The 72089-nt window shown below is 40.5% G+C and overlaps 1 protein-coding gene, 1 long non-coding RNA gene, 1 other non-coding gene and 1 pseudogene across 3 annotated transcripts; 1 reads left to right on the top strand and 3 right to left on the bottom strand.

Moving 5' to 3' along the window:
• Window positions 1–49172: 49172 nt before the first annotated feature.
• Window positions 49173–50829, bottom strand: LOC131258106 (probable copper-transporting ATPase HMA5). The gene is made up of 3 exons (XM_058259172.1): window positions 50346–50829; window positions 49633–49887; window positions 49173–49516 (listed from the first exon to the last, which is right to left on the bottom strand). Exons 1-3 carry the CDS (start codon window positions 50559–50561, stop codon window positions 49373–49375), a joined length of 615 nt encoding a protein of 204 aa, XP_058115155.1. The 5' UTR covers window positions 50562–50829; the 3' UTR covers window positions 49173–49372.
• A 771-nt stretch (window positions 50830–51600) lies between these two features.
• LOC131258105 (uncharacterized) lies at window positions 51601–53016 on the bottom strand. The gene is made up of 3 exons (XR_009177881.1): window positions 52624–53016; window positions 52430–52507; window positions 51601–52293 (listed from the first exon to the last, which is right to left on the bottom strand). It is a non-coding gene; the product is annotated as an uncharacterized LOC131258105 (long non-coding RNA).
• A 14-nt stretch (window positions 53017–53030) lies between these two features.
• LOC131258104 (probable LRR receptor-like serine/threonine-protein kinase IRK) lies at window positions 53031–54548 on the bottom strand (annotated as a pseudogene).
• Window positions 54549–70416: 15868 nt separating this feature from the next.
• Window positions 70417–70523, top strand: LOC131217752 (small nucleolar RNA R71). The gene has a single exon (XR_009157343.1). It is a non-coding gene; the product is annotated as a small nucleolar RNA R71 (small nucleolar RNA).
• The last annotated feature ends 1566 nt before the right edge of the window (window positions 70524–72089 follow it).

Genomic DNA, 72089 nt, shown 5'->3' with positions numbered 1-72089 from the left:
GGGCCTACCTGAGTCTTGGATGTAAATGAAACTTGATTTGGACCCTTAAAATTGTGGGACACACGCAATGAATGGGCTGGATTGTGAATCACATCTCGGTGGGCCCCAAAACAAAAAAAAATTATAATAATAAAATTTTTAAAGCAGCAGCGCTGCTGCTGCTGCAGTGACGAGCGGACGGTCGCTGGGGCCTCACGGCTCCAGCTGTGGGCCCCCACGGTGATGAGTTTCGATCATCAACACCGAGCATTTGATGGGTCCCCTTTGATTATGGTCTGTCCCCAAAAATCGGCCGTATACTGATCTCAAGTGGGCCACACCATCCAAAAATCATGTGAATATATGCCTAAAACATATAAAATTATTTGGTGGGGCCGACCTGAAATTTGGATGCGGTTGAAACTTGGTTTGGATGGTCAACCAGGTGGGACACACATGATGGGTGGACTGGATTTGCAAATCACATTACAGTGGACCTCCATGTCCACGTGACCTTACAAACAGTTGGGTGGCAAATAAATATTACCGTGGGCTAGGCCCACGTGACCCTATCCACGGGCGGATGGCAAATAAACATCTGGTGGGCCCCCTGGTCCCGTGACCTTATGAATAAGTTGGATTTCAAATGAACATTTCAGTGGGCCTTACCCAAGGTCCAAGTGACCTTATGAATAGGTTGGATTTCAAATAAATATTATGGTGGGCCCTAGGCCCATGTGATGGAGCCATATTGATGTATTTCTGGCCGTTGGGGAGGCCCACCTTGATATATATATAAGGCCCATGAGATTAGGCCCATTCGACGTATTGGTGGCCCGTTGTCGAGGCCCACTCTGATATATATAAGGCCCATGTTACGAGACCCATTGTGATGTTTTCAAAGGCCCATGGAGTATGACCCATTGCAATGTACATGAGGCCATTGATGCGGCCCACTTGACTTATATAAGGCCCATATGAGGCAGCCCACTTAATGAACCTAAGGCCGTTGGGACGAGGCCCAATAAGATGTAAATAGGTCCATTACAATATGTGATTCATGGAAGGCCATTCCTTGGGAGCGATGTTGGTTTGACGTCCACATTGATAATGTTGGTTAAATGTCCGCATTATAGCTCTCCCTAGGGCCCTCTGATAGGCCCAAACTTATGGTAAGTAGGCCGTCTAGGCCCATCTCCATTATACCTAGAACTCATCTCTTATTACATGTTTAGTATAGATGCATGATTCATGATCATTCGCACCATATGTATGCCTGATGTGAGGAATGATCGATCATAGCATATACCTTTGGATAGACTGTTTATGGGCTCCCTGATAGGCGGAGTTGCCTCATATAAGTGCATGGTATATACAGGGCTGTTGCATGACTGATAGTATGATTCATGCACTTGCATTTGTGTGATTGTGATTGTTGTATGCCCTAGCGACATCAAGGACATAGCCTCTACAGACACATCGTGGGTGGCTGGATTGGATACCGAAAATACTGTTTCTAGTATCGCGACGCCATAGATGTCCCTGGGTGAAAATTTCTAAACCCGATGGTACCAGAGGATGACTCCAATGTCGAGACCGAGTGGATATATGAGCGCACGAGGGCCGAATACCAGGAGGCCGTGTCTCCCACTGTGTCATGGTCGGTTGGAAAGGGGTGTGGCCTTACTCGCCCGAGGGTAGGGGGCAATACTAGGCTGAGTTTGACCAGCTCGCGAATGGGTTCGCTATCGACGTGCCGGATAGGTATTGGCAGACTATTGGCCAGGCGGATAGTGAGGTTTCTTACGCTCACTTGGACTGTGCGGCTAAGAGAGCGACAGTGCCATTTGGAGTGTATTGAACCCCGGTGATTATCCAGAATGAGAACTGTATTGATACATGATGAGGATTGGCATGCTTGAGTTGCATCTCGCATTGCATGGCTGTGTTATGGCCGATAGCATTCATATCTTGCACCGCATAGCCTTGATACGGCTGATTGCATTCATGTGCTTATCACCATGATTCTGCATTACTCTGACCTTGCATTTTGAGCACGTTTATATTGCGCACACACTTACACCACCCTCTAAGCTTTCCATAAGCTTATGCACGATTGATGCGTGCAGGTGACGCCAGGATGCAGTCGCAGCCCTAGTCTCGCTGTAGTTGGAGCGTGCAGCAGAGCTTCTGGAGTTTTGTTTCTTTTGTTGCATTGTATTTCCCCTTTCTGCCGCATTGTACTCAAAAGTTTTTGATCATAGTGGATTTTGTGGTGGTGTTCTTGTGGTTATTGTTTGTGGGTTATGCTTTTGTTATGCTCATTATGAATCAGACTGATGATTTGAAATCCTCCTTGTAGTATCCCAGGATTGGAACCTGGTGAATGGGTGCCGGAATCCGAAAATGGGGTTCTACGGAGGCTGTCGGCGCCGGATTCGGCGATCGGGAATTTTGTGAGCCCGGTTTCCAAGTTCGGGGCGTGACAACCATTGAATTTGAAGACCCACTGGCCAGCCTCTCAATCACGCCATCTAGGAACATCTCCAAGAGACATTATCTTGGACCACAAAATTTCACTCCATATGCCACGTAGAAATGCCAGGGAAAGGCCTTTGAAAATTTTGTGGTTAATCGCCGAGAGGATAAGATTATCCTTAATTCTTCCCACAATCACCTGACCAAACCATCTATTTCTCTTGAGCCACCCTTCATTACAAAAGAAAGCGTGGAAAAACCATCAAAAGACAATTGATTCCCATGCCACCATTCGCCTACCATTGAGACCCTTTTTGGGGTCAGAAGTTTTGGATTAATATAAAATTTGTTTTTCCTCCTCAATCCAGGTCCACGTGACCATATGAATGGATTGGATGGCTTATAAACATTATGGTGGGCCCCACGTGGAGCCCACAGTGATGTACGTGTTTTATTCATACCGTCCACTGCTGTGGATGGTGGAGCCCACCTAGATGTATGTGTTTTACCTATGCCGTCCAGCCATTTTAGGTGGCTGCTGGACGGCAGGGGGACCCCACCATGAGGTATATGTTTCATCCATGTCGTTCATCTATATGGGACCCACCCCACGTGTGGGGGCTGCACCTCGTGTGTGTGTATGTGTGCATATATATATATATTATATTGTATATATTATATATATTATATATTATATTACATATATATATATATATACATATATATGATGGTGGGCCTTTATGGGCCCTACCATGATGCATGTGTTGCATCTAAGCTGTCCAACCATTTTGAAGTTGCACCTCATTTTATGGCATGAGCTAAAGACTGAGATAGATCTGGGAGCAAGTGGACCATCCAACAAAAGGCAGTGGGGATTGAGCTTCTGCCATTGAAACTCCTTGTTGTCACAAGAGTTTAGATCATTAGGAAATTTGTTTTCCTCTTAATCCAAATCTGTGTGACCTCACGACTAGATTGGATAGAAAGTAAATGTTATGGTGGGCCTTAAGAATTTACATGGTGGAAATCATGGTCACCACTGTTATTTGGAGTGTGGTCTAGTTGATCCTTTGATATAGATACATATGAGGCCCATGTGATTAGGCCCGTCTTGGTGTAGTTGTGGCCCGTTGTTAAGGCCCACTTTGATACATATGAGACCCATGGTATGAGGCCCATTTGATGTATTGGAGGCCCATGGGTCGAGGCCCAATGAGATGTACATAAGGCCCATTGCAATGTGCGATTCCACCATAGTTTATGTGATGATGCCCTAGGAGCAATGATGGTTTGACGTCCACATTGTAGAATGATGTTGGTTAAATGTCTGCATTATCACTCTCCTTAGGGCCCATTGATAGGCCCATACTTGTAGTGTGTAGGCCGTCTAGGCGCATCTTTGCTATGCATAGAGCCCATCATTATATAACATGCTTAGTATAGATTCATGATCATACGCATCATATATATGCTTGATTTGAGGAGTGACTAATCATAGCATATGCCCTCGGGCAAATTGTTTATGGGCTCCCTGATATGCAGAGTTGCCCTTCATAAGTGCGCAGTATGCGCAGGATTGTTGCATGTCTAGTAGAGTGACTCATGTACTTGCATTTGTGTGATTATGATTATTGTATGCCCTAGCGACATCAGGGCCATAGCCTCCACAGACACATCATGGATGGCTGGATTGGATACCGAAAATACTGTTTCTAGCATCGGGGCGCCATAGATGTCCCTGGGTGAAAATTTTAATACCCGATGGTACCAGAGGATGACTCCAACGTCGAGATCGAGTGGATACACGAGCGTACGAGGGCCGTATACTAATAGGCCGCGTCTGACATTGTGTCGTGGTCGGTTGGAAAGGGGTGTAACCTTACCCGCCTGAGTGAAGGGGCAATTTCTAGGTTGATTTTGACCAGCTTGAGGAATGGGTCCGCTATTGATGAGCCGGGCCTGATATTAACAAGCGAATAATGAGGTCTCTTCCACTCTCCTAGTTATGTGTTTGGATAGGGACGACAAGCTGGCGTAAAGTGTACTAGACCCCGGTGATTATCCAGACTGAGAACCGTACTTATTTGATGCTCTAGTGAGGAGCTACATTGATAGGTGGATGTGGATTGGCATACTTGACTTGCATCTCGCATCGCATGGTCTTGATATAGCCGATAGCATTCATATCTTGCACTGCATAGCCTTGGTACGACTGTTTGCATTCATGTACTCATCAGCATGAGTCTGCATTACTCTGACCTTGCATTTGAGCATGCTCATATTACGCACACACTTACACCACCCTCTAAGCTTTCTATAAGCTTATGCACGATTAATGTGTGCTAGTGATGCTAGGACACAGCCGTAGCATAGGAGCAGCAGCAGCGTATAGTCGAGCTTTTAGAGTTTCTGTTATTTGCACTATCTTGTATTTTCCTTTCATACGCATTATACTTAAAGTTTTTGTTCATAGTGGATTTTGTGATGGTGTTCTTGTGGTTGTTGTTTGTGGGTTATGCCTTTGCTTATGCTCATTACGAATCAAACTGATGTTGAAACTCCTCCTCGTAGCATCTCAGGATCGAAACTTGGCAAATGGGCACTGGGTGCCGAGAATGGGGTACTAAGGAGGCTGTCGGTGCTCGACTCGGCCATCAGGAATTTTGTGAGCCCGATTTCTGAGTCTGGGGCATGACAGAAGTTGGTATCAGAGCATAACTTGGGAATAACTAGGAACAACATCACATATTTACTATGAGTTTAGGATGATTAGGTTTCGAGTGCGTAACCTTCAGATTAAGTTCCCTAACGTGCGATTCTCCTGGTTGATAGACGTCTTTATTCTTCTTATAGGATATGCCGCGTAGGTGAGTGACCCGATTGACTCCTGCTCCAACCCTTGAAGCTCCATCTTTACCACCTGTCGCTCCCATTCCACCACCAGAGATCCCTGCTCCCCTGCCTGAGGATGACATTCCCCCACCTAATGCCGACGCAGATCCGACCGTGCCTATGAGTGCCTCGCAGTTATAGCAGATGTTGCAGGCCGTGATGGCTGCACTTCAGGGACAGGGCAGGCGCCTAGTTGTTTCACTAGCCTAGGCAGAGCAGGAGCGCACGAGTGCCCTTCTTCGTGATTTTCGACGGCTCGATCCTCTACGTTTCTAGGGTGAGCCAGATCCGACTGCAGCTAAGAGATGGCGCTCCGATGTGGAGAAGATCTTCGATACCATGTCATGTACGACTAAGCAGCGAGTCCGGTTGGCAGTATTTCTTTCCTAGGGTGAGGTCGAGCATTGGTGGACCTCTGTTACTCATGTTGTAGGACCTGATTATGTCTGGATATGGGAGGACTTTATTGACCGATTCGAGGAGCAGTACTTCCCTGACCACATTCGACGCCAGAGAGCACTAGAGTTCGAGACTCTGGTGTAAGGGGACATGACCGTGGCGCAGTACGCAGTCCATTTCGTAGCGCTATCGAGGTTCACGCCATATTTGGTTGATAATGAGGGGCGGAAGGCCCGCCGTTTCGAGAACGGCTTACGTTACGGTCTTCGAGGCCGTGTTATTAGGCATGAGCTCCCGGCTTTTCAGGCGGTAGTGCGGAGAGCTCAGATCTACGAGATTGAGTGGGCTGGCATGCAGGCTGATCAAGATTAGAGGAGGGGACGGAAGAGGTAAGCCCCCTCCAGTAGCTCCCAGCAACATCGACGCCCATAGAGATACAGGAGCCAACCATCCACCAGAGGACCAGTAGCACCATCGGCACCTCCAGCAGCACCACCTCAGAGGTAGCATTCTAATACCTGGTATGGATGCGATGGGATAGGACACCGTAGGTGGGAGTGTCCCCGACCTCAGCAGCAGCAGCCAAGAGCACTACAGCAGCCACCGCAGCAGCAGCCGAGAGCACCGCAGTAGCAACGACAACAGATTCCACCATTGAGGCCCCCTCAGCAGTAGCAGCACTAGCCACTGAGACCCCAACAGCAACAGAGACAGCAATACAAGCAGCCGCAGAGGCAACAGCAGCGCTAGGGACCTCAGAGGGGACAGGCACCTCCCTAGCCAGCTCAGGCCAGATTCTACGTGGCTCAGCAGGACCCACAGTCATCCGGAAGAGTTATCGAGGGTATACTTCTTGTCTCTTCATGCATCACCCGAGTATTATTTAATTTCGGTGCTTCGCACTCATTCATATCTGAGGATTTTTACCGATCGACTAGATTGCCAACAGAGTCTGCTAGTGAGGGATTGACCGTATCGACGCCCTTGGGGAAGACCACAGTATTGGGCCATATCTGTTCGTCCTGCCCCGTGTTAGTGGGAGAGATCTTTTTGCCCGCTGACTTATTCGTATTATCGATGTCAGATTTTGAAGTTATCTTGGGCATGGATTGGCTTGCCAAGTATCACGCCATCTTGGACTATTCCGCGAGGACAGTCACATTCTATATATCCGGCTTGCCATAGTTTTAGTTCATTACAGAGCTCTGAGGAGAGTCATTGTCTTATTTGATGTCCTGCGCGGTCGAGGAGCCCGTTGCCTTTTGTATCGATCAGTTGCCAGTGGTTTTTGATTTCCCCGACATGTTCCAGTAGATTCTGGGATTACCACCTCACCGTCATATTGAGTTCCAGATAGATCTTGTGCCTGGTATCGAGCCTATCTCGAAGGCCCCGTACTGTATGACACCGATGGAGTTATGTGAGCTACAGCAACAATTGGACGAGTTGCGTGAGTTGGGATTCATTCGTCTGAGCAGTTCTTCGTGGGGAGCGCCGGTACTATTTGTCAGGAAGAAGGATGGCTCGCTGAGGCTCTGTGTGGATTACCGCGAGCTCAACAGAGTCACGATCAAGAAAAAGTACCCGCTCCTGAGGATAGACGATTTATTTGATCAACTACAGGGTGCACAGTTCTTTTCGAAGATTGACCTGCGTTCCGATTATCATCAGATTCGTGTCCGAGAGGAAGACATCCCGAAGACAACCTTCAGGATGCGTTATGGTCATTTTGACTTTCAGGTCATGTCCTTCGGACTGACCAATGCACCCGCAGTCTTCATGCATTTGATGAATGAAGTTTTCCGTCCGTATCTCGATCAGTTTGTTGTAGTCTTCATCAACGACATTTTGATCTATTCGAGGACCCGTGAGGAGCACAAGCAGCATCTGAAGGTTACGTTGCAGACCCTCAGCGCACATCAGCTCTATGCGAAGCTGGAGAAGTGAAAGTTCTGGCAGGAGGAGGTGAAGTTCATCGGTCATGTGGTGACGAGGGAGGGTGTCACAGTGGACCCCTCGAAGGTTGATATAGTGCGTCAGTGGGGTCAGCCCACGAACACATCCGAGATTCGTAATTTCTTGGTTTGGCTGGCTACTACCGGCGTTTCATTGAGGGCTTCTCTCGTATTACAGCCCCGTTGACCAGGTTGACTCAAAAGGGCGCAGAGTTTATTTAGAGCGACACCTAAGAGCCAGCATTTATAGAGTTGAAGGACCGCCTCACGTCCGCTCCTGTCTTCACTCTTCCCTCTGGGAGTGATGAATTTATTGTATTCATTGATGCCTCAAATATTGGTTTGGGTGCTGTCCTGATGCAGCACGGGAGACCAATGGCCTTCCCATCTTGCCAGCTCAAGGTTCATGAGCTGAACTACCCCACACATAATTTGGAGCTAGCTGTAGTTGTCTTCGCACTGAAGGTGTGAAGACACTATCTCTATGGGGTTTGGTTCGAGCTCTTCTCCGACCACAAGAGCTTGAAGTACCTCTTCTCACAGTCAGAGTTGAACATGAGGCAGAGGCGTTGGATAGAGCTCCTGAAGGACTATGACTTCGATCTTCAGTACCACCTGAGTAAGGCGAACGTGGTGGCGGATGCCCTCAGCCGTTAGCCACGAGGCCTGGTGGCGCATATGATGATTCAGGAGTGGCGGATGCTTGAGGATGTAGTAGAGTATGATTTTGAGTTTGTCTGCAGTCTTCTATCGTTCAGCTATTGAGCCTGTCGATTCAACCCTCTTGTCGCAAGGGTAATCGAGGCTCAGCAGACAGACAAGTTGTTACAGGATTACCGAGCAGAGGCAACATCTGAGAGTCAGACTGATTGGTAGATTGGTTCTGATGGTGGACTTCGCTTCAGGGGCCGATTATGTATCCCAGATATTCCTGAGTTGCGATTAGATCTTATAACCGAGGCACATCGGTCGCGGTTCTCCATCCACCCTGGCTCGATAAAGATGTATCACGATATGAGGCGTCAGTATTTCTGGTCAGGGATGAAGCGCTAGATAGCCAGTTTTGTGGCCGCGTGTGAAACGTGCCAGCGTATCAAGGCCGATCATCAGAGACCCCTTGGTCTATTGCAACCGCTGAGCATCCCGATGTGGAAGTGGGAGCACATATCTAACGATTTTATCATGGGCTTGCCGAGGACTCAGCGCAGTCATGACGCCATCTAGGTCGTCGTTGATTGTCTGACGAAGTCGGCACATTTTCTTGCGATTTGTGCGACTTGGCCTTTGGACCGTCTTGCGAGAATATTCATTGAGGAGATTGGGAGACTGCACGGTGTTCCAGTCTCGATCGTTTCTGACCAAGATCCGAGGTTCACGTCTCAGTTTTTGAGGAGCTTTCAGAGAGCGATGGGCACTGATTTACAACTCAGCACCGCGTATCATCTACAAACTGATGGCCAAACCGAGAGGGTTAATCAGATCCTTGAGGACATGCTTTGGGCCTGCGTGATTGACTTCGGGGGTAGCTGGGACAAGCACCTACGATTGGCTGAGTTTGCGTACAACAACAGCTATCAGGTGACCATTGGCATGACTCCTTTTGAGGCATTATATGACAGACCATGCAGATCTCCGAGTTGCTGGACCGAGGTTGAAGAGCAGTGCCTCCTAGGTCCCGAGCTTGTGTAGCAGACATCAGAGGTTATCGACATCATCAAGCAGAGAATGCGCACAACTCAGAGCCGGCAGAAGAGTTTTGCTGATCGTTGGCGTCGTCCCTTGGAGTTTGCTGTTAGGGACTATGTGTATCTCAAGGTCTCACTCATAAAGGGTGTGGTTCATTTTAGAGCGAAGGATAAGCTTGCCCCGAGATTCATAGGACCTTTCGAGATCACCGGGCGTGTTGGCGTCTTGGCCTATCAGCTTCCCTTATCATCTTAGTTGTCTGGCGTCCACAACGTTTTTCATGTCTCTATGTTGAGGAAGTGTGGATCAAACATCATTCCCGTTATTAATTGGCAGCCGTTGGAGGTTCGTAAGGATGCTTCTTACATTGAGCAGCCAGTTCTTATCCTTGATCGGAAGGAGCAGGTCTTCAGAACCAAGGTCATTCCCTTGGTGAAGGTGCAGTGGAGCCATCATAGTGTGGATAAGGCATCATGGGAGCACGAGGCGGAGATTCGAGAGCGTTATCCTCATCTTTTTGATGTTTGATTGTATGTTGTATTATGTTTTGATCATATATGATATGTTTTTTATTCCCTTATGAGTTATTATTAGTTGCGATGGTGGTGTAAATTTCGAAGATGAAATTTTTTATTAGGTGGGGAGAGTTGTAAGGCCTGTATCGTAGTCCGTACTGTTCTGTCAACTCCCGCGATCCTTCCCGTCGAATTCTGGCAATCTGCGACCTATAATCGATGTTTGCGCGTGACCCTGAGACGTATGCTGTTAACCTGAATCAACTCAACCCAAGACTTGTACCATTGCGACTGCACCATCGCCGCGGTTCCAACGCCGCATCTTGCATACCGATCTAATACCCTGGCAGAGAGATGTAGACCCACGTTCAGTTCGAGGAAAATACCCTGCATTGCGAATCCCAAGAGAATCTCTACAACATGTCACATCCATCAATCACTCCATCAATCAATTAATCACCACATGTCAAGTACAAGGGCAACCCATGCCTTCTCTCTCTAAAGTCAACTCTTTCTCACCCTCTCTCTTACACACCCATACATGTCAAGTACCATATCACCTCACATCCATCACTCCACCCATCCCTTTCTTACAACCCATTACTCAATCCATCACCCATCCTTTTCACCCCATCACTTCTCTCTTTCCCTCATTTCTCAAAAAAAAATCTCCCAAGCAACATCCCACGTCCAAGCTCCCTCCCTCCCAAACAACAAGGGTGGCCCACTTCCCCTACCCTCATCTCACATCTCAACCGTTCATTCATCATCTACCACCATCAAACTTGAAGGCAAGAAGCTAAGGAAGCTAGGGGAGCAAGAAGAAGGAAGATAGGTGGGTGATCTACCATCAATTTGCATTTGAGGGCCCACTTATAGGTGGGACCCATTTTGATGTATGTGTTGTATCAATGGAGGGCCCATAGTGGCGGGGTCCCTCCTCTCCATCACCGTCTCTCTCTCTCTCTCTCTCTCTCTCTCTCTCTCTCTCACTCTTTCATTATTGATGGCCCACCCGATGATATATATATTGTATCCATGCTGCCCCTTAGTGGACCACACTACAACCCACTGGTGGAGCCCACCTTGCTCTCCAAGCATGGATGAAGGAAAATACAAACATTAGCTGATCCAAACCTTGGTGGGCCGCCACGTGGACCCCACCATGGCAGTGTGTGGAGCCCACCATGATGCTTGTTTTATATCCATGCAGTTCAGCGTCACTGGATGCTAGACGGGCGTGGCTAACATGGGGTGTGTGTATTGACAGGGGTGTGTACTTACAAGCTAACAAAAAAATATATATACTTTTGGGGTGGGCCACTCATGTAGGCCCCACCTTGATGTTTGTATATAATCCAAGCCATCCATTCCGTTCCCCAGCTTATTTTAGGCGTTGAGCCCAAAAATGAAACTAATCCCATTTTTTGGTGGGTCATACCATAGAAAATAGTGGTGTCTACTGTTGAAAACCACCTGGATCCTTTTACTCACCAAAAACAGGCCGCATATTGGACTCATTTAGTCGGTCTTAAGCCGCATGATTCAATGGTTGGGCCGAATTTCCTTGATGCGGGCCCCACCTGTGAAAAACCACAGGAAAACCTAATTTTTTAAAAAAAGAAGGCAGCGCTGATGTTGCTGCTGCAGAACGCAGGCAGCGCCTGCGCCTGACGGACGGACGGCTTGGCAGGGACCCACGGTCCCAGCCGTGGGCCCCACCATGATGAGTGTCGATCATCGACACCGTGCATTTGATAGGTCCCCTTCGGGATAGTGGGCCCCCCATAAATCAGCCCCTCTAGGGACTCAGGTGGCCCACACCATAGGGAACAGTGAGGATTGACGCCTACCATTGAGACCCTTTTTGGGGTCAGAAGTTTTGGATTAATACGAAATTTGTTTTTCCTCCTCAATCTAGGTCTACGCGACCTTATGAACGGATTGGATGGCTTATAAACACTATGGTGGCCCCCCCGTGGAGCCCACAGTGATGTACGTGTTTTATTCATACCGTCCACTGCCGTGGACGGTGGAGACCACCTAGATGTATGTGTTTTACCTTTGCCGTCCAGCCATTTTAGGTGGCTGCTGGATAGCAGGGGGACCCCACCATGAGGTATATGTTTCATCCATGCCGTTCATCTATATGGGACCCACCCCACGTGTGAGAGCTGCACCTCGTGTGTTTGTGTGCATATATATATATATATATATATATATATATATATATATATATATATATTATATTATATATATATATATATATATATATATATATATATATATATATATATATGATGGTGGGCCTTTATGGGCCCTACCATGATGCATGTGTTGCATCCAAGCTGTCCAACCATTTTGAAAGCTCATTTTATGGCATGAGCTAAAGACTGAGACAGATCTAGGAGCAAGTGGACCACCCATCAAAGGCAGTGGGGATTGAGCTTCTACCATTGAAATTCCTTGTTGTCACAAGAGTTTAGATCATTAGGAAATTTGTTTTCCTCTTAATCTAAATCTGTGTGACCTCACAACTAGATTGGATAGAAAGTAAATGTTATGGTGGGCCTTAAGAATTTTCATGGTGGAAATCATGGTCACCACTGTTATTTGGAGTGTGGTCCAATTGATCCTTTGATATAGATACATATGAGGCCCATGTGATTAGGCCCATCTTGGTATAGTTGTGGCCCGTTGTTGAGGCCCACTTTGATACATATGAGACCCATGGTATGAGGCTTATTTGACGTATTAGAGGCCCATGGGTCGAGACCCAATGAGATGTACATAAGGCCCATTGCAATGTGCGATTCCACCATGGTTTATGTGATGATGCCCTGGGAGAAATGATAGTTTGACGTCCACATTGTAGAATGGTGTTGGTTAAATGTCCGCATTATCACTCTCCTTAGGGCCCATTGATAGGCCCATACTCGTAGTGTGTAGGCCATCTAGGCCCATCTTCGCTATGCACAAAGCCCATCATTATATAACATGGTTAGTATAGATCCATGATCATACACATCATATGTATGCTTGATATGAGGAGTGACTGATCATAGTATATGCCCTCGGGCAAATTTTTTATGGGCTCCCTGATATGCGAAGTTGCCCTTCATAGGCGCGCGGTATGCGTAGGATTTGTTGCATGTTTGGTAGAGTGACTCATGTACTTGCATTTGTGTGATTATGATTATTGTATGCCCTAGCGACATCAGGGCCATAGCCTCCACAGACACATCGTGGATGGCTAGATTGGATACCGAAAATACTGTTTCTAGCATCGGGGAGCCATAAATGTCTCTAGGTGAAAATTTCTAAACCCGATGGTACCAAAGATGACTCCAACGTCGAGACTGAGTGGATACACGAGCGCGCGACGGCCGTATACCAGTAGGTCGCGTCTCCCACTGTGTCGTGGTCGGTTGGAAAGGGGTGTGACCTTACCCGCTTGAGTAAGAGGGTAATTTCTAAGTTGAGTTTGACCAGCTTAAGAAATGGGTCCGCTATCGATGAGTCGGGCTCGATATTGGCAGGCGGATAGTGAGGTCTCTTCCACTCTTCCAGTTGTGCATTCGGATAGGGACGACAAGCTGGTGTAGAGTGTACTAGACCCCGGTGATTATCCAGACTGAGAACCGTACTGAGTTGATGCTCTAGTGAGGAGCTGCATTGATAGGTGGATGTGGATTGGCATGCTTGACTTGCATCTTGCATCGCATGGTCTTGATATGTTCCGATATCATTCATATCTTGCACCGCATAGCCTTGGTACGGCTGTTTGCATTCATGTACTCATCAGCATGGGTCCGCATTACTCTGACCTTACATTTTAAGCATGCTCATATTGTGCATACACTTACACCACCCTCTAAGCTTTCTATAAGCTTATGTAGGATTGATGGGTGTAGGTGATGTCAGGATGCAGCCGTAGCATAGGAGCAGCAGATGCGTACAGTCAAGCTTTTGGAGTCTCTGTTATTTGCACTATTTTGTATTTCCCTTTCATACGCATTATCTTCAAAGTTTTTGTCCATAGTGGATTTTGTGATGGTGTTCTTGTGGTTGTTGTTTGTGGGTTATGCCTTTAGTTATGCTCATTACGAATCAAACTGATGTTAAAAATCCTCCTCGTAGCATCCCAGGATCGGAACCTGGCGAATGGGCGCTGGGAGCCGAGAATGGGGTACTACGGTGGCTGTTAGCGCTAGATTCGGCAATCGAAAATTTTGTGAGGCTGGTTTCCGAGTTTGGGGCGTGACACTAGGTGTAGGTTTAGGTTTAGGGATTTGAAAATACACTTAGGTTTTAGGTTTAGGTTTAGGTTATAGGTTATAGGTTTAGGTCTAGGTCTAGGTCTAGGTTTAGGTTAAGGTTTAGGTTTAGGTTATAAGCTATAGGTTTAAGGAATTGAGAATAGGTTACAGTTTAGATTTAGGAAATCGGGTTCGAGTTCGGGATCGGGTTTAGGTTTGGATTTTCAAGTTTAGGTTTAGGTTTAGGTTAGGGAGTTGAGATTAGAATTAAGTGTAGGCTTAGGTTTAGGGATTTGAGAATACATTTAGGTTTTAGGTTTAGGTTTAGGTTTAGGTTTAGGTTTAGGGAATTGAGAATAGGTTAAGGTTAAGGTTTAGGAAATCGGGTTCGGGTTCGGGATCAGGTTTAGGTTTGGGTTTCCAAGTTTAGGTTTAGGTTTAGGTTAGGGAGTTGAGATTAGGATTAGGTGTACGTCTACGTTTAGGGATTTGAGAATACATTTAGGTTTTAGGTTTTAGGTTTAGGTTTAGGTTTAGGTTTTAGGTTTAGGTTTTAGGTTTAGGTTAAGGTTATGTTATAGGTTATAGGTTATAAGTTTAAGTTTTGGTTTAGGTTTGGGTTAAGGTTTAGGTTTTGGTTATAGGTTTAGGTTAAGGTTTAGGTTTTAGTTATAGGTTATAGTATATAGGTTATACCTTTAGGGAATTGAGAATATGTTAAGGTTAAGGTTTAGATTTTTAAAATCGGGTCAAGGTTCGGGATCGGGTTTATGTTTGGGTTTTCAAGTTTAGGTTTAAGTTTAGGTTAGGGAGTTGATATTAGGATTAGGTGTAAGTTTAGGTTTAAGGATTTGAGAATACATTTCGGTTTTAGGTTTAGGTTTAGGTTTTAGGCTTAAGTTTAGGTTATAGGTTTAGGTTGAGGTTAGGTTATAGGTCAAGGTTTAGGAAATTAAGAATAGGTTACGGTTAAGGTTTAGGAAATCGGGTTCGGGTCCGGGATCAGGTTTAGGTTTGGGTTTTCAAGTTTATGTTTAGGTTTAGGTTAGGGAGTTGAGATTAGGATTAGGTTTAGGTTTAGGTTTAGGGATTTGAGAATGCATTTGAGTTTTGAGTTTATGTTTAGGTTATAGGTTATAGGTTTGGGTTTAGGTTTAGGTTTAGGTTATAAGCTATAGGTTTAGGGAATTGAGAATAGGTTAAGGTTTAGGTTTAGGAAATCGGGTTTGGGTTTGGGATCGAGTTTAGGTTTAGGTTTTCAAGTTTAAGTTTAGGTTTAGGTTAAGGAGTTGAGATTAGGATTAGGTGTAGGTTTAGGTTTAGGGATTTGAGAATACATGTAGGTTTTAGGTTTCGGTTATAGGTTTAGGTTTAGGTTTAGGTTATAAGCTATAGGTTTAGGGAATTGAGAATAGGTTAAGGTTTAGGTTTAGGAAATTGGGTTTGGGTTCGGGATCGGGTTTAGGTTTGGGTTTTCAAGTTTAGGTTTAGGTTTAGGTTAGGGAGTTGAGATTAGGATTAGGTGCAGGTTTAGGTTTAGAGATTTGAGAATACATTAGGTTTTAGGTTATAGGTTATAGGTTTAGGTGTAGGTTTAGGTGTAGGTTTAGGTTATAAGCTATAAGTTTAGAGAATTAAGAATAGATTAAGGTTTAGGTTTAGGAAATCGGGTTCGGGTTCGAGATCGGGTTTAGGTTTGGGTTTTCGAGTTTAGGTTTAGGTTAAGGAGTTGAGATTAGGATTAGGTGTAGGTTTAGGTTTAGGGATTTGAGAATACATTTAGGTTTTAGGTTTAGGTTTAGGTTTAGGTTTTAGGTTTAGGTTTAGGTTTAGGTTATAGGTTTAGGTTAAGGTTATAGGTTTAGTTTAGGTTTAGGTTTAGGTTATAAGCTATAGGTTTTAGGAATTGAAAATAGGTTAAGGTTTAGGTTTAGGAAATCGGGTTCGGGTTCAGGATCGGGTTTAGGTTTGGGTTTTCAAGTTTAGGTTTAGGTTTAGGTTAGGAAGTTGAGATTAGGATTAAGTGTAGGTTTAGGTTTAGGGATTTGAGGATACATTTAGGTTTTAGGTTTAGGTTATATGTTTAGGTTTAGGTTTAGGTTTAGGTTTTAAGCTATAGGTTTAGGGAATTGAGAATAAGTTAATGTTAAGGTTTAGGAAATCGGGTTCAAGTTCGGGATCGGGTTTAGGTTTGGGTTTTCAAGTTTAGGTTTAGGTTTAGGTTTAGGTTAGGGAGTTGAGATTAGGATTAGGTGTAGATTTAGGTTTAGGGATTTGAAAATACATTTAGGTTTTAGTTTTAGGTCTAGGTTTTACGTTATAGGTTAAGGTTTAGGTTTTAGGTTTAGGTTATAAGTTATAAGTTTAGGTTATAGGTTATAAGTTAGGTCATAGGTTTTGGTTTAGGTTAAGGTTATAGGTTTAGGTTTAGGTTATTAGTATAGGTTTTGGGATTTGAGAATAAGTTTAGGTTAAGGTTATAAGTTTAGGTTAAGGTTATAAGTATAAGTTATAGGTTTAGGTTAAGGTTTAGGTTTAGGCTATAAGTATAGCTTTTGGGATTTGAGAATAGATTTAGGTTAGGGATTTGAGAATAGGTTTAGGTTAAGGTTATAAGTTTAGGTTTAGGTTATATGTTAAGGTTTAGGTTTAGGTTATAAGTATAGGTTTTGGGATTTGCAAATAAGTTTAGGTTAAGGTTATAAGTTTAGGTTAAGTTTATAAGTATAGGTTTAGGTTTAGCTTATAAGTGTAGGTTTTGGGATTTGAGAATAGGTTTAGGTTAAGGTTATAAGTTTAGGTTAAGGTTATAAGTATAGGTTTAGGTTATAGGTTAAGGTTTAGGTTTATGTTATAAGTATAAGTTTTGGGATTTGAGAATAGTTTTAGGTTAAGGTTATAAGTTTAGGTTAAGGTTATAAGTATATGTTATAGGTTTAGGTTAAGGTTTAGGTTTAGATTATAAATATGGCTTTTGGGATTTGAGAATAGGTTTAGGTTAAGGTTATAAATTTAGGTTAGGGTTATAAGTATAGGTTTAGGTTATAGGTTAAGGTTTAAGTTTAGGTTATAAGTATAGGTTTTTGGATTTGAGAATAGGTTTAGGTTAAGGTTATAAGTATAGGTTTAGGTTATGGGTTAAGGTTTAGGTTTAGGTTATAAGTATAGGTTTTGGTATTTGAGAATAGGTTAAGGTTAAGGTTATAAGTTTAGGTTAAGGTTATAACTTTAGGTTAAGGTTATAAGTTAAGGTTTAGGTTTAGGTTATATAGGTTCTGGTATCTGAGAATAGGTTTATGTTAAGGTTATAAGTATAGGTTTAGGTTATAGGTTAAGGTTTAGGTTTAGGTTATAAGTATAGCTTTTGGGATTTGAGAATAGGTTTAGGTTAAGGTTATAAGTTTAGGTTAAGGTTATAAGTTTAGGTTTAGGTTATAGGTTAAGGTTAAGGTTTAGGTTATCAGTATAGCTTTTGGGATTTGAGAATAGGTTTAGGTTATAGGTTTACATTTCGCCTATAAGTATAGGTTTTGGGATTTGAGAATAGGTTTAGGTTATAGGTTTAGGGTGTGGTTTAGGTTAAGGGTGTGGTCCCTGCAAATACATTATAAACCCAGCCTTCTCCAATTGGTCAGGCCCCTCCAATGCTGTCCGTAGGAAATCGACAGCTTTATCATAGTCATAACAGCGGTTCCCATCTTCCAGGGACCTCCGCTCATCCGAATAGCTTTAACGCACATCCGGGTCTGCTCTATTAATTTCAAGTAAATACATAAACACGGCCTGTCCAAATGGCCAGACCCCTCCAATGCTGTCCATAAGAAATGGACAGCTTCATCATGGTCATGATAGCGGTTCCCACCTTTCAGGGACCCCCGCTCATCCGGATAGCTCCGACGCATATCCGGGTCTGCTCCATTAATTTCGAACAAATACATAAACACGGCCTGTCCAAATGGCTAGGCCCCTCCAATGCTATCCATAGAAAATGGACAACTTTATCATGGTCATAATAGTGGTTCCCACCTTCCAGGGACCCCTGCTCAACATCCGGATAGCTCCGACGCACTTCCGGGTCTGATTCATCAATTTCGAGCTAATACATTTAAAAGCAACATAAATATATCTAAAAGCATCTGGATACCTAGGGAAGGCCTCCCATATTTATATTGTTGGTTACTCATCCCTTTATCTACAAGCCACAATCGACCAACAATTTCTATTCGCTACCTGTACTCTGAAACCAACACAAATATAACTGGAAAACAATATAAGGAATAAGAAAAAATGAATTTACCTGTACACATCATTAAATGTTTCCCTATAAAGAGGTGATATTATATCTTTTATAGCCACAACCTATATGACAGAGAAAAATGCAACCGATACAGTTTATTACAATTCAAAGGAGAAAAAAGATTTGTGGTTGCACTGATATTCTAGTACATTACGAACAGCTGCCTACGTACCCAAAAAGGGATTTGAGAATATGTTAAGGTTTAGGTTTAGGAAATCGGGTTCGGGTTCGAGATTGGGTTTACGTTTGGGTTTTAGGTTTAGGTTTAGGTTATCGGTTATAAGTGTAGGTTTAGGTTTAGGTTATAGGTTTAGGTTTTGGTTAAGGTTTTGGTTTAGGTTATAGGTTTTGGGATTTGAGAATAGGTTTAGGTTATAAGAAAAGGTTTAGGTTACAAGTATAGGTTTAGGTTTAGGTTTTATGTTTAGGTTAAGGTTATAGGTTTAGGTTTAGGTTTAGGTTAGGTTATAGGTTAAGGTTTAGGGAATTGAGTTTAGGTTATAGGTTATAGGTTAACGTTTAGGTTTAGGTTAAGGTTTAGGTTTAGGTTTAGGTTTAGGTTATATGTTTTGGGATTTGAGAATAGGTTTAGGTTAAGGTTATAAGTTTACGTTTAGGAAATCAGGTTCGGGTTCGGCATCGGGTTTAGGTTTGGGTTTTCAAGTTTAGGTTTAGGTTTAGGTTAGGGAGTTGAGATTCGGATTAGGTGTAGGTTTAGGTTTAGGGATTTGAGAATACATTTAGGTTTTAGGTTTAGGTTTAGGTTTTAGGTTATAGGTTAAGGTTTTAGGTTTAGGCTAAGGTTAAGGTTAGGTTATAGGTTATAAGTTATAGGTTAAGGTTTAGGTCCTAGGTTTTGGTTTAGGTTAAGGTTATAGGTTTAGGTTTAGGTTATAAGTTTAAGCTAAGGTTTAGGCTAAGGTTTAGGTTTAGGTTATAGTATATAGGTTATAGCTTTAGGGAATTGAGAATAGGTTAAGGTTTAGGTTTAGGAAATCAGGTTCGGGTTCGGCATCGGGTTTAGGTTTGAGTTTTCAAGTTTAGGTTTAGGTTTAGGTTAGGGAGTTGAGATTAGGATTAGGTGTAGGTTTAGGTTTAGGGATTTGAGAATACATTTAGGTTTTAGGTTTAGGTTTAGGTTTTAGGTTATAGGTTAAGGTTTTAGGTTTAGGTTAAGGTTAAGGTTAGGTTATAGGTTATAAGTTCAGGTTATAGGTTATAGGTTAAGGTTTAGGTCCTAGGTTTTGGTGTAGGTTAAGGTTATAGGTTTAGGTTTAGGTTATAGGTCATAGGTTTAGGTTTAGGTTTAGTTTTAAGCTATAGGTTTACGTCTAGGTTTAGGGAATTAGGTTCGGTTTCGGGTTCGGATCGGGTTTAGGTATTCTCTAGTATTATCTACTATTGAACCTAGTATTATCTACTACATACTAGTAACATACAACCAATATTGCGACACCATACCATAAGCTACAAGAATTTCATGCCTCCCTAAACAAGGTATCCTCCATTGATAACATATATATATATATATATATATATATAATAAGTTCTTTATTTTCATTTACATTCGTAAATACATTCATCATCCATCCAAGAAATTGAAACATTCATCATCCTCAAACGAGTAACTAATTATCTAACTCACCCGAAGCTTTGAAGCATTATACATTAGTATGGTGAAACACATGCTTACAGGTCTAGCTTCCTTTGTGATGTTTCCTGATACAAAAATTTTCAAAGAATTAGGCCAATGTTTACACTGAATAGAAAATAAACAAGAGTGTCATGAAAGCATGCAACTCATACATTTTCTTGCATAGTCATAGGTTGGAATCTCAGTCATACCATGTGATTCTTGTGAGAATGTGAGTTTTGCACGTAAGGTATGTTCAAATCCACCAAAAACTCTACTCTAGTTGAAATATGATAATCTAGGCCACAGAAAATGACCTCAATAATTACAAATCGACCAAAACTTATGTAGAAAACAACGGATAATTCAAATTTAAGTTAGCACAATCAAATTTGTGTGAATGCATAAGAGACAAAAACATATAAAACTCCTTGATCTCTAATACATATGAACAAGACCGATAAAAAGTCTATTCAACAAACAAAACAAGAATGAAACGAAAGACATGTAACAAATCAACTACCTGTAGACATGAACTACATAACTCTTAACTGTTGCTTCCATAAGTCATCCAAGCAATAATACTCAGCTGATGAATCCAAGATACTCCAACATTTATCTATCCAGCCATAAGTAGATCAGCAGTTACTCCCCTATACAGAGTAAAAACAGAAAATATTAGATTCTCACCATAAGTTCTTAGAGGTATCCATGCATAGAGCTCAGACTACCTGACATTACATCAGGGGTTGTTGGTATGCTTGAAGAAAAATCCTGGCTACCTGAGCACCAACAGCAACCTGCAATTTTTTCTGTGTCATCCCTAAATGAATACATTGCATTTGCTAGTGAAGATTCAGCTGGAATTTTAATTATGAGAACATCCAGATCTAATTAGATACCAACTACCAACCAGCTAACAATAATGTGAACCATCAGATATAAAGAATAGCTAGTTAAAATGGTGATCCAAATTTAGAATGATATTAAAGCAACATTGTAAATGCTTCCCCCTTACGAATTTAGATAAGTCCTTTATGCATTCCAAAGTTCTTTTTACGGCTTGATTGAGTACCTATACCCATCAATGATAAAGATTTTGAAAGGAAAAAGACTCACCAAAAAATGAAGAAATTCTGATTCTTCTTTCCTACTCCCTCCAACTAACAACAGTTGATTGAGTATACCCATACCCATCAACTAACCAAAAAATCTACTATCCAGAACATGCTATCCAGAAATAAAATCTATTTCATAATATTAAAAAAAAAAAAAAGAATAATAACAAGTCTAAAAATCAACAATTCAATAAGTCTGTGCTAGGGTGTCCTGAGAAACATGGTTGCGTGGACTCGATTTCTTTAAAAAATAATAACTTGCTCATTAATTTCCTAGATGAAATTAACATAATATAGAATTTTGTTCAGAAAATGCAGAATGAACATACGTTAAAATTTTATATTCTACTTGTAAGGAATTATTCAAAAAAAAAAGAAAAAAAAATCCAATCCCAACCACAACCACAACCGCAATTATTAAAAAAAGAAAGAAAAATAAGAAATCCAATCCCTGATTTTCTGGTTCTTTTCACACTTTCCTCTATGTCAAACCCATGTGGGGCGAATGTTAGACATACTCAATTCAATGAAGTCTGTCAAGCAGATGAAGAGCTCCACAACATGATGCATTTTATGTACCTAACTAACAAGCAATGAGTAAACAACCCCATCAAAATAGGAATGTTGTTTTACAATATGGAATTTTTATCCAAACTATCCAAATGAAAATTAGCAGAAGTTTCGAAACTAAAAGTGACAAATCAGATATAGATCTTATACATGGAGAATCATCAACAATAAAATAACTAGTGGGAAGATGATGGGCCAGGTCACAGTAATTTCAACAAACACAATCAATGCAGGAATTTATTAAGAATTCGATTTCAGCCATTTTTCATATTGACTTTTCAGTAATATTACAAGTGATCAATTAAACAAAGGGGAAGTCTAGGCTAAAAGGATTTGATAGCCAATTAAGGCATCTATGGTAGGAGATTTACTTACACCTGCACCTACATTGAATATATTCGAGTAATGTAAAAGATTCTCAAACCATCAGATCCATCAGATCTCAAACCCACAAGACAAATTGGACAATTGATTATTCTTAAATGCAATTCAAGGGCCCAAGATCCATAAATTAAATCCTTAAACCAGGCAACATGCAACCACATTGACAACAACAAAAAATTCCAGCAATGCTTCAAAGCAATGAAGTATTAAAACTGAGCAAAAAAAAAAAAAAAAAATCATGAATCAAGTCAAAATGAAATCAAATGGAAAAAATAAAGCAATCATATGTGATGCACTGAAATTGCAAATGGCTTAGCATTTATGGCCAAATTGCACATCCATGACTATAAGCATTTGTTGAATCAAGAAAACCAAAAGCATTTTTAATAGGCTCACTTTTCCACCGAGCAATAGGAGTTATTCAATACACTTACTGAATATAATGATCAAAACAAGTGCAATCCAATCGATCAAATTCCTCTTAGGAATTTCATCGAACACCCCATGTGCACACCCAATCACTTGGCATTTTGCATAAAAATTTAATAGCCCGGTCTGCACAAACGGGGCTCATGAGATTATACAGCAACATGTTCTGCAGTGGCCAGCTTTCTGTCCTGGCATAGGAATCTGATTCCTGATCAGATCCATCAATTCCTTAAGGAAAAGAAAAAAAATCATTTTTAAATACCTGTACATGCAACTGGAAACTATCCGACAATATACCTGGGAACAAAAGCATGCTAACCCCAAAAAGGGTTTCAACAGTGCAAATCCCTAAAAAGGGATTCGACAATGCAAATCCCTATTTCGGGATTCGACAATGCAAATCCCTAATTCGGGATTCGACAATGCAAATCCCTAATCAGGTATTCTAAATTGCAGAAAGCAACAACAAGAATTTTGAGATTCTCCATTTCCAAATCAAGCAACAGTAACAGCAAGAATTGTAAAAATGCAAACCCACTTCCAAATCAAGCAAGAATCAATGCCCTTAACCCCAAACTCTCCAATGCCAAATCAAGCAACAACAACAACAACACCGTCCTCTTCTTCTTCGTGGCCAGAACCAGGTCCTGCTGAGATTGCGCGGTAGCCGTCGTCGGAAGGAGGGCAACGCACAGCCTCCGGGCTAGGGGTGTCTGGGACCGGGATGGCGAGAGAGAGGGGTTAAGGGTGTCTGGGACCAGGACGGCAAGAGAGAGAGAGAGAGAGAGAGAGAGAGAGAGACGGCAGAGGGAGGGCGGCGAGAAAGGGCAGAGGGCAGGGGTGAGAGAGAGAGAGAGGGACGGGTTCGGGATTGGGCACGACTCTGTTTTGAGCGCGCGCCCAATTTTGGGCCGGACATGTACGGTGCTCTGCGGGCCCTACCATGATGTATGTGTTTCATCCATTCCGTTCATCCATTTTTAAAGATCATTTTAGACCTCTATGCCAAAAATTAGAGGGATATAAATCTCAGGTGGTCTACACTACATGAGAACAATAGTGATTGGATATCCACCATTAAAATTCTCCTAAGCCCCACTGTACTGTTTATTTGACATCCAATCTATTGATTTAGTCATACAGGACCAGATGAAGGGAAAAAACAAAAATCAGCTTGATCCAAAACTTTTATGGCTACCAAAATGTTTTTAATGGTCGACGCTCATTCAACACTGTTTCCTGTAATGTGGTCCACTTGAGATTTGGATATATCTCATTTTTGGTCTCATATTGTAAAATTATCTGTAAAAATATATGGACGGCATGGATGAAACACATACATCATGGTGGGGGCCACAAAGCACCGACCACCAGCCATTGGCTGGCGTCAGGGGGAGTAGTCAATCCGTTCCCAAGCGTACTGGGTCAATCCTGTGGGGCCCACCATGATTTATTCATTTTATTCTCTCCATCCATCCATTTAAACATATAATTTTATTACATAAGCTAAAAAATGAAGCCTATAAAAATCTGAAGTGGACTACATCATAGGAAATAGTATAAACTGAACGTCTACCATTGAAAAATTTTGGGAGGCCACTGAAATAAGATAATGCTTTGAAATCCGTATGTTGTGAGTTTTCCACTAAATAATAATACAAACTCTATTAACGGTCGTACAGATATGAGACCAATTTCTGAATGGTTAATATAGTATTATATAATAAAAATGTATAAATATTTATCACTTACATTAGACCGATTATTTGGATGGTCTGGATAACTCTATATCTTAGCCACCATTATTATGATCAAGTCACCACTATTTTACATTAAATACAAAACTCACAGTGAAAAACCAGAAAAATGAAAACGGTAAATAGAGCTTTGGTTCTAGTATGGCTCTGTGGGCCCCACCATGATCTATTTGTTTCATCCATTCCGTCCATCCATTTCTCAACATAATTTTATCACGAATCCAAAAAATTAAGCGTGATATAAAGCTTGGGTAGATCACAAAATTCAAAAACAATAGTGATTGGACGTCCACCATTAAAAATTTGAAAACATTGTTTCCTGTAATGTGGTCCACTTGAGATTAGGATATACCTCATTTTTGGGCTCATGTTATAAAACTATCTAGAAAAATATGTAGACGGCATGGATGAAACACATACGTCATGGTGGGACCCACAGCCACCAACCATGCTAGTGGCAGGGGGAGTAGCCCATCTGTTCCGTCGTGGGAAGACGAGCGCTGACGCTCTTCAAGCTCCGAGTTGTATGAACGGTTCAAAGGAGATCAAAGTTACATGGCCCATAATGATGTATTTATCATATCTACACCATTCATATATTTTGAGAGATCATTCTAAAACTTGTTCCAAAAAATGAGTAATTTTCAAATCTCAAGTGGACCACACCACAAATAGCAGTGGGACAATGATTCTCACCGTTAAAAACATTCATAAGGCCAACCATAACGTTTACTTACCATCCAATCTCCTCATAAGGTCACACAAACCTAGATGAAGAGAAAAAACAAATATCATATTGATCCAAAATTATTTTGAGCCCACATTGGTTTCAATGGCAGGCATCCAATCCCCACTGATTTTTACAATGTGGTCCACTTGATTTTTGGATTTGTCTTATTTTTTAGATCAAGACTTACGACGAACTCATCTAGTGGACGAACGGTTTAGATAAAACTCATACCTTATGATGGGAGCCACAGAACTAGTGGTGTTAACACAGCAGATATGTTGTCGGGTGCATTGTACACCAGCCAATCCGCTTACAAACCAGGCGGGGTGGAGCGTGTCACGCCCCAAACTCGAAAATCGGATTCACAGGAATCCTGATCACCGAACCCGGTGCCGACAGCCTCCGTAGTACCCCATTCTCGGCTCCCAGCGTCCATACACCAAGTTTTGATCTTAGAATTCTACAAGGAGGATTTTCCAACGTACATTTGTCTTATAAGAAGCATAACCACAAATATACCCAAAACATAAAGGCAATATCATCATCACACATCCACTAATATAATCATTTGAGTACAATGATGAAAGGAAAATACATATGTCGAAATCAAAGCTCCAAAAGACAGCTACACACTCCAAGCTCAACGCTGCTGCAACCTAACGCCACCTGCACACATCTATCGTGCATAAGCTTATAGAAAGCTTAGAGGGTGGTGAAAGTGTGTGTAAGGTAAGTATCAAGTATACGATAAAGCCCATAAATCATACATCATCGACATAAGCAGAAATACTGACAAAATCATGAATCATACGATATCAGAGTAAGCGAAAATATATTGATAAGTCCATGAATCATTCAATAACAGAATACGCAATGCAGATCGACTAAGCAAATGTGGAAACCAAATATCAGGTGTCGATGATGCTATGCAATATGCAAATCCTGTTAAGTCCGTCTAGGCCATATAAGTACAAAACATAGTAACCCAAAATGCTAAGTACTGCGGATGCAATGTAATATGCAGTGTGAATGAAATGACCATGCTGGAATGTGAAGTCGGGATGATAGTACGTAGTATCGCAGGCTACGGGGTCCACCACAAGGGACTTCTATCCAAACCAGTCTCATACCTAAATTTGGATAATCCGACTCAATGTGGTAAACTCCTGATCCTAGGTTAATCGCGCGCCCAGCCAAAATCCTGGCCATGCGAAGGTACACGTAACAAATAGTTACGCACCATCAGCCCGAGTGGATAGTGAATGAATGAATGAATGGATATGCAATTCCTTCTCAATATGTCCACATATCAGTACGGTTGCTTTCTGGGGAAATCACCGGGGTCTAGTACACTCCACGCCACCTGCTGCCCCATTAAGCGCACAACTGGGTAAGTGGAAGAGACCTCATTATCCGCCTGGCCAGTAGTCTGCCAATACCTACCCGGCTCATCGATAGCGGACCCATTCCTCGAGCTGGTCAAACTCAGCCTAGCTATACCTACTCCCTCGGGCGGGTAAGGCCACACCCCCTCCCAACCGACCACGGCACAATGGGAGACGCGGCCTCCTGGTATTAGGCACTCGGGCGCTCATGTATATTCACTCGGTCTCGATGTTGGGGCGTCCTCTAGTATCAAAAGGGTTTTAGGGATTTTCAACCAGGGTCATCTATGACAGCTTGATGCTCGAACCAAACATTTTTGGTGTCCCATTTTAGCCATCGACGATGTACCTGTGGAGATCATGGCCCTGATGTCGCTAGGGCGTACAATGATCAAGTCACATATATGCGAGATGCATGAGTCATACTATCCCGTCATGCAGTAATCCTGCGCGTACGGCGCGATAATGTGGGCACTCCGTCTCATAAGGAGTCCCGTAAATAGTCTGGCCAATTGCGTATGCTATGATCAAACATTCCTCATATCAGGCATACATATGATGTGTATGGGCATGAATCATGGAGTTATACTAAGCATTTTATATGGTGATGAACTATTCTCATAGCGAAGATGGGCCTTGATGGCCTACATACAACAAGTATGGGCCTATTAATGGGCCCTAGGGAGAGTTATAACGTGGACATTTAACCAACATTATTCTTACAATGTGGAGTCAAACCAACATTGCTCCCAAGGCATAGCCTGCCATAAAGGTCAACACATAAACCACGGTGGAATCACATTCAATGGGTCTCATGTACATCCCATTAGGCCTCAGCCCATGAGCCTCTAATATATCAAATGAGCCTCACAACATGGGCCTCTTGTATATCAAGGTGGGCCTAAATGGATGGGCCATAACTACATCAAGGTGGGCCTCCTCAAATGGGCCTTATAAATGTCAAGGTGGGCCTCAACAACGGGCCACAAATACATCAAGGTGGGCCTCCTCAAATGGGCCTTATGAATGTCAAGGTGGGCCTCAACAATGGACTACAAATACATCAAGGTGGGCCTCCTCAAATGGGCCTTATGTATATCAATGGGCCATACCCAAGATGTGGTGATAATGATTTCCACCATTAAAATTCCCAAGGCCCACGATAATGTTTATTTCCCATCCAATCTAATCACAAGGTCACACTGACCTGAAAGGGGTTTTAATGGTGGACGGTCAAACCCACTGTTTTCTATAGTGTGGTCCACCTAATCAATGGCCGGATGGTGTGGCATTCCGTGAGGTATTTTGAGAACCAACCTATTTATAAATTAACATAGTGATAGATGAATTGAAAATAAAATATAAGCTTGAGTGGAAACTGCTATGGCTCCTAAGAAGTTTGAATGGTGGAGGTCACTGTCCACTATTTTATATAGTGGGGTCCACTTGAACTATGGATCTGACTCATTCTTTAGCTCATGCCATGAAATGAGCTTTAAAAATGGATGGACGGTTTGGATGTAGAACATGCATCATGGTGGGGTCCATAGATGGACGGCTGGATGATACAAGGGGGGGCCCACAGAGCTTAATGATGCCACTCCAACAGGCTACTGGAGTGAGGTACACCAGCCGTCCCACCTAGGGACAGTGTGGGTTACAATACATGCATCAGTGGGTCCCATGTGGGGCCCGCCATAACATTTACTTCCCATCCAATCCGTTCATAAGGTCACGTAGGCCTGGACGCATAGGAAAAATAAATTTCACAATGATTCAAAACTTCTGTCAAACCAAAAAGGGTTTCAATGGCAGACAGTTCAACCCCACTGTTTCCTATCGTGTGGGCCACCTGAGTTCCAGATAGGGCTGATTTTTGGGGATGGCCCACAGCCCTAAGGGGCCCACAAAATGGACGATGTTGATGCACGGTACAAACCACGGTAGGGCCCACGGCTGGGACCGTGGGTCCCTACTCGTCCACCCACCAGCGCAACAGGCGCTGCCTGCTCCTCTGACAGCAGCAATGTCAGCTGCTGTATTTTAGTTTTTTTTTATATTTATTTTGTTTCCTGAGGTTTTTCACAGGTGGGGCCCGCATCAGGAAAATCCGACCCCACCATTAGTCCTCATAGCTCAAGACAAGCCAAACGAGCCCAATATTCAATATATTTTGGGGTACAGAAATGTCAGGGTGAATTTCAATGGTACACATGCTATTTGCTATGCTATGGCCCGCCCGAAAGTCGGATTAGCCCCATTTTTCGGCTCAACGCCTAAAATGGTATGGGAAAAAGGATGGATGGTGTAGATTGAATTTATACAACAAGGTGGGGCCTGCATGAGGGTCCACCCCAAAACCTTGAAAAATATATAAACATTTTCTTTTTGTTTTTACCGTCAGTACACTAGACGGTCAGTGCATACTTCACCCTTCACCTTGTAGCAACGTCCAGCGTCCCTAGACGTTGGACGGTCTGGATATAACACATATTTCAGGTGGGCTCCACCTATAGGCATGCTGCCTAGGTGGGCCACCAATGGTTGGATGATGTGGGTAATACATACATCGAGGTGGGGTCCATCCAAGCGAGCCACACAGCCACTCCATCAAACACAATAACAATATGTAAAAAAAACGGAGAGAGAGAGAGAAGGGGGACACGTTTGATGGAGGGCTCCGCCACTATGAGCCCTCCCTTGCATTCAATCATACATCAAGTGAGTCCCAATACATGTGGGCCCACCAAATCAATGATCAATGGTGGAGATTCCTTCTCCACCCAAAATGGACGATTTAGATGAACTCTTTTTATGCAAGGAAAATAAACATCATGATAGGGTCCATGGAAAATGGCCCCATCATGGAATGATCGTGAGGATCAAGGTGGTCCATTGGCCACATCAAGGGTCCAAAGTGAGATCCATATCATCAATCGGTAGGCCTCACTTGGCCCATCATCAAAACATGAAAAATCTATCCTAATAAGCACCCACTGTTCGATCTTCTCGGTCCGTTGGAACGCTGGTCTCCTTGTGCTTCACTTTGATGGAGGGTGATGAGAGTTGAATGGCTAGGATGAAGGTTTTTGGGATGGGAAAGGTGGGCCACACAAACTCATTTTTCTCTCACTTGAAAAACCATGGACGTCCACACTCTTTCTCTCATTTGTTGCTTGGAAAATGGTGTAGAGAAAGAGAGAGAATGGGATGTAAGGAGAGAGAGTGGTGGGTGATGGAGTGATGGATGTGAGGTGATGGTGTACTTGACTAGCATGGGTGTGTAAGAGAGAGGGTGAGAAAGAGTCGACTTTGGGGTTGCTTGACTTGAGGAAAAAGAAAGCATTGATTGATTGATTGATTGATTTGAGTGATTGATTGATAGGACATGTTGTAGACATTCTCTTGGAATTGCAAACGTGCGATGTTTTCTTTGAAATAAACGTCGGCTCATATCTCTCGGCCAGGGTATCGGATCGGTGCGCAAGACGCGGCGTCGGAACAGCAATGACGGTGCGGTCGCAATGGTACAAGTCTTGGATTAAGCCGACTTAATTCTACAGGATACGACTTAGAGTCGGGCGCAAACATCGATTATCGGTCGCAGGTTGCCGGAATTTGACGGGAAGGATCGTGGGATTCGACGGAACAGTACGGTCTATGATATGGGTCTTACAGAGCAGATGCGAATTTCCAGCGATAGCCTTTAGCAGGAAGTTCATGCGATGGGAACGTAGGTGGGGCACACCTTTTTGTTTGTCAGCAATCCACCCTTCCATCTGTTTTGTAAGCTCATTTTAGTACCTAAGATAAAAAATGAACCATATCCAATACTTGAGTGGGCCAAAAACGTGACGATTAAATGTACACAATTTAAATATTCGTGGGGCCACATAATTTTTGAATCAAGCTAATATTTGTTTTTTCGATTCATCCCAGTAAGAATGACATTATTAATGGTATAGATGGCATTTAAACATCACTTTTGACCCCAAGAAGGTTTTAACGATAGTAATATCCCTACCCATCTTTTCCGAATCTTGTATCTTTCTCACTTTTGGTTTCAAGTGCTGAAATTATCTCACAAAATATATGGACGGGGTGGATTTCTCACAAACATCATGGTGGACCCCACCTAGAAAGGTTTTGACCGCACCACATAATATAATGGAGGGGTTTCCTTAAAACATTCATAATCATATATTGGGCCTGCCTAAATATGATTCACATATCCAATTCACTCATTATGTGTGTCCCACATGGATGAGGGGTCAGACCAATTTTCAACTGCATCCATGTCTGTATTAACTTATAAACAGGTTGGATCTCAAATAAACATCGCGGCGGGCCCTAAGAAGGTTTCAATAGTGGGTGTCACTATCTCACTCTTTTTTGGGTCCACTTGAACTTTGGGTCTGCCCCATCAATCAGATGCACCATTCCATAGTGGGCCACGAGCTTAAAAATAAAGTCAATCCATGACTTGGGTGGGCCACACCACATACTATAGTTGAGAGGGTTACCCTCCCATTAAAACACTCATAATCATTTATTGGGCCCACCTAGATGTGGTTCATAGATCCAACCCATTCATTATGTGTGTCCCACTTGGATGAGGGGTCAGACCAAGTTTCGTACACATTCAAAACTCATGTGGCCCTACCAAATGCTTTTATATGTTTTAGGGATGTCTTCACATAGTTTTAGATGCTATGGCCCACCTAAGTTTCGTATATGACTGATTTTTAGACTTAAAGGGGACACATCAAATGCATGGTGTTGATGTTCTACACACATCATGGTGGGGCCTACACAGATTAACCTCATGGGAATTAGTTCCCATGAGGTGACCTTGTAGTACCATTTCACTATTTTAGGTAACTCCTTCATGGGTGTTACTCTAACCGTGTAGGGCCCACCTTGATATATTTTATGTATATCGACACCATCCATATATTTTTCCATCATATTTTAGGATGTGATTTCAAATCATAAGAACTAAATAATCTTAGGTGGGCCATACTAATCAAAAAAATATGATGAATAACCATTAAAAACCTTTTGAAGGCCACGAAAGTTTTGGATCAATTTGATCTTTGTAGTTTACCTTCATCTAGATCTTCTTTACATAATCAATAAGTTAAATTGCAAATAAACATTACTAAAACCTTACGATGGGCTCTTTATAATTTTTAATGGCGAGGTACTATATTATCATTCTTTCCAGTGGTGTGGTCCACTTAAGATTTAAATCTACACAATTTTTTATACCTGGCCCAAAAATGGGTTGGAGAAACGTATGAGCGGCAAGGATATAAACCACATCATCAAAATCTCACTATTGTTATCTAACTTTTCAATTTTTCTTGTCAAAATACAAAATCTAGTTTTCTTTTTTTTTAAAATATATTTTTTTTTACAATTTGTTAATTTTTTTCACAATTTTGTTTAATTTTTTAAATTTTCTTTTTCAAAATATCATTTTTTTATCAAAATCTTTTTTTTTTTCGAAATTATCAACAATTCTTTTTTCAAAATTTAAATTTTCCTTAAACATTATTAATTATTTTTCTAAGCTTCTCAACTATTTTTTTTCGAAATTCATAATTTTTTTAAGCTTCTTAATTTTTGACCTGAGCATTAGAGATGGTTTAGGACAGTCTCTAATAGAGACGGCCTTTAACAATCTCTAATAGAGACGGCCTTTGACAGTCTTTAATAGAGACGGTCTTTTACAGGGCTATAAGATAGCTAAGGATCGTCTCTAATAGAGACGGTCTTTGACAGTCTCAGATTACAAGTAAAAGACGGTCAATGACCGTCTCAAATGACTGCATATAAGACGGTCGTCGATTGTCTCTAATGTGGACGGTCTTTGACCGTCTTAGATAACCACATTTAAGACGGTCTTGATTTACGCACGTTCAAATTTTTAAGACAATATTAAGGACGGTCAGGGGCCATCTAAAATTTTAGAGATGGTTTACGGCCGTCTCTAAGGCATCTTTAAACCAAGCAATTTTAGAGACGGTCCAGAATCGTCTCGAAATCCGTCATTTTTTTTCATTTTTCATGTAGTGCATGTCCTCAGACATGTTTGGAAAATATAAAGTATCTATGATCTCATCAAACTCTTTCAAGTGCAAATATGGACTTAGATTCAAGTCCATGGAATTTTGGAAGAAGTTGGATCACCCCTGGCTTAATTTCCATGTCCCTTATTTTTTGGAAAAATCATGCATGAGGGCATGCTCACCCCCGCCAGTTGTAAATAGTCTCGTAAAGTACGAGGTGGGGTTGCTCGATGCACCTCGTTCTCATCCTAGATTTCCTTTACCCTAGGTTGGGGTGGATTTGGAGGTTGATTGGCCAGTTGATTTGCAGCCATAACTTCGGTTAACCTTATGAATCTTAAGTGGTGTCTAATTTTGTGATTGATAGATAACCCATCAACCAATCCTCCTTCACTCAAGAGACGTCGAGTGTTGTCACGGACCCACTTAGGCATGAAACACTCTCAGCCCTCAATTTCAAAATCTAGACTAAACTTAAAAAAAGAAAGGGAAATAGAAATCTAAAAATAGAAAGAGAGAGAATTAGAAAGAAGTTACTAAATTAGCTATGTTAGGATCTTGCAAAAGAAAAAGGAAAGTAAATTAATTTCTAAAAAGGGAAATATAAAGTTTCTAAAAATAGAAAGATGAGCTTGTTTTTAAAAACAAATTAGGAAAATTTTTAAACCTAGAAAAAGGAAAGTGAGTTTCTAAATATAGAAATAGAAAGTTAAGTTAATTTCTAAAATAATTCAGAAAAAAACCCTAACCTAAAAATAGAAAGTAGAAAAACCCTAATCTTAAACTAATTCCAAGACTCGTTAATTTCAGAAAAATGCAACTGTTAATCCCCGCTAACGACGCCAAAAACTTGTTCACAACCCCAAGTGTAGGGTTGCGATGTACTAATAATAATCTCGGTGAGACTGAGGTCGAATCCATAGGGACTAATCTCGTGAGTATTCTAAAAGTACCTAGAAGAAGATGAAAACCTAAATCTGAAATATTTGAGAGAGTAATTGTGATTAAAGTAATTAAAACTAGTGAATTTAAAGGTGGGAAACTAGGGTTTCCAAGGATATACCTGTAGAGATCAGAGAGATCTATGCTTGATTCAAGGACACAACTGGAATCAGAGTCCCATCATATCCAATTGGAGGATATCTCAGTAAAATCAAATCTGAACTTCCTTTGACCTAATTCTCAATGGAAGAGCGGTGTGAGAACCAGAAATGATTCCATCAAAAAACCATGCCCATGAGACAAGGCAAACAACAGGAATTATCAATCCCACAACCAATCTGAGAGAATTGTAAAAGTTAGGAAGGATTCCATCATCCAACCATGCCCAAGGGACGATGGTGAACAACAAGATTTCCTAATTTCACAATCTCAATAAATGAAAAGAACATACTCAAAGCTATCGCAAATTTATTGTAATTTGAGTCACAACAAACCATTAAAAACTAAAAGTATTCCTTATAATCAAACTAGAATTAAAGAGAGTTCAATATAAACATGAATCAAAGCAATAGAAACATCCCATCATACTACAAGCTTCACCTCTTAGCCCTAGCCAAGAGATTTAGCCAACTATATCCATGATTGGACTATTATCTCTAAAGAAAAACATAAACACAACTAAGGAAGAGGAAGAAAAACTGTTGGCGGTGGCTTCTCCACGCTTTTGCTCCATTCCCCAAACCTTAGATGATGCCTAGGAACATCCTAGGGAGTTCTATTTATAGTAGTGGAACTCCAACTTTCGCTCCTAGTTGGAAAACTCTAGAAATCGCATCAAATTTACGCTGTTTTCCAAAATAGACTTCCCTCTGCGCAATTTCATAGAATGACCCAGAGTTTTAGAATATGCTTCTTCAGGACAATTTCAAGAATATGTTCGTTTTCAGGACAATTTCATGATTCCTTTTCTTCACTTCAAATATTTGATTCTCTTCATTCCTCACTTGGTTTTCTTAGATCTTTGGCATGTGAATTCTTCAATCTTAGTCTCCTAAGATCCATCCCTTGCCTTGGTGATTCTTGAGCATTAAATCCATGCTTTTAGCACCCTTTTCAATCTAAGCTCTTAAATTCACCTTGCAACACAAACATGAGTAAAATAGAATATTAAGCATTATCATGTTCATAAAATCAAGTGATAAATGGGGTCCAATATGCAATATTTGGCCCTCAACAGGGAGCAATGGCCATTTTCCAGGTCACCCTTTAGTGTGGCCTGAGGCTCCTTTTGCAGAGCATGGTGAGACGAGTGCTTGCTTGTCTTAATTTGGCCCCGGGGCAGCTGATCCCCAACGCATGGAGGGCATTGATTGGTTGCTCCGTCCTTTGGTCCGAACTTGAGCAGCTCAAACTTACCGTCGATGAATTCCTCCACATGTACTAAATGGAGCCTAACCGTTTTCACCAAGGCTGGTACTATTTTTCTGCCTGGAGGGGAACCATAGGGACCGTTATCACAGACGTCCCGACCTCCAACAAGAACTGGAAGGACAAGTGGTTCTGGGCCTTTGGCAGTTAGGAAGTATTGGGCTTGACCTTTCACCGTAGTCTATTCCCTACCGCATTCACTACTCCAGATCGGCTTTCTCTGGACTTAATTCTTTCATCGTTTAGCAATTGGTCGGCTTCAAGTGTTCTTATCCGTTTGCGTATATCTCTTCTTCTATTGCAGTTATCCCCAAGTATCCTCCCAAACTGGATGCTAGATCCCTTACTTGAGTTCAAGGAGAAAGATTGTTAGGAGAGGAAGCTCGGTCTTGGAGAGTACTTTTTAACTAGAGCTTTTGCTTAAGTCGGGTCTTGATACCGTCCTCATTGGCAAGAGCTTTGGCCGACCTTAGGACTTAGTGAGTTTTGTGAATTTTGTAATTAAATCCCCTTCTTTTCTAATGTAGAAATGCTTAAAGCTTGTCCCTTGCTGAAGCCCGTCTCTAAACGCAAGGCCCCTTCTCTTGAGGAAATCATGAGGGAGAAGAAGACAAAGAAGAAAAAGATGACCTCCAGGAGCAAGGGGAGGGCCGGTCCTTCATCTCCCACTATCGTAGAGACTGAAGATGAGGCGACAGCTGTGGAGCTTTCCCCTGTTGCTACTGAAGTGATGGTTGAGGCGACCGCTCACAAGGAGGCTCCCCCTGCAGAGATCCGGGGAGCTGTCGAGCCTTCTATCGAGGCCCGACCCGTAGAGTCTGGTGAGACCAGTAGGCCTTCTGCTGTATCCATCGACTGGGCTACCTATATGCAAAAAGAATGTATGGTTTAAATATAATTGCCAGTGGTCCATGTTCAACGTGCATTGCCTTGCCTGATTGGTGGAGCTACCATATTTTTGCATATGTTCTTCACAGAGGAGCCTGCCTAATGCACTACTCATATGCTCAACATACTCAATAGGTTGGCATATTCTACATCCTAAGGAGCGTGTATCAAAGGTAATGTGTGTGGATGGGGTTTCTTACAGGAGAACTAGACTACATTAAAGTAGTATGATTTAAGCAACCTACATGAGATGCATGCCTAGCAAATTATATGCAGTTCATCACACTTAAGGATCTCCACAATGTGGAAAATGATTTATAATTATCCGCCTCGCCCTGCATCCTATTCTATGGAGATTCGTCGGCGTGTCCCACATTTAACATGGATTTACGCAGTTATCCCAAGACGACGCAACACATGACTAGATGAATTACGTGACACGATTTGTTCATGAAGTAACTATTTGTGACATCCAATCCCTAAGGTGATGTAACACGCATTGCGAATTACTTACATCGATTAGTGCACCACTACGCATGATACATGGAATAACGTGTCGCCCTAGGAGCCACTACCAAAAACGCATTACGTCCACGATATTTATTTGATTGCTAGAAGTGGGATTCCCAATATAGTACTTACACCAAAGAGGGAAATCCATTGAATCATGGGAGCTTTAAAATTAAAAGACACATGGCCCAGCCATAAAGTTAAATAACACAAGGTTAACATAATAAAGGAGATAAGTAGCAATGGTTAACTCAACAAAGAAGAGAGTAGCAATGGCCCAAATCAATAAAGAGGAGAGTGGCAATGGATAACTCAACAAAGAGGAGAGTTGCAATAACCAACTCAATAATAAGGAGAGTGGCAATGTCCAACTCAAAAGAGAAGAGTAGCAAGAGCTAACTCAACAAAATTGATAAAGGCAATGGCAAGGCTTGTATCCACATAAATTCATAAAGATCACTCGTAATTAACATCATATCGTAATTCTCAAAAGGGTAAATAAGTGTTGATGGTAAACTAAACAATTGTAGAGAGAAAATCATAGTAACATGAAAGCATGTAAAAGACAAGATTAATCATATCATCTTAAAATAAGGTAAGCTCAAAGGAAAAACCCTCACCTCTAGCGTCATATCTCCCTCGAGGGTTGTTGGAGTTTTGCATATGTGCTATGGAGTTGTGTTCTATTATGAATTTAAACAATTCGAGTGGTCTGATTATTTCCTGAACTGTCTCACATAATTAAGATCATTGAATAAGTCATTGGCTTATCAAGATAATCTATTAGATATGGACTTAGGGCATTTCACACCGGGCTTGAGTGGGGTAGCCCGTGGGATGCGGAGATACACTCAGGGTGGGCGGCCCATGTGATTTGGGGCCCACGAGTCCACAAGAGGGTCCGGCCGAGGTCCTAACTCATAAGATGTGGAGCCTGAGCTATGAGATAAAGGGATTAATTCGCCATACTTTATCAGTTTGAGCTTTTAAAACAAGAGTTTAATTGTCATACATCAAATTGGTATCAGAGCGGGATGTCTTATGTTCGAGACTCCTCACCGGTGGTGATTAAGATAACGCCAACCTCATGACTGGATAGGCATTTTTTTAAATCTATACAACCGTCGGTAGGGTCCACCTATTGGACGGGTTAGTCGTCATATAACACCATTTAGAGACTTGAACTTGAGTTTTTGAGATTTTGGGTTACTGTGTATTGTTTTTAATGATGTGACGCAACCCATGGCCGGATGTCTAACTTTTGGGGTTTAGTCTACCTCTAATAGGGAAATATGTTGGATGCATGCACCACGTGGGCCTCACAACAGTTTGCTACCAAGCCAGCGTCCCGGTACTCTTCTCCTAGTCACATCACACAGCCCAATTGATTGATCTGAACTGCTCATTACGTTCACAAGAGATATTACAAATTAGGAAAAAATAACACTGATTGCATGATCCAAAACATCCATAATTTCTCTTTATTTTTGTAGCCAACCCACATGATTTTCTAACAAAAGTGACTCTTAGGAATTACAAGATGAGACCCAACAAGTATGTTGATCAAATTGTTTATTGTATGGATTTTCGTGTAAATGATCTGGTCCGTCCAAATTAAGGACTAATGAATAAATAATTACATTTGTCAAATTAGAGTGCTATTTCCTGGATAACCCATAGTATTGTGTTATGGACGATACATAATGGGGTCCATAATCTCATCGGTTTCAATGACTAAACATTTGGCTCTAGCAGCACTCAATAAAATTCAAACGGAATTGTACAGTATTTCCTAATGAGCATTGTGCAAAACTTTTTTGGGTGCGCACACATTGTACCAGTACCACCACTACCTTTCTATCAGGTGGGACACGTTGTGAGAGTATGTCATCTCTCCTGTCCAATTGGGTGGCCCTCCATGATATTGACACCCAAAAATAAGGTCAATCCAACAACAATTAGGTGTGCAACACCATAGAAAACAATATAAAGTTGCACAAAACCACCGAAATTTGAAGTAAACCAATCTAATGATTGGATTAGCCTGTTTTTTGGTCTATACCATGATCATGGTGGGGTGCACCTATTGAACGGGTTGGATGTCATCTGAAACCATTTGGAGCGATGCACTTAAAATTTTGAGGTTTTGGTAGTTGTGCATTGTTTCTAATAATGTCATGCGCCCCGGTCCGGATTGTCCTAATTCATGTGTTTAGTGCACTTCATAGTAGGTCAATCTGTTGGATGAATGCAACACGTGAACCTCACAAAAGCATGCGACCACCGAAGTGTGCCCCATGTCTTGTCCCCCGTACTTTTCTCCTATTTTCACCCGGCACTTACACGGTCCAATCAATCTATCTGAACTGCATATTAAGTCCATAAAACATTTTATGGGCCACTATGCAAAATTAATACTTATTGCATGATTCAATCCATTCATGACTTCTCTTTATTTTTCTATCCTGCCCATGGTGGGATGGTTAGGATTTTCTACAGAAGTGACGGTTTAGAATTACAAGCAATTATCTAAATAATGGGATCTAACTGATAGGTTGATGAATTGTTTATTGGATTGGTTTTTCTGTAAATGATCTGGTCCGTCCAAATTAAAGGCTAATAAATAGATAGTTACTTCTTCTTTCTAGGGCTGTCAATGGGCTCGGCCTGGGTTGTGCACGGTCTAGATTTTCAACTGTTTGGGCTGAGCTTAATGGCTTGGGCCTATTCAAAATTTGATTTTGCCTACCCGGGCCCAGACTTTTGACAGTCCTACTTTTGTAATATTAGAGGCATGTTTCTATGGCATCCCTGATATCTGTGTTGGAACGAATGTATAGTCTAGATCAAGCGATTGGATTATCATATTGGCCCCTCGGTTTTTATAATTAGATCACCATCACGTGTGACGTGTGTGGGCATGCTAGAACCGACCGTGTAGCTTGATCCAACCGAACAACTTTTGACCTCAATTGCCAAGAAAGGTAGATATGTTCGAATTTACCATATATGACCAAGATGTGAAAAGAACGACCGCCTACTCGACCACTCGCCAAATATTGTTTAAAATTATTAGACGATTATTAGAAGGTAGAATTCATCCTTTGCAAATGAGTTGCACCTTGTCATTCATACAAAAGGACTTTCATATACAAAAGAAAACAAAAAGAAAACACTTAAAGTCAACCACATGAAGCACCTGCAAAGCACATTTCCAAGAGAATTGCTTGTATTTTAGTAGAAATTGTCTGGCGTATGAGTATAGACTTGGATTACAGCTATTGAGTTATCACTGCTCATAAGATAGGATTAGGCTACTGGTTGTGCTAAGGAATGTAAAAGATAAATTGTGCTAATGAACATAATGGATAATTGATAGATTGATTTTTTTTTTTTTTATTAGGTTGGTATGAGACACTTTTCTTCGTTGAATTTCTTTCCTATGTATAAACTTCCTTTAGATAGTCATCTAAATGCTTCTTCCCACGTTCAATCGATTACAACAATTGCTTCAGCACCACTCCGGCCTTTCAGACTCTTTCTGGAAATATGCCGTAGTAACCGCTTAAACATCACTTTTTCTCTCGATCATGTTCCGCCTTTTATATTATGCAACCAGTGTCAATTATTATCTTTGCAACAAGCGCTCGAAATATCTTCGAAGATTCTATATGTGCTATATACTTCTCGTGTAATGACACATGTCATTTCTTAATTGGTTCTTTTAGAAATGACCAAAAATAGGTTCCAATATGTTGCTTCGACTGTAGAAAAAAAGGTAAAAGCGACGTGGTGCGTTGCTCAATGCAATAAACACGATTAGTTTTCCTTTCATGTGTCAACTCTCTATTAATTTTGCTTGGCCGAGACAAAAATTAAATGATGGTTTTGCTCTCATTAATGTGCATGTTCTTGACTGATATCAAAAATTTTCCTTTCCATGTCCGTCATCATAACATGTAGTAAACACTTGAATCATATGAGTCATAATTATCCTTTCATTAATATGCATGTTCCTGACTAATATATACGCAATTTCAAATTAGTTTTGATTTCTACCTCTTGCTTTTTACGTTTCTTCTTCTCCTTATTCACAAACTCTTCAAGACCTAAACTTACTAGTGCTGCTACCATGATTACCTCTTCCTCTTCTACCCCTGCAACCTTCCATCAGATAGATCTCATCAAAGAAATAGACACTCCTTTCTTGTGATCGTATATGATATCATCTTCGATGTCCCCGCCAACCAAAGTAAAAACATTTCTTTCACTTGGACCGGTCTTCCATCCAAAAGTTACCTAATAAGAAATTCCATCTGCGGACCAGCTTTTCCCTAGTTGTTCAGACGGGAGATTACTACTTCAATTTGAGTTCCCGGATTTTGTGACTGCCTTCGCAACTTCAAGATCCTAGATGAAACTAATGAAGAATGTACAAATTGGTACAATCGCATACTCCAACAGCATTGTGATACATTGTGACCTTGTGCCAATACATAGTGACATCTGCCAATGAGAAGCGACGGCCATGAATTCCCACTGCCTTCAACTAGCTAGGCATAAGGGGCTGTGTCCTGTGCTACCATATATGGAATGATTTTACATGGATTAGATTCACTCGATCGATCAAGTACACCACGCTTTATTTGCCCAGGCCCAAAAATCAAGCCAATTGAAAATCGGAGTGAGCTACATCATAGAGAACACAAAATTTGCTTTAAAAGCCCACCATTAGAATCTACTAAATCATGCGTGGTAGGGTCCACCATGGTATGATATACCATCCAATTGAGTCATCTCATGATGCACCATGGCTTGAAGAAGGGATGCACTTAAAAAGGCATTTCAAAACTCATGTAGTCCACTGTAGAATTTAGAGGATTAATAATGATTTTACACCCTAACGTATTCTGTTGCTTACCAACTCCAACCTTTATTCTTTGGGAACTTTGGTGATCTAGGAATGGGCCTCTTTATGATGATAGAGCTATGAAGACTCAATCAGTTACCACCAAAGTTTCTTGGTGGCTGACCACTATTGTTCACACCCCAAGTATAGGGTTGTGATGTAGTAATAATCTTTGCAATAGTCTGTGGTCTTATGGCAGAAACCCCCTACCGGTTGGGTGAAAGTGAATGTTGAAGGGTCCTCTAGGGGAAACCCGGGCTTGGCTGGGGGTGGAGGTGTTTGTAGAAATGACAAGGGTGACTTCATGTTTGGATTCGCTTTTGGTTATGGTGTGATGTCCAATATTGGAGCTGAGATTCGTGCAGTTCATGATGGGCTTCTTCAATGCTTAGAAAAAGGTTTCTTGAAAATTGTGGTGGAGTCAGATTCAGATTTGGTGATTAAGGTCTTTAATGAGGAAGCAAACATTGGTTGGATATGGAAAGGTTGGAGAACCATTACGGAAAGACTTCGGAATCTAGTCATGGTGGAGTTCAGACACGTGTTCAGGGAGGGTAATGCTTCGGCTGATGCGCTCGCGCGTGTTGGAAGTGTGTCCCAAGTTTGTTTTATTACTTCTTGCAAGGCAGATTTACCTCAGCAAGTGAGGGGTTTCCTCTTCCTTAACAAGATTGGACTCGGATCGATCAGAGAGAGGAAGAATTAAGGCCTTCAGTCTCTTTTCGTGTTCCTTTGTTTTGTCTCTTTCGGCCAGGAGGTCCTGGCTTCTTTACGATAGGTCTTCTATAGGTTCTTTTTTCCTACGAAGACCCGAAAATCTGTAATTTTTTGGATATTTATGAGATGCACTTAAAAAGGCATTTCAAAACTCATGTAGTCCACTGTAGAATTTAGAGGATTAATAATGATTTTACACCCTAACGTATTCTGTTGCTTACCAACTTTTTGTGTTGGTCTGGAACTTGGGTCCAATCTGAAGATGAGACCGCACGCCATGGACTGAATAGATTTGTTGCAACTTTCCTTCACACTGGGGCTATGTAGGAGAAGTCACACCCGGTAAATGCACCTCCATCCTATGAGTGCAAAGGGCTCAAGGGGTCTACCATACATATTTGAATGGGAATCACTACACCTATTACCAAGGAGAGTGCAATAATGAATTTGTGGGTCTCACCATGATGTGCGTTAGCTTAGTAAGTGCATGGCCGAAAGTGGGAGGAAGAAATCAGTATCTTCTTCATCTGTGATACACCTCAAATGCATGAGGACCCTCAAATAAAAAAGGTTAATAAAAATCTAAGAGATATAATTATTAAGAAATGAATAGTCTTTTCTTTAATATGACTTATGTAATTCCTACGTATATTAAACTTTAAGCTTGTAACTCTTCTAGAATAATAAACTTTTTCTTAAATAACAAGAAAATGAAAGAAGAAGATGACTTTCATTCTTGACCCAAAACTCTGGCAGTCCCAAGAAGTTTTCATGGTGATCGATCCTGTCCTTATTTTTTCCTATAATATGTACTAGTTTTGCTTCTTAGCAGCTTTATTTTTTAGCTAAAGTCTAACATAATCTATAGCACTGGTGATTAGGTTGGATGTCACTTACTCATTATGACAAGCCTTATATAATCATATAACATTATGTTATATACAGGTCCTTACTCGTGCCTCAGTGGTAGACTCACAAGAGTTTCTTCACAAGGTCATGGGTTCACTTTGGTGTGAGTACGTGTGTTAAAAAATAATAATAATAATAATAATAATCTGCTGTCCGAATTTACTTGCCTTCAATAAGCTGATTGTCAGCTTCTTGAAGAACTAGACCCACCATGTTCCTAAGACCCATGCAGCTAACGATAAGCAAGTCAGCGATGCGCATACGTTATAGAAATGACCAGTATTCCAAATTATATTACGTGCGTGTCTCGCCTGATTGGCGACTGGCCTTTCTGCTTGCTTTTACTTTTGATCTATGAGATTCACGGTGAATAATGATTAGCTGAATCCACAGTAGACAAGTCGGATATTCTCAAAGATCCGTCCGAGCAGCACGCAACATGATCGCAAAAGGCAAAAGGAGTCACTTCATGTCAATTTCATGTATGACGTGTCAGCATACATGCCGTTGGTACTAAATTTAAATTCATTCAGTAACGAGCCCACAATTTCATCAGAACGAGCTATCTGGAATAGATGATTGTACTACCGACAAGAAAATAAGATGGAAAAGAAAACTTTCAGTTGAATCTCATTAAACTCAATAAATTGAAGGTGCGTTTGGATTGCCCTCCATCTGGAATATGATTGTACTACCGACAAGAAAATAACACGGAAAAGAAAATTTTCCGTTGAATCTCATTAAACTCAATAAATCGAGGGTGCGTCTGGATTTTCCTACACGACGGTAAACCATAGTAACGGTGTAATGATTACACCTGACCCCAGGGGTTTGCATTGGTATGCCTTGAATTGTTCTACAATGGATGATCCAGGTTGAACAGAGTAGGATAATCCATGGTTGAGGTTTTCTATGGTTGGATATTTGTAAGATCGTACTGTACTGAAGCATGTGACTCTTTGGAGTGGGCCTCACTATTCACAACAAAAGTGAGTCCAATTGATAGACTATCCGCACATAAACTCCTATACGATGGACGAGTACACCGAGTCAGAAGGTGTCTGAGAGTTTGGGAATTTACATAAGCAAACTTTGGATCACACGAGATTATGCAAATGAAAACGCAAACTTCCAGCTAAAAACTGAAATTTTAGAAAAAATTTACTATTTTTAGTAATTTTAATTTTTATAGAATTACCTTATTTTTAGAGTTTTAGATTTTCATAATTTTTTATTTTTTAAAAAATAACTCATAATCATATTAGGACTGCGGCTTTAAAAGAGTTTTACTGTAATTATGAGTCTTATTACGATTAGAATTTTGTTATTTTTGGTAATTATGAATTTTAGTTTATTTTATTCGTTATTAGTGGTGTAATTAAGACTCAAACACATTAAAAAATTATTAATTAATAAAATTCTATTTTTTTCTTGTGAATTCAAGAAAATACCCTTTCTCATTATCCATTCACCATTTTCCCTACGTCAGTTGGTATTAGAGCGAGGCTTTTCCTAGATAATTACATTTAATGAAGGTGCGTGCAACAATCCCATGGATGATACTCCAGGGAATAATCATATAACAATGATGACATTTGAAGCCTTTCATCGGGAGAAAGCAAGCCATGTAAGGACTACAAGTAATGATCAACCTTTTGACAAAAGCCATGGGACGGGTCCATGTTCGTGGAACTTGTGGTCATCATGTTTGTGGTGCGACACTAATAATGAATTGCAAGCCACCGCTCGATAATGATAAATCACAGTCCGCTACTTTGATCATGAGAAAGTCATTGTATATGACAAAGATAGAGATAGATTTATAACGGCACTACATTTTTCAAACGAGGTGAATTGTAAACCAAAAGTATGTAATGTAATTATCGATATCAAGAGCAACGAGAATCTCGTATCAAAGATAATATTGGAAAAGTTGCAAATGAAAATAGAAAAACATCCCTCTCCGCATATGATTGGATTGATCAATGAGATGATTAAAATAGAAGTAATCGAATGATGTTGTATATCATTTGTCATTGGTAAATATTATAAGGACAAAGTAATATATGACGTAGTTAATATGGAAGCTATCATATGTTACCTAGTTGACCATGGAAATATAATATTGATGTTACGCATAAAGACAAAGATAATGTATTTATATTTATTAATGATAGTAGAAAGATTATCCTCACTCATATGGGAATGGAGAACTAACCCAAAACTTCTAAAGTGGAGGCATAGTCTCTCATAACCAAACATGATTTCATCAAACAATCTGAGGTGACGGGAGATGTAGATGCATTAGTTGAAAATGACAAAGATGTAGAGCCCATGTATATCCCAGAGGATTTGAAACCAGTGTTATAAGAGTTCAAGGTGATTATGCTTGATGAACTTCCTATGGAGTTATCTCTTATACAAGATATACAAAACCACATTGATCTTAAGCCTAATTTTCAATATTTTCAGAAAGAGTGTGAGCTCTTGTAGGCACAAGTGGAGGAAGTGATCCATATAAACAGGTCAAGTCAAGGGGAGCATGAGTACGTGTTGTGTCAGCTAAAGAGCCTAATGTAAAGTATAAGGAAATGATGGAGAAACACTGGTGCAAGAATTTTATTATTATTATTATTATTATTATCATGAGCTGAGCTCCTTGAGTATAACTCTAGGATGTGGCACAGATACATTCCTAGCATGGTTGGACCAAAAGGAGGTGATTGGTCATAACTTTTGATCTGGGTATCGTTACAGGGCGTACAAGCTATCAATCTTTATTGCACATCCAGGATGAACCAACCCACAGTGTGTCATGTCAGTACATTTCACAAGAAAACGTGCACTTCCAGCTCAAAAACAAAATTTTAGAAAAATTTACTAGTTTTAGTAATTCCAATTTTTGTAACATTTCCTTATTTTTAGAGTTTTAGATTTTTCACTTTTTTAAAAAAAAAATTACTCCTAATCATGTTGAGAATTTTCTAGCAAAAGTTTATACGGAATTTTTATTTTTAGAATTAGACTTTAGAAGAGTTTTTACTATAATTGGGACTTTTATTAGTGTTAGAATTTTACTATTTTTGGTAATTACGAATTTTATTTTTTTTCTTTATTATTGGTGTAATTGAGACACATACACATTACAAAATTATTGATTAATAAATTCTGAATTTTCTTTTCTTCTATTTTTTTTTTCTTGTAGATTAAAAAAATACCCCAATGGATTCAAGGCTTTAATCACTTGAGGAAGATGGTGATTTTTCTCATAATCCCTTCTCGCTCTTCCATGTGTCACCGACTATGACTTGTAAACAGTTATCCATGCATGACAGGTACATATCCAATTCAAAACAAATTAAATGTCGTAATCAACATATGCATCAAGTACTCACTACACCAAAATTCCTCTTTAGGAACAGTTTTAAACTGTGGCCAAATAGGGCATCGCAAAAAATTAGGGATGGTTGCAAAACCGTTCCAAAATTTTAAATTTACCATTCCTAAAATATGGCATAGCAAAAAATTAGGGTCGGTTGAAAACCATCACAAAATTTCAATTTCTAGAACATTATTTTTTATTATTTAGGAATGGTTCTAAACCCAAAAAAAAAAAAAGAATCACAGAATCACAGCAGTGCCACAAATCACATAATCCCAGTTATTAATTCATCGGACCCATATTATAAGCACCTTGAATTATGATGCTTTATATCATTCACATGCACGAAAAAAAGAAAGATGCATTTCTATCACTAAAATCTGTGAGTCCCTTTCAGCCCAAATGCACAACAACATTGCCTTCAAAAGAGCTTTCCACAATATCTTGCCTATTGGGCCCCATGGGCCCATGTTCAAATGTTGTAAATTGGTATAAAAGCACATATGGGTTGGATGCTCAGCTGATACCTATTCAAATTGCAGAAACATGATGCATCTGTCCAAGGCCTAGTCCTCTACTTGCCACAAGCAGGAAAATCCTGCTACAGAGAGGCATCTAGAGTTAGGGCCCACTAAATAAACAGTCTGGATCTACTAGCTGACATGTCATATGTCGGATAATTGGGAAAGAAAAGCATCCTTATAGAAAACACAGTAATGGAAGTAAAAACTAGTCTGAGAAGAAAAAATATAGTAATACATCTTTCTTACGTTGATACACAAACACACTACAGAAATATGCAAGTACTCAACACTGTTAGATGAAGGAGCCCACCTGGTCCCATGGCTCTCTCTCTCTCTCTCTCTCTCTCTCTCTCTCTCTCTCTCTCTCTCTCTCTCTACACTTACCGAGAATACAATTGCAATGTACTAGGGAAGGTGGTAGTGTCAATTTTATGAAAGAAACAGTCAAGAATGCAATAACAAGTAATGGTGTAAACACCACAACAATCAATCATCAAAAGGAAGTCAGTGAAGTGTGAAAGCCATACATACCAAACAAATGATAAAAAGAAAACAGAATTTAAAAAAATAAATAAAAATCCACAAACCTTGCAGCAAGAAGCGATGAAATGCACTCAATTAGCTTAAAAATGTAAATGCACACAAAAGAATACAATTCAAATCAAACAACTGATCTGTACAACTGTCAAAATGTAATAATTAGAGCATTTGATTTTCAAGTAGAAGTTTGCTGGTTTAAGGCTTGACTGATTTAGTTGCATTTCATTTTATGGTGACCTGGACAGCCATGATTGCCAGTTTCATTCCAAACATGATCCGACAATCCAGTCCAGTCTGGGTTTTAAAACAGTGCTACATACAACTATTTTCCATAAGCAGAACTTTTAGACTAATTGCATACTTCAAGGGACTCAGGTTTGATGATGATAATGATTAAGCTTTTACAAAAGAAGATATTCATGTTTGTTTTATACTATCGACTTTTGCTGGCGCTATGTTCTGGGTGCCGGCAAAAACACGTTTAAGAAGCGTTGCCAATACCCTATATTGTTGTAGTGTTTAGATAATGGTCTGCAGCACCTATCTTTATTTCCTTTATTTATTTTTATTGGCATAACATTGCTGTCTCTATAATGACTTTTGCATTCATTATTCCATACCCCCAGGAGGGTAAGCATGGAAATAAGCAAGAGGTCTCTCCTATCCTGTGCTAGCCCATCTCTTATATATGTGTGAAATGCCTCAATCACATTCTGAAGCTGAGCAGATATATCAACCTGTAACAACATAAAATGAAAAGATGTTTGGCAAATTACTAAACTCATACTTAGTGCGCAAGCTTCTACATAAATTTACTGAAAAGCAAAAAGGGAAAAAAGAAAACAGACGCCCTAAAAATGAGAAATAGTTCTCCTTTCCTAGATTGTAACAATCCCAAATGAATAAACAAGTGAGTAAAGAATCTCGAAAACACCACAAAACACACCCGCCACACATGCATGTGTTACCTTTGGGTATAATTGGGTGATACGATAGAGTTCATATAGACCAATGGAGTAAGTCTGCTTGTCACCGATTTTCTTGAACACTGCAGCAAGTTCTTGCTGTTGTTATGTGAAGCCGCAACATAAATATTAGCAGTCAATAGAAAATTCAGCAAACAAATCTAAGATTCTGGTCAAAAACTACACCACTCATTAAATAAGAATAAACACATCGATACGCAAAATTCATTTTTGGCATATGAGAGATTCAGGGTTTACCATTCATTTCTGCACGTGGAGAAGCTAGTAGTAGATTTTCATATCAAGAATTTAAAGCATTTAAAAGAAAATTACTAAGGGCCTGTTTGGATGCCTGCAAGTTGGGTTAGTGGGAAGTGAATATAACTAGAATTTAAAATGCATATTACCATATGTTTTTTCCAAGAAAGTTGGCTCAGTGGGAAGTGAATAAAATGCATATTACCAACACTCAGGACTGATAAATTACAGCCATTTCCACCATCAGAAGCCCAACTATCTATACCTCCTCTAGTTGCCATTAATTAAACCAGCACAATAGAAAAACACATTTGCAGAAACTCAGCCAAAATTCATCAATCGCAAAGAGAAACATGAAAAAAGCAAAAGATAAATTGGACACTTCAGATCTTAATATATGAGTTCCGACACAACAGTATTTCCAGACACATGAGCAAGGAAATTGCCGCTATAATTTAACTAAAACCAGATTCCAAAGAAACAGCCTATGAAAGAAACCATGTGCAAAACATTACTAAAATTCATGGCGAAGGGAGGAAAAAGAAACAGAAAAGAACTTCAATTTTTTTTAGAGACAAGATATCATTAATAATTTATCAATCTAAAAGTCTTTGATATGGAGTAGTCCAGACTCAAGACAACCCATCAGATACACAACCTGCAAAACTCATCAGCTAAGACAAGAACCCCTAATCCCAACAATGACCCCCATACGGCAATTAATATTTCAATTGGCATTGGACGCCCATTTAGACTGATGTCAACTGAACATCCAAGATACAACGAACCAGCCATTTTACTCAATTGACTCAAAAATATGAAGGATAATGTGTTTTAATACTGTGTCTAACAAAAATAGATCAAGGTGCTACCTGTTCAGCATGAGGAGCATCAGGCGGTGAATTGTCAATCATTTCCGCATCAAGTGCATACTTCATACATTGCATTTGGAAATGGAGCACATCCTTTCCACTTTCAGATAGACAGTAGTACAAACAGTTGAACTGTTGTGCAAGAAATAGTCGAAAGGTTGCATGATTCAAGTGGTTGCTGATAACATTTCAATTTCAAAGTGTAATAGAAAGAAATCAAGAATTAGATATCGATCATTCATGCCTACCTTATGTGCACTCTCTAAGGCTTGCCCCCCTTTGATCAACACACCTTGAGAAGCACCAACACCAGTACCAACCATCACAGCCGTTGGAGTTGCAAGACCCAGGGCACAGGGGCAGGCTATCACCATAACAGAGATGCCAAATTGAAGAGCAAGCTGAAAGCTATCCATGGAAGATGGTATCCAAGATTTCGGGTAGCCATCCAACTTTCCAGCTAAAAACCAGGCTAGCCAAGTGCAAAATGCGAGAATAATGACCTATAGAAGTTAAAAGAGGAACAATTCAACTTGAGCCAATAAGTGGACCTTAATTGTTTTGAACTAATTCTCATTGTGTTTTTAAATGCATTGAAACCATCCTCTGCAAGCTTCTCACTCTTCTTTTCACCTTGCATCATTGTGAGAAAATTCAACATATAATGCAACTTAATAACTAGAAGTTTTCTAATTTAACACATGTATAGCCACAGGTAGGCCCCATTTTTAGATGCCTTGACAGAAGTATGAATTGGGTCCACTCATTTGATGGCACATAATTAATGAAACAAGTGAATGGATAAGATAAAGTGGGCCCAAGTTGTTCTAGTGGTCCCATTTATGTGTTGGGGCCCACCTGATAGACGATATGGATGCTCCATCCATGTCATGCACAGCTGTGCATATGGGATCTGAGACACTCATGCATGGAAAAGGCGTGAAAAAGAATATGCACTTACAAGAGGCACAAAATACATCGAGATCCTATCTGCAAACTTCTGTACAGGAGCTTTGGCCATCTGCGCCGATTCAACAAGGCGGACAATTTGTGAGAGAGCACTCTCCGATCCAACATGTGTGGCTTGAACATGCAACACCCCATTTTCATTAACGGTCCCGCCGATCACACCATCGCCCTTCCTCTTCGCAACAGGCCTTGCCTCTCCTGTTATCATACTCTCATTAACATGGCTCTGCCCCCATATAACAAAACCGTCAGAAGCAACCTTACCACCAGGCGTTATTTTGATCACATCATTCTTTTGTATCAATCTACTATCAATCTCTTGTTCATTTATCACATTGCCTTCTCCATCAAAAGTCAATAACGTTGCTATTTCAGGTGCCAAATCAAGCTTGGCAATGGCCTCAGATATCTTCCCCTTAGCCAATCCCTCTAAATACTTCCCAAGCAGAAATAAGGATTCAACGCTCTTAATGTTAATTTAATTAAGCAAGAAATGGAAAAGAAGTCAGCATCTATGTGGTTTTCTGATACCAGCTGATGCATTATCTCAGGCATGTAGCAGTAATGAATTACAAGTTTACAACATCTTGATGAATTGGGAGTTGAACAGTCTCCTGATCAATTCTTTCCATACAAGGGGTCCATGTCTTGGATCACTGAACCATGGGTGTCAACTATACAATACTGAAACCTGGAAATATTGTCCATAACATGGGTTCAAGGATCATAAACTCCTCTACCATATATAGAAGAGAAGTGCTAAAACAAGTAGCACTTGAACATTTTAGCCTCCTTTCAGATGCACAAGTGAATTGAATTCCAAACAGAGTTTAAACAAGAAGATATTGAAAAAATTCCAATGGCAATTCCTAGTATTCATAATGAGGAAGAACTCTCACATTTCAGTCCTTTCAAGATCAACTTGAAAGTAACAATGCTTGTGATGTGGATCTCAATCTTTCAATACTAATGCTAACGAAGGTAACTATAAGTTGGATTTTTCTAAAACTATATAATGAGTACTAACTACCAAATGGAAGAAAGACAATAAAAGTTTTTGCCTAACGGATATGCTGCTGTACTTTCTATACACATGTTGGACATGGCAGTTTATGCAAAAAGGAGTGTCCTTACAAAACCTGTGACAATCCACTTCAAATAGTTATGCTAGAGGACTGATCACCTACAGCTGCCTACAGATAACCTGTCATCCCATCCAATTTTGTGTAGGATATCTGCACGTGTAGGATATCTGCACCATGGAAAATGGTAGGCTCCATCTTGAAGATCACCCACTTCGAAAAATAAGGCGAATCCACACATCAGTTGGGCCACACCCTGCATGTTGAGTCAGACGGGCTACCTGATGAGTGGACCAGCCTGATTTCTGTGCTATGTGATCTTCACGATGGCCTACCATTTGCATGATAATGACATCATAAAAGATGGGACTGCATCATAACTTATTCTACGAGTGTAGGTGATCAGTTCTTAGCTATGCTAATATGATTGGAACTAGTTAAGACCTTTCTTGGATGCATTGATGATTCTATTTCTCATATGCATTAACTCTTAAGGAATGAAATAAACAACCTATAACCATTAGCCAAAAGATTTTCCATGTGCTTCTTTATTACTATAAAAACACTGGACAAGTACCATTCATGATTTCTACCAAAATGAAAAGAAAGGAAAAATCAAAAATAAAAAATAAAAAATAAAAAATAAAGAGTTACCAGAGCTAACCTTTGGGTTGGTGACCAAGAGGTCATCCCCCATTATCTGTACTCGTCTCCAATCTCACAGGTTAACTTGGAGCAATGCTCCCATTCATCTTGATCAAACAGGTCTTCTATTGATACAATTGGATACTCAGCCACAAATGATTTGTAGAGATCTTTTAAAGCATTTCCTGATATCTTCTGCGACCAGTCATTTTTCTGTGATGAATGAAAACCAAAAAAAAAAAATTAATTGGAAGTCACAAACTGAAACCGATACAACATGAATTCAATTATGTGTCATCACACTGCAACTTCTGGCCATCAGAGTTGCAGAAAAAAGAAGAAAACATACCTCTTCTTTGAAGTTCAGATCATAGGTTTTATCAGTGCCATAAAATTCAGAAGCGGCAACATCCATTCCAATAACAACCTATAAGGAAAAAAGACGCAAGTTTTTATGGCTTCTATGTCTCTCTTGAAGAGAAATGAAAATTCTTTCAACTTATTTATAAATGAAAACAGAATAGCCGAACAAAGAAGACTCACTTTTCCTGTATAGCCTGCTTTGGCAATGGCAATCTTGAGCAACTCAAGGCCTTCTTTATTCTCCTGAACTCCCAAGCATGAAAAAACAGAGTAATAAGTGCATCTGAATGAGAAAAGATAGATGATGCCAATGGTTCAAGATATTGATGATGTCAATGGTTCATGTATCATCCTCAGTGGAAACTGCATCATTAGTATCAATATTTTAAAACCCAGACCAGAAATTGCCCCTTTTTTATGGGCAGTTCGGTCCAGATGGTCAGGCATGCTTGGTCCATTTTGGTCCGGAAATCTAATTAATTCAAATTAATTAGAAACAGAGAAGTAACAGCTAATATGCTGTTAGCCTAGTGGTTAGATTGTTTGGTTTTTAAGTGAAAGTGTGTGTGTGTGTGTGTGTGTGGGAAATGTTCTTGCTTAAATCAATAGCATCCACAGCCTTCAATTCCCCAATGCTTGCTGGAAACTGCACCCACAAGAGAATTCCCAGACATATTCAACAGCTACAAGTTACTAAAAACCCCAATGTCGGACAGAATTTTTCCAGAAAATAGGTTTCCTGATAAATCCAAGGTCTTAAGGTTCTCATGCAATGCCTCCAACGACCCAGTAGGAGGATTTTCAATCAACCCACTTAAATTGTTGTGTGAAAGTGAAATCCTTTGCAAACCCAATTCGAATAACCATGCAGGAAGATTCCCCATCAACGAATTCCGGCTAAAATCAACTTCCAATAGGCTTCTGCAATTGACAATTGACTCTGGCAATCTCCCAGTCAATCTGTTTCCAGAAAAGTTCAACATCTTCAGCGTCATTAGGTTTCCCAATGAATCAGGAATGCTGCCTGAAAATCCATTGTCCGACAGATCCAAAGACTCCAAGTTTCTCATATCTCCAATCCATGATGGAACTTCTCCTGAGAATGAATTCGTATGTAAGCTCAAAGAACTGCACATTGCGAGATTCTGCATTGAATCTGGAAGGGTCCCAGATAGTGAATTCTCACTGAAATCCAGTGACTTTAGAAGTAAACAGCCTCCAATGTCATCCGTAACTGCCCAGTAAGCTGGTTCTTCCTTAAGCTTATCATTCTTAGATTGAACAACCATTGGATCCTTTTGGAATCTCCGTGGTCAGAGAATTACTTGAGAGATCAAGTGATCTAAGACCATTCAGAGACCATAGCCCGTCTGGCAACTGACCTGAAAGCCGATTTGATGAGAAGTGCTGCAAGCGTCGAGCACAAGCCCAAACTGGGGAGGATCACGACCGAGAAACTGTTCTTCGCGAGTGAGATAACCCGGAGAGACTGACATTGTTGAAAGAACTCCTCCAGAATGATTCCAGAGAGACTGTTCTCGCTGAGGTCAATTGATTGCAAGCTCCTAAGGTGGGCAAGCTCAGGGTTTAAACTTCCAGTGAAATTGTTCTTTACAAGGGATAATCGACAAAGGAATTGGAGCTGGACAAGGCCTCAGCCAATCCAACAGATAGAGAGAATCCATCAAGGTCGAGTTCAGAGACCTGGGTCATCCTAGGGTTGCATTTCACACCAACCCAGTTGCAAGGATAGTTGTCATCTTCATTCCAAGAGTCCAGCTTAACATCCGGATCTTTGAGATCGGCCTTGAAGATGATCAGTCCAAGGACATCATCATTGAGAGTTGGATCTTCTGATCGGAGAAGAGCTGGAAGAAAGAAAAGAAGGGCGAAGAGCTTCATTACCTTTCTCATTCTAGTCACTAGTTGGCAAATGCTAGGCTGCCATTAATGGATTGTTTCCAGGATTTTCAGATTGGCGGAAGATTCTCAACACTAACCATTCACCGAAGCAGATATGTTGATTTCTTGATTTTCCAGAGATTTCAAGAAGGAGAGAAGCTCAAAAACACGAAAAAGATTTTTAAAAATACTCCAACCTTTAGAGTGTTCGCTCTTTGCTGTGCCAGAGGAATGGTGAGATTGCTTCATAAACAGAGATTTCAAGGAAGCTGTTGCTTAGGAAACAAGCAAAAAGGCTGATTTTAGAAACTTCCAGATATACAAGGAGAGAAAAGCTATCCGCAGATGATTTTTTGATGGAATTTGCTGGAAAAGAACAGCTAAAGATGCCAGCGCTAACCCTTTAAGAAGCTAAAAACCTCTATTTCGGCTGTCTGAGCTCAATCAAATCAAAGATAGCTGCATAAGTGACGATCTTGTCGATCATTAACAGTACTTGAAGAATAACAGCAGAAAATCACCCGCATTTGGCACTCGAAACCGGATTTCTCATGGAAACTGAAACTCGCAAATGCCGGAGGACACGAACGCAAGAGATTGCTCACATTCAGCATCCAAAACGAGATCTACCAAACAAATCGAAGATATAGGAGAATGGCAGACAGAAACTTACCCTCGAAATCTCTCCGAACCGCAGATTCCAAGCTTCGAACAACAGGATAATCCGATAACCGATTTTTACACAGGATTTCAAGGACAATACCAGGAAATCGCTGGCATTCGCGTCGAGAAACGAGATTTCTTACAAAAAGCAAAGAAATCGACGAATCGTGAACAGGTTCCAAAACAAAACCCTAGAAATCAGTCAAGACAGTCGATTCTGAGCCTAGAAACACCCAAAAAAAATAAATTCAGAAAATCAGAAAAAATTGATGTTCCAAGCAAAAACAGGACTAAACCTCTCGCTTTCACCTTCCGAACGAGGTTTCTCACGGAAACAGGAGAAAAACCGAGCGATGCAGCTACAAAACCTTAGAAATCGCTGCACAAGGTAACGTCAAAGCAAGAAAAACAACCAGATTTCAAGCTCCAAAAGCAGAATACGTTGAGAAAATTCTCAGGAAGAAGCTTCTAGACTTCTCATCTCAGATCAAAAGATCAAATGCACAGTATTTCCAGCCAGTTCTGCTTCCTTCCGCTGGAGAACGCCGCCGAAATCTGACACACAAACGGCAGAAAGAGCAAAAGGAAGAGGAGTATTCTTCCAAAACCCTACGAGTTGGCCGGAATCTTCGGCTGGAAACGTCTCCGAGCTCTGCTCTCGTTGCCATGGAAAAACAATGGATTAAAAAAAATAATAATAAATAAAATAAAATAAAAAAATTGAGGGTGGGATAGGTTTTCGAAATGAAGAGAGATGAGGAGAGCCCGCCCTTGGCCTATTTCCCTAGCTATGGCACGGGCACGGGCACGGTTTAAAACCGTTTTAAATAGGCAACAGGCCCCTTGTACATCTCTCAACCAAAATCATAACCGTTGCAAATTTATGATTTTGGTGTTGTGCTACGCGGTCGACCTCCTGGAACTTCCAAAGAAGTTGAGCTGTGTGGGCCCCACCATGATGCGTGTCAAACTTCCACTTCATAGTTAGATGCACCATTATATGACAAGCCTCGGTCCTAAAAGTCAATTCAATACATGATTTGTGTGGGTCACACCACATACAAAAGCTGAGAGGGGTTACCCTCCCATTAAAACATTCATAATCATTTATTGGGTCCACCGAGATGTGGTTCACAAATCCAGCCCATCCATTATGTGTGTCCCACTTGGATGAGTGGTCTGCATCCAAAATTTAGGTGGCCCCCACCAAGTGCTTTTATATGTTTTAGGCTTTTCTTCACATGATTTTAGATGATATGGCTCACCTGAGTTCATTATACGGCTGATTTTTGGGATATCCCATAATTTAAGGGAGACCCATCAAATGCATGATGTTGATGTTCAACACGTATCACGGTGGGTGAGAAAAATCAATTAATAGAAAAATCTATGTTTTTCTCTGTGTGTTATTTTTAACAGTCAAAATAGACTGCTATATATAAACTTACAAGAGTAAATCAAGATCCTAAATTAGATCCTAAATTATAGAAAAATAAAATAAAGATCTATCTAATTCCCTTGATTGAAGGGATTACAAATCTCCTAAATATATACATAAAATAATATCCCTTAATTTAAGTTAACATAATCTTAACACTCCCCCTCAAGTTGGAGCATTTATATTCAGCATGTTGAACTTGATTCTTAATTCTTTAAACACATTTTCTCCAAGAGCCTTCGTAAAAACATCTGCCAGCTGCAAATGAGATGGAACAAATTTGGTAATAATATGACCATTTTGTATCTTTTCTCTTACAACATGACAATCAAGTTCTATGTGTTTGGTGCGATCATGATATGCTGGGTTTGCTGCTATGTGGAGAGCAGCTTGATTATCACATAGTACCATTGTTGGTCCTGTAGAAACTTGCATATCATTGAGCAAAAATCTGAGCCAAGTTAGCTCACAGGATGCCGCTGCCATGGACCTGTACTCAGCTTCTGAGGATGATCTTGAAACTGTTTTTCTGCTTCTTTGCTTTACATGAAATCAATGAATTCCCTAAGAACACACAATAACCTGTAGTTGATCTTCTTGTCATAGGACAGTTTGTCCAATTAGCATCACAATAAGCCTTTAAGGCAAAGGAATTGCTTGAGGAGGAAAACAATCCTAAACCAGGACTGCCTTTCAAATATTTGATAATGCGAAGAGCAACATCCCAGTGAGACTTTCTTGGAGCATGCATAAATTAACTTAAAATATTAACTGAGTATGTGATCTCTGGCCTTGTAATTGTGAGATAGATTAGTTGTCCAACTAATCTCCTGTAGCAAGCTGGATCATGTAGCAGATCACCTTGATAATCTATGAGCTTTAGATTTATTTCAATGGGAAAGTTTGATGGTTGAGCACCCAAGTATCTAACATCTTTTATGATCTCTAAAGTATATTTTCGTTGAGAGATAACAATACTTGCTTTGGACCTTGTAACTTCCAACCCAAGAAAATACTTAAGGAGACCAAGATCTTTAATATGAAATTGTTAATGAAGAAATTGTTTGAGACTTTGTATAGCAGTTGCATCATTTCCAGTTATTACTATGTCATCTACATAGATAAGCACCATAGTTGTAGATGAACCTTTAGTCTTTACGAACAAAGAATAATCTGAATGTGATTGAACAAAGCTAGCCTGTTTGATAGCATGCGAGAATTTTGCAAACTAATTTCGAGGGGCTTGTTTAAGCCCATAAAGAGACTTATGCAGTTGACATACTAGTTTCTCCCCTTGTCGACAAAGACCTGGTGATGGAGTCATGTATACCTCTTCCTCTAAATCACCATGTAGGAAGGCATTGGTCACATCCATTTGATACAATGGCTAAGCAGCAGCAACAGCAAGAACACAGCGAATAGTGGTTAACTTGGCAATAGGAGCAAATGTTTCGGTGTAATCCAAGCCTTCTTGTCAAGAAAATGCTTTAGCGACTAATCGAGCTTTGTAGCATTCAATTGTGCCCTTGGAATTATATTTGATACAATATATAGACCCATTTGCTACTAATGGGCCGATGACCAACAGGCAAGGGAACCAAGGACCATGTCTTTTAGGTAGTGAGAGCATTAAGTTCACGTTGTATTGCCTCTTGCCATTTGGGATCTAAGATAGCCCGAGCATATGAGGTAGGTTATAGGACACTCGAAATGGTATTAACAAAGTGTTTATGAGCAGAAGACAAAGAATCATAGGAAAGATAGGTACTTAAAGGATACCGAGTACCTGACTTAGTCAAAGATGCCTGTTTTGAAGTTGCAGTTGATGGCGTTGTACTAACTTGTCCACAATGAAAATCTTGAAGGAGGGTGGATGGCTGTCTGACATGTTCACTTTTGCGAAGAGGAGGTGCAGCAGGAGATACAAAGGAAGAAGGAGAAGAAGGAGAGGATGGAGGAGTGATCTCGGATGATGAAGAAACAGGAGGAATTGCAAGTGGAGGTGAATCAGTAATATATTCAGATATCTCAGGTTGGGAAACAATGTTTTCTGGTGAGGTTTTTGGAGCAAGAAAAGGAAAAAATGATTCATGAAAAATGACATCACGGCTTGAAAAAAATTGTTGAGTGTTGAGATCATATAAGCGATAGGCTTTTTGGCCTACAGGATAACCGACAAAGATGCATTTTCTAGCGCGAGAGTCAAATTTGTGAGATGGTTGCAAATTGGTTGCATAACAAAGACATCCAAAAACTCTCAAGTGAGAGTAGATAGGTGGTTTGTTATACAACATTTCATATGGGGATTTATGTCGCAGCACAGGGGTAGGAAGACGATTAATAAGATAGGCAGCGGTAAGTAAACTCTCCCCCCAAAAACGCAAGGGAAGATTAACATCAATTCTTAAGGCCCTGCCAACGTTTAAAAGATGTCGATGTTTTCGTTCAACTACACCATTTTGTTGAGGTGTAGATGGGCAAGAGCTTTGAAATAAAATGCCAAGGTTGGAAAAATAAGATTTCATGGAGATGAATTCTGAGCCATTATCACTTCGAATGCATTTAACTTGGCAATTAAACTGAGTGTTGACAAAAGAGATGAAAGTTTTTAATAATCCTTGCATTTCAGATTTGAATTTCATTAAGAATATCCACGTGAATCGAGTATAATCATCAACAATGGTTAAAAAATAATGTGCCCCTGTATGAGTTGCAGTACGAAAAGGTCCCCAAATATCACAATGAATAAGATCAAATGAATGTAAAGTTTGAATAGAACTTGAAGAAAATGGTAGCCGTATTTGCTTAGCCAAATGGCAAGTTTCACAAGAATGTTTAGAATCAAATACAAAGGAGGAAATAACATGGCTCAAAAATTGTGAAGGTGCCTTGGAGGGATGTCTTAACCGCTTGTGCCATGGAAGGTTTATAGTAGAATCAACATGATAAGAAGTTGGTACAAACTTCATTAGAGGAACAAAGTTGTACAAGCTATTAAGCTGCTTCCCCAATCCAATCATCTTCTTCGAAGTTAGGTCCTGTAATATACAAAAAGTGGGAAAGAAGTGAATTGAATAATTCATGGCAGTTGTGAGTTGACTCATTGATAGTAAATTGATATGAAAAGATGGTGTACATAGAATGTTTTTAACATGCATATGATCTGAGAGTTGTATGGAGCCAATGCCAGTTATCTTAGAATATGCACCATTAGGCAAGGTTACTTGAGAAGATAAAGGAGAGGTATTCGATATTGAAGATGTTATGTGATTTGTTACACCACTATCAATAATCCAATGATTCAAGGATGTCTTTTGGACACTAAAGGATGAGCAAAAAGGGGCAGAGATACCTGTATAGTTTGCTTTTGCAGATTTTTTACCATTACGGAAAAAAGCTTTTATTTGGGCAAGCTCTTCAGAGGTGAATTGAGGGGTCTGCTCTATTGGTATTTTGATTGAGTCCTGATGCATCTCGGCACTGGTTTGATGTGCAACATGTTTTCTGCTTCGATTTGGTGGCTATACATCTTTGCCATGGAGCTTGTGACCAATTGGGAATCCATTCAAGTAGTAGCAACGATCCACAGTGTGAGTTGTGCCCTCACAATAAGAACATAACAGAGATTTCCTGGTGCCATGTGACTTGGAATGAGAGGATGACCACTGTCTGTGTTGCCGTTGAGCATCAGACTGTGATTCCCTAGAGTTGTCATAGGTTTTGATACTCATAGCATGAATGAGATCAGTACCCTTGGCCTTAGTAAGTCCTTGCTGCCTTTCTTCTTCACATAGAAGTGAATATGCCTTTTTGACAGTTGGTGGAGGGTGCATTAACATGATTTGCCCTTGCACAGCAAAGTATGTCTCATTCAATCCCATAAGGAATTGTCTCAGCCGAATCCTTTCTTCCTTTTCTTTTAGATCTTTTTGTCCTCCACAAGTATACGTGATTGAAGGACTACAGGTAGTTAGATCATCCCACAACATTTTCATCTTTGTATAGTAAGAAAAAATTGATTCTTGATTTTGTTTCAATTCAACAATAGATCGTTGAGTTTGATAATGATGAGAAAAATCACTTTGAGAGAATCGTTCTTGAAGATCTGTCCAGATCTCTGAAGGCGTTTCAGCATAGAGTACGCTGTTTGTAAGCTTTTGACTTAGAGAGTTAAATATCTAGGAAAGCACCATATCGTTGCAGCGCTGCCATAAAGAGTATTTTGGATCTTTTTTCTCTGGGGTGGCAATTGTTCCTTTGATGAACCCTAATTTGTTTTTAGCACTGAGACTTACTAGCATAGATCTCTTCCATATAGCATAATTGGTTCCATCTAAGACTTTTGGAACAAGAATCATGTTAGGATGATCAGAAGGATTGAGAAAAAACGGATCTGTAGAATCAATCGCAAACGTAGACATAGCGTGATCAGAGTAGGCAGAAATGATTTACAGAGGCAACAAGATCATTGGCGCTCTGATACCATGAGAAAAATCAGTTTACAGAAAAATCTATGTTTTTCTCTGTGTGTTATTTTTAACAGTCAATATGGACTGCTATATATAAACTTACAAGAGCAAATCAAGATCCTAAATTAGATCCTAAATTACAAAAAAATAACATAAAGATTTATCTAATTCCCTTGATTGAAGGGATTACAAATCTCCTAAATATATACATGAAATAATATCCCTTAAGATCTATCTAATTCCCTTGATTGAAGGGATTACAAATCTCATAAATATACACATGAAATAATATCCCTTAATTTAAGTTAACATAATCTTAACAGTGGGCCCCACACAACTCTACCTCGTTGGAAGTTCCTATGAAGTTGATTGCATAGAACATTATGATGTACAAAAAGGAAGAGGTGGATATCCTTTTGCTGGATGTGGGACATCAAGAGAGGAGTCCCTCTCTTTGGCACGTGCAGGGTGGAAGGTAGAACCCACCTTGGAATCCCACCCTAATACGTATATATCCACACCGTCCTGTTTTACCAAAACATCTCAAGTATTTGTACAAAATTTAAGCTGATTCAAATTTCAGGTGGACCATGGAATTGGAAACACTCACCGATGAAAGCACGTCAATAAAGCTTTCTTAAAACTCTTATTGCACCTAAATCATCCAACGTGAGTCCACCTGATTTCCCTGGTACATGCACTCTCGCACCCTCACATGCACTTGCACACGCAATAGGGGTGCGCCATGGAAACTAACTTGATGGATCGTGTCCCAAAATCAGCCTTAATCACGTTAAAGCTTCCCTAGGATCACCATAGACCTTACCATAACGCATATGGTCATATCTATGCAGCCTGCCATTGGACCACACTTGATGGATGTGTCGTACACTAACGTCAGTTTTAGAACCCAATGTTGTATAGATCTCGAGCAGCCATCTTACCGACTTAAGTATCTTAATAATCTTATTCATAGTCACAAGGAGAATCCAAATAAGAAGGTTAATTGATAGAGCGGAATAATAACTATTTATAAACAAATACCTTAGATTAGGGAGCTTAAGGTATACAGTTTGATTAACCATAATGAAGCAAGTGGAGGACAACATTACCGTGTTGAAAATAAGAAACCATGAGGTTGACCGATGGCAAGTTGACAACATCATATATAAATTGGCTATCCAGGTACATGATTTTTTTGCACATCTACTGTTCACTCCCCAAGTATAGGGTTGTGATGTAGTAATAAACTCGGTAAGACCGAGGTCGAATTCACAGGGACTGAAACTTGTACGTTTCCTGAAACTATGTAGAAATAGAACTAGCCTAGATGCAATCTAAATCGAATATAAATTGATGAATAATGGTGAGAGATTAATGTAAAACTTAAGGAATTCAGAGGAAGGAAACTAGGGATTCAGAGGATCCACTTGTAGAGATCAGGGAGATCTTATGCCTGCTTCAAAAATCATGAAAATTAAACTGAACTTCTTCTGATATAATTTTAAAGGGATGAAAGGTATATGAATTAGAATGGATTCCATCACCAAACCATGCCCAGGAGACAAAGTAAACAACAGAATTAAACTAATTACCAACCAACCAACAATGTATGGAAAGCAGGAAGGGTACTGTCATCCTACCATGCCCAAGGAATAATGATGAATAACAGGGCTTCCTGACTTCATAACATAAAAAAAATGGGAAAGAAATACTCAAAGCCATTGCAAATCCATTGTAATTTCAGTCACAACAGACCATTAAAGACTAAGAAAAATATTCCTTTAATAATCAACTAAAATCACATTCAGTTTATGAATTTTAAATTATAGGCACAAAATATAATCTCTCATCTCGCTACAGGCTTCACCTCTTAGCCCTAGCTAAGAGGTTTAGCCACACATGAATGGGCTGAACAAAGCAAATAAAAATAAACAGAGAAAGAAAAGAACAAGAAGGAAAGAAATAAATAAAAGGAAAAGAAAGAAGAAACCAAAAACTTTCACTCTCTCTTGCAATCGTCTACCTGGTCCCCTTCCAAAAAAAAATATCTTTTCTTCTCCTTCTTTCCTTGCTTATATAGTCTGCTAGCAGTCGGAGAGGCCTGGCTGGAGTCGGTTTGTATGCTCCGCGACCCCCTCTGAAAACTCCTTGCGCAAATCCATTTACGTTGCCACCAAAACAGCAGCGCCCAGGCTCTGCGTGGACGCACGGCCTGCGCTGGGATGATGGTGGGCCCATTTCTTGGATCTTCTCGCGAGATCGGGTCCGTTCATTGGACTGTACACGGAAAACCGGTCGTACATGACCGTTTTTCGTCTGTTTTGGTGTGGCCCACCTGAGCTTTTTAAACCGCCGTCCAAGTTGCGTTTTAACGTTGAAAAACTGATCATGCAGATTTCTTCAAATTCGCTCTCCTAGGTCTACATTAGCTGGGTCGTTGGAGACTTTTGAACGGTTCAGATCATCGAACCGATCCTTGCCACGAATGCAAAACAGCGCCGATCTTCCGGTCACGTGCGAACAGAGCTTTCGCTCTTCGTGCGCTGAGATGATGGTGGGCCCCAATTAGACATCTTTTTGAGAAATCCACTCCGTCCATTATGATCCTCTCAAAAATCCATTAGGGAATGGATGGTTTTGAATTGTTTTATGCGTGGCCCATAAGAGTTTTCTCACTGCCGTCCATCCTCCGTTTTGACGGTTGAAATATGATATATGTTATCTCTTAAAATTCCGTCACCTAGGCTTAGGTACTGAGGCCTTTGAAATCCTAATGGACGGTCCGGATCTTCTAAATACATGATGAGTGGGGCCCACAAAGCAAACCCAATGCCGGACGGTTAACGCTATTGCATTTTTTTTGAAGAATTTGAGTTTTTGTCGGTCAGCGCCCGCTGACCGACTTTGAGTGCATGGGTGCACGGCTGGTGCACATGCAATGCACACGGGGGTCCATCATAATGTATGTACAGAATCTCCTCCGTCCGTCTGGTTCTTCATATAATTTAATGTGTTGAGACCGAAGATGAGGTATATCCAGAGATCAGGTGGGCCCCAGATCAGTAAATTATAGGCTGATCTGTCCGTTGGGTCACTTCCACAGCGATCCAATGGATGATTTTTGATGCGTACGGTTAATCCATGATCATCAGGCCTCATATAAAGTTTAGAGCCAATCAGATGGTGGGAGCCCCATGATCCTGTATTATGGATGTCTTTCAGGCCTGTTTGAAGTGAGTGACTAGAATTTCTCCGATCTCTGACGTGTAAATCCTCGATCATGGTCCCATGGGGCCCCGTCCAATGCCTTGGTGATGCCTGAGCTTTAAATCCATGCTTTTAGCATCCTTTCCAGTCCATGCTCGTAAATATACTCTGCATCACAAATACGATTAAATCAGGTCATTAAACAGTTCTATGTTTGTAAATCCTGGCAACGACTGGGGTCTGATATGCAATATTCGACCCTCAACACAACCCCTAACCAGCATCTTGCTAGTCCCGAGCAAGGTATGCGAAAAATAAATTGAGAATTACAAGACAATTTCTATAAAATCGAATGATTTTTGAAAAACAATCCAGATCCTAGAATTCTGTGATTCATGAATGTTGGGCATTACTATCTCCTGGACTCGAGCGCACGATAACTTCATCGTCGAGCTCAAATATTAATTCATTAATTAGCATGATTCTGAATATTGAGTTTCATGGGTGTATCGTGTAATCTCGGCTTATCATTAAGGTTCACTTCTTAATTTCCTGATATTATCGGTAAACACTAAGATAATTCATAATAACTCAAATTTTCCTCACAGATCATCTTTTCATTAATCGACCTTTGATATATATATTTTTTTTCATTAAAATACCGCCAAGGGGAGGAATCAAATCTTCACCTATAGGGAGCAAACCTATGATGAAGACCATTGCCCACCCCTATAGGGAGCAAACCTATGATGAAGACCATTGCCCACCCCTTTCCGTCGGCTACTTTGGGAAATCAAATCTTCACCTATAGGGAGCAAACCCATGGAGAAGATTATTCGCCCAATCCTTTCAATTTTCTCAGGCCGGTTCCTTCATGCTTAGTGAGTACCAAGTAAATCCTTCAATATCAAACTGAGACCTTAATGTGAAAGCGAGATGTGACATGTGAGATCATAACTCAATCAAAGTGTACAACTTCTAATTCTGGATTAACAATTCAAACTTAATTATGCAATCCAATAGATACTGAATCCAAACGTCTTAAATTTCCAACATCATGTATCTTGAAATTCCAAGTGCCCTAGATGGCCATCAAAATCCCTTCGAATTCACAAGAAAGTCCAAAAAAAAATTTAAAAATTTTCACAATTTTTGCTCAAGACCAAGAAAACGCTGATTAGGAAACCTAATCTCCCACCCCCAACCTAAAATCTACATTATCCTCAATGTAAAAGAAATAAGCATGCAATGCACATGGGACAACGAAAATATATGAGTGATGGAAAGATATTACCTGGATGAAAGAATCAAGAGGCTTTCCAAAGATTTCTACGTAAGAGCGGGTCAGCACAAAAGAAAAACCAACAGAAGTAAAATAAAATAACAAAAATAAAATCCTACCTATACCACTTTCGTAGGTGCTCTCGATTGCATTTAGCGTATGCAAGAAGCCTTTAAACTCCTAGGTTGCCCCTAGTGGACGAGTTGTAGTCTCGTGAGGGTTTGCAGTAATGTTACCCACAAACATTGAACAAAAAAACGAAATGAAATGAAGAGCTGGGTTGCCTCCCAGGAGCACTAAGTTTACCGTCTTCAGCCAGACAAATAAAGTAACTACCCTAGTCTTATGAAAGCGATAAACCTACCTATACCTCCATCAGACTAGGAGATCAATCCTGGTAAACAGGAGCAGTCAGGGGCATGGACATGTCCTCTGAATCAAATTTCTCAAAAAATGGTTTCAATCGATGTCCATTGACTTTAAACTCCTTGCCATTGTCGGGATCTCTTATCTCAACGGCCCCATGAGGAAAAACAGAAACAACAATGTAAGGGCCGGTCCAACGAGATCGAAGCTTATCCGGAAAGAGATGTAATCGAGAATTGTACAAAAGGACCTTCTGACCAGGCGTGAATGATTTTCGCAAAATGTGTTGGTCATGAAATACTTTCATATTGTCCTTGTAAATTCTCGAATTATCGTACGCATTATTCCGGATTTCCTCAAGTTTATTCAATTGAAGTTTACGTAGCGAGCCAGTGTTGTCCAGATTGAAATTAAGATTTTTGATCGCCCAATACGCTTTATGTTCCAGCTCCACAGGCAAGTGACAAGCTTTTCCATAGACAAGTCTAAAGGGAGATATTCCAATAGGGGTTTTAAAGGCAGTACGGTATGCCCATAAGGCATCGGTCAATCGGATTGACCAATCCTTACGATCAAGGTTAACCGTTTTCTCTAAAATGTGTTTAATTTTTCTATTAGAAATCTCGGCTTGCCCACTTGTCTGTGGGTGGTACGGGGTGCTCACCTTATGAGAGATACCTTATTTCTTCATTAAGCTCTCAAATGGTTTATTACAAAAGTGTGAGCCCCCATCACTAATGATGGCTCGAGGCGTTCCGAATCGAGAAAAGATGTTTTCTTTTAGGAATTTAATGACCGTGCGATGGTCATTAGTTCGACACGGAATTGCTTCGACCCATTTAGTGACATAATCCACGGCGAGCAAAATATACAGATTTCCAAACGATTGGGGGAATGGTCCCATGAAATCGATGCCCCAGCAATCGATTGCTTCAATGATAAGGATGGGATTCAAGGGCATCATATTTTGATGGGACAATGCTTCTAATTTCTGACAACGCTCACAAGCTTTGCAAAACTCATGAGTGTCCCTAAACATAGTGGGCCAGTAAAAGCCACACTGCAGAATCTTGGCCGTGGTCTTTTTTACAGAAAAGTGACCACCACAGGCCTGTGAGTGACAGAAGGAGATGACACTCTGATGCTCATTTCTGGTACACATCTCCTTAGGATTTGGTCTGGGCAATATTTAAATAAATAAGGATCATCCCAGAAAAAGTTGCACACCTCGGTGAAGAATTTCTTTTTATCTTGCGCGGTCCACTGTGTCGGTATGGCACCTGTAGTAAGATAATTAGCAATATCAGCGAACCAAGGTGAATGGGAGACTCTGAACAGTTGTTCATCAGGGAACATGTCGTTGATATGGGTCGTCTCAAGGGAATCAGAGGTATTAAGGCGAGAAAGGTGATCGGCCACAACGTTTTCTACTCCCTTTTATCTTTAATTTTCAAATCGAATTCTTGGAGTAGAAGGATCCATCGTATCAAACGGGGCTTAGAATCATTCTTAGAAAGAAGATACTTAAGTGCCGCATGATCTGTGTAAATAATAATCTTGGATTCGATCAAGTAGGACCTAAATTTGTCCAAGGCGAACACTACAGCTAAGAGTTCCTTTTCCGTAGTCGAGTAGTTCACCTGGGCAGAATTTAAAGTTCTACTTGCGTAATGAATGACGTAGGGCCTCTTATCTTTTCTTTGGCCTAGGACCGCCCCAAGAGCATAATCAGAAGCATCGCACATAAGCTCAAAAGGAAGGCTCCAGTCGGGTGGCTGCATGATAGGTGCAGTGGTTAACGTGCCTTTAAGCTTGGTGAAAGCTTCCTGGCATCGCTTAGTCCACTCGTACAGAGCATCCTTTTGAAGAAGATTACATAAAGGACGAGAGAGGAGACTAAAGTCCTTTATGAATCGCCTGTAAAATCCTGCGTGTCCTAAGAAGGATCACACGTCTCTGATGTTCTTGGGTGGAGGTAGGTTAGAGATAAGATCGATTTTTGCCTTATCTACCTTAATTCCCATGGACGAGATGATATGCCCAAGGACAATTCCCTTCTGAACCATGAAATAACACTTCTCCCAATTAAGTACCAAGTTCTTTTCTTCACATCTTTTCAGCACACAATTAAGACTTTCCAAGCACTTGCTGAAAGATGGACCATAAACAGAGAAATCGTCAATGAAGACCTCTAAATATTGCCCCACCATATCAGAAAAGATACTAAGCATACATCGCTGAAAGGTGGCAGGGGCATTACATAGTCCGAATGGCATCCTTCGGTAGGCAAAGGTGCCGTAGGGACATGTAAATGTGGTCTTTTCCTGGTCTTCAGGAGCTATCTCTATCTGGTTGTAGCCCGAATACCCGTCAAGAAAACTGTAATAGGAATGACCAGCTAACCTTTCCAGGATCTGATCAATGAGTGGTAAAGGAAAGTGGTCTTTCCTCGTGACGGTATTCAACTTCCTGTAGTCAATGCACATTCTCCAACCAGTAGTGACTCTAGTTGGCACGAGTTCATTATTAGTATTGGCTACGATGGTGATTCCGGACTTCTTAGGGACCACTTGAGTTGGACTCACCCATTGACTATCAGATATAGGGTATATGATACCCACGTCCAATAGTTTAAGAACCTCGGCCTTAACCACTTCCTTCATGTTTGGATTTAGTCTGCGTTGTGGTTGCTGAGCGATTTTTGCATTATCCTCAAGATATATGCGGTGAGTACAAATCGAGGGATCAATTCCCTTGAGGTCCGCTATCGTCCATCCCAGGGCTCCTTTATGCTCAATGAGAGTAGATATGAGCATACTCTCTTGTTCTTTCTCCAGGTGGAAAGAGATCACCACTGGGTATGTCTCATCTTGACCTAAATAGGCATATTTCAAATCAGAGGGTAAAGGTTTTAGGTCAAGCTTCGGCGGCTTGAGGTTAGACGGTAGAGGCACTACATCGGTTTGTAGCAATTCTTCAAATTGTGGCCTCCACCGGTTAACTTCAAGTACCGGTGCAGTATCAAGCAGGGCGCACGTCTCCCTAATCATGTCATCATCAAAATCATGGGAGTGGGCCAGGCACATCTCTAGATGGTCGGAGGATAAGGTTAGAGGTGTCGTATCTTCCACGAAAGAGTCAATCATATTAATGTCGTGGAAATCGTCATCATCCTCTAAGTTTCTGTCGTTATTGAAAAAGATGTTTGACTCCAATGTCATATTCCCAAAAGACATAGTCATGGCACCATTCCTGCAATTGATAATTGCATTTGAAGTGGCAAGGAATGGGCGGCCAAGAATGACGGGGATCTGAGTGCTTATGTTATTGATGGGTTCGGTGTCCAGGATGATAAAATCTACAGGGTAGTAAAATCTATCAACTTGGACCAACACATCCTCAATTATCCCTCTTGGTACACGAACAGAGCGATCAGCAAGTTGTAGTGTGGTTAGGGTGGGTTTTAATTCACCCAAACCTAACTGTTTGTATACCGCATAGGGAATCAGATTGACACTCGCTCCTAAGTCAAGAAGTGCATGATCAATTCGATGGTCCCCGATTACACATGATATGGTTGGGCTACCGGGATCCTTGAATTTCTGTGGCACGTCTTGCTTTAGGATGGCACTCACTTTCTCGGTCAAGAAGATCTTCTTTTGAATACTCTGCCGTCGTTTGGTCGTGCATAAGTCTTTCAGGAATTTGGCATATAAAGGCATCTGTTTCACGACATCAAGTAGAGGAATGTTGACTTTTACTTGTTTCAACACCTCTAGGATATCCTGAGAGTTAGAGAGAGGTTTTGGTGAAACCAACCGTTGGGGGAACGGAGCAACTGGCTTCTCTAGAAGTTCCGGTTCTAATTTTTGTGGGGCATCACTGGATCCATCATTGTTGTCCTCTTCTGGTTTGAAGAGCTGGGATCATTAATCTCGTACTGCGGTTTAGGATTGGGGAGAGGTTGTGCAGGAAGCATCCCCTTTTCTATAACCGTCATACGAGAATCTATCTTTTGCATAAAATCTGTAATTCCCTGCATTGCCTGAGCCAGCTCTTGTATGAAATTTTGAACCGGTTCCTCTTGAGGTTTCAGTTGATTTGGATTTTGATTGAAGAAACCTGGAGGAGTAGCCGTTTGTCCATTCCTCCAACTAAAGTTTGGATGATTTTTCCAGCCAGGATTGTATATATTGGAGTTAGGTCCAGTAAAAGGTCTTTGATAGTTGTTTACGGCATTAGCTTGTTCATTCAACACTCCTCGAAAGGCGGGTATTGTAGGACAATTTTCAGTTGTATGAATGTTGCAATCACAGATGCCGTAAACAATTTCATTAACCTTATCCTTCTTTCCTTTCATGGCCTCAACTTTCCTTATGAGCGTAGTCACTTTACACTTGAGATCATCCTCTTCTTTCAAGAGATATAATCCACCTTTCTCCTTTAATTGAGTCGGCCTAGACGTGGTGTTTGATTTTGGGTAATAGTCCCAAGATTGTGTTTTTTCAGCCAGACTGTCGAGGTAGTCCCATACCTCATCGACATATTTATTAATAAACTCTCCATTACACATTGTCTCGACCATTTGGCGCATGGAAGATGTCAGTCCATCGTAGAAGAAATTTGTAATGCGCCACGTTTCAAATCCGTGTTGTGGGCATGAACTGACCAAATCTTTAAACCTTTCCCAACATTAGAAGAATGTTTCATCTTCCTTTTGGGCAAAGTTCATGATTGCTTTTCTGAGGGTAATCGTTTTTTGATGTGGGAAGAATTTTTTTATGAATTCCCTCTGTATGTCGTTCCATGTGCCAATGGATCTAGGACGCAGTCAATGTAACCACGTCTTAGCTTTCTCTTTTAAGGAAAAAGGAAAGAGTTTCAGCCTAATTGTATCCTCAGATACATTAGGAAAACATAATGTAGCTATAATCTCATCGAACTCTTTCAAATGTAAATATGAACTCTCTGATTCAAGTCCATGGAATTTGGGAAGGAGTTGGATAACTCATGGCTTGATGTCCATTTGTCCTGTGTTTTCAGGGAAAATCATGCATGAGGGCATACTCACTCCCACCAGTTGTAGATAATCTCGTAAAGTACGAGGCGGGGGTGCCTGATGCACCTCGTTCTCATCTTGGGTATCCTCCACCCTGGGTGGAAGTAAAGGAGGTTGGTCTTCAGCCATAACTTCAATTAACTCAGGGGATTTCGAGCGGTGTCTAGTCCTGCGATGGATAGTCAACCCCTCAACCAATCCTCCTTCAGTCAAGAGACGTCGAGTGTCGTCACGGGCCCACTTGGGCATGAAACACTCGCAGCCCTCAATTTAAATTTGAAACCTAATCTTAAGAAAGAAAATCTAAAAAGAAAGAGAGGGTTGGAAAGGAGTTACCAAATTGGAGGCCCTAAGTTGAAGACCTGCAAAATAAAACAAAATAAGTTAGATTCTAAAAAGGAGAAGAACAATCCTTTAAAAGAAAGATAGCAGTGAACTGATTTCTAAAAGAAGGAATTCCTAAAAGAAAGTGGAAATTTCTAAAATAAATTAGGAAAGTCCTAAACTAGAAAGTAAATTACTAAAAGAGAACTGAAAAATAGAAAGTAGCGAAGGATCTTACCGAATTAGAAATTTCTATCTTAAAGGCCTACAAAATAGGAAGGTTAGTTTCTAGAAAACTTCTAAAAATAAATTAGGAAACAAAGTTAGATTCTAAAAGAGTTAAAATTAGAAAGTTTCTAAACGTAAACTATTTCTTAAAAATAGGAGGATACTAGAATTAGAAAATTTCTAAAATTTAAACCTTAATTTTAAGAGTAGAAAAAGTAGAGAAATTAGGAAGGAATTTACCAATTTAGAAACTCATGTCAGGGTCCTACAAAATCAAGAAAACAGGTTAGTTTCTAAAAACAAAATAAAATAAAAACCTTAACCTAAAGTTAGTAAAATCCTAATCTTAAATTAATTCTAAACCTAATTAATTTCAGAGAATCGCAACCGTCAGTCCCCGGCAACGGCGCCAAAAACTTGTTCACTCCCCAAGTATAGGGTTGTGATGTAGTAATAAACTCGGTAAGACCGAGGTCGAATCCACAGGGACTGAAACTTGTACGTTTCCTGAAACTAGGTAGAAATAGAACTAGCCTAAGATGCAATCTAAATCGAATATAAATTGATGAATAATGGTGAGAGATTAATGTAAAACTTACGGAATTCATAGGAAGGAAACTAGGGATTCAGAGGATCCACTTGTAGAGATCAGGGAGATCTTATGCCTGCTTCAAAAATCATGAAAATTAAACTGAACTTCTTCTG

Source organism: Magnolia sinica, chromosome 10 (assembly GCF_029962835.1).
Source record: "Magnolia sinica isolate HGM2019 chromosome 10, MsV1, whole genome shotgun sequence".
NCBI classification, from domain to species: Eukaryota; Viridiplantae; Streptophyta; class Magnoliopsida; order Magnoliales; family Magnoliaceae; genus Magnolia; species Magnolia sinica.
Note: the sequence above shows the minus strand (reverse complement) of the source record. Positions and strands in the feature narration are given on the sequence as shown.

What these genes read in the sequence shown, in the direction of transcription:
- LOC131258106 (XM_058259172.1), bottom strand. Translation starts at nt 50,561, where the DNA reads ATGATAACAGGAGAGGCAAGGCCTGTTGCGAAGAGGAAGGGCGATGGT. An exon ending in CGATGTATTTTGTGCCTCTT is followed by an intron (nt 49,888 to 50,345) that starts GTAAGTGCATAT and finishes TAACTTCTATAG; the next exon opens with GTCATTATTCTCGCATTTTG. An exon ending in CCTTAGAGAGTGCACATAAG is followed by an intron (nt 49,517 to 49,632) that starts GTAGGCATGAAT and finishes CTTGCACAACAG; the next exon opens with TTCAACTGTTTGTACTACTG.